The 72089-nt window shown below is 42.0% G+C and overlaps 1 protein-coding gene across 5 annotated transcripts; it reads right to left on the minus strand.

Moving 5' to 3' along the window:
• Positions 1–4172: 4172 nt before the first annotated feature.
• Positions 4173–58545, minus strand: CSNK2A1 (casein kinase 2 alpha 1). Of its 5 annotated transcripts, none has more exons than XM_044385749.3 (14): positions 58389–58533; positions 32186–32395; positions 30065–30176; positions 25692–25793; positions 25135–25185; positions 23744–23803; positions 22180–22263; positions 18078–18188; positions 17047–17148; positions 15336–15436; positions 14386–14534; positions 13042–13128; positions 10943–11091; positions 4173–5463 (listed from the first exon to the last, which is right to left on the minus strand). In XM_044385749.3, the coding sequence occupies exons 2-13, from the start codon at positions 32284–32286 to the stop codon at positions 10976–10978; spliced, it is 1176 nt and encodes a 391-aa protein (XP_044241684.1). In that variant the 5' UTR covers positions 32287–32395; positions 58389–58533; the 3' UTR covers positions 4173–5463; positions 10943–10975. The 5 variants fall into 5 exon arrangements, with proteins under 5 accessions (XP_044241684.1, XP_026358992.1, XP_026358991.1 ...); XM_026503207.4 differs by lacking the exon at positions 4173–5463 and adding an exon at positions 8164–8935; XM_026503206.4 differs by lacking the exon at positions 4173–5463 and having other exon boundaries at positions 8164–11091; positions 58389–58545.
• Positions 58546–72089: the final 13544 nt, after the last annotated feature.

A 72089-nucleotide genomic window follows, 5' to 3' on the forward strand; every position in this document is an offset into this window, starting at 1 on the left:
CAACATAATGAACCTCTTCAGGCCAGCTCAGGTTGGTAGGGGAGATGGACTCAATTTACAAGAGGTGACAAGTTTTAGGAAAGGGGGAAGAAGGTAAGAGGGTTAGAGAAGTCCAAGGAGGGGCACCATCCACACACAGAGAAGCAGGAGAGGGTGATGAAGAAAAAAGTCCTGGGGTAGTGATTTCTGAGTTTACATACATGACGGGTAGTAGCAGTCAGTTGTAGGGAAGAGCCTTCTAGGCTAAGGAAACAGCACAGGCACTGTTGAGACGAAGAAAACAAACCGTAGTCTAGAAATGAAGTGATTTAGTGTTCTTTCTTACAGCACGAACAGTATGAAAGAGAAAGTGGGACTTTGAAAGTAGTGAGGGCAGAGAAGTGTGGCTGGGGCAGGTCGGGTAGGACCTCTTCCAACCATACTCAAGTTTGGACTAGATGCAGTCAGCAGGGTGGAATTAAAGAATGTTCACAATCAATGTGGCCTTTGACGTCATCTAGATTAATCCTCATCTCCAACGTAAGACATCCCCTCCACTTATCCATGCGACAGTTTGTGGAACACCAGACCTGTGCCAGGTTGTGAGCTGGAATGGAGACGATGAATATTCATTCAGTTATCAGCTTCCAATGGGGAAGAGAGACAAGTAACCAGGCAATTGTAAAGTCAAGTGAAAACAGGTCAGACAACCTTGAAGTCTAGTAAAACACGGAAAATTCCAGAAACTGATTTACAACTGAGTGTAAGGCAAAAGGGCATCAGGTCGCTGTGGTAGGCAGAACTCTAAAATGGTCCCCAAGATTCCTACTTCATGGTGTACATGGCTGTATAATCCCTTCCAGTGTGGGCAGAACTTGTGAATATGATGGGATTTCGCCCTCATGATTGGCAAAGGTAAAGGGATTATGCAGACATAACGGATCTTCTTCAGTATCAGTTGACTTCAGTATCAGTAGTTGTCAGAAGGGAAATTGGCCTGGGTGGACTTAAATCAGGGAAGTCCTTTAAAAGAAGGTGCAGGCCTTACCTGCAGGAGAAATTCAAGCAGCATCTTCTCCTGTTCACCTTTAAGAAGTAAACTTCCATGTTATGGAGAGGGCTACATGGCAGGTGTGGAGGGCCTCAGTCCTACACCACAAGGAACTGAATTTGGCCAACAATAAGCTTGGAAGAAGACCCTGAACCTCAGCTGAGATCAGTCTTGGTTAACTGCCTGATTTTAGACTGGTGAGACCCAGGGCAAACGACCCAGCTAACCTACGCTTCGATGCCTAAGCTGGGGAAAGATAAATTTGTGATCTTTTGTTACACAGCAGGTGACTGAAAACCACACATGCCCAAACAAGTCAGCCAAATGCTTTACTGGCTCCTGTAACTGCCAATTCTTGCCCTTCTGCATCTTCTCTCCCATCTCCCAGCTGCCCACCTCTTCCTGTTCACTGTGTTCACCCACAGGTCTTGGGTCATAACAGGGTTCTGGCAGTGCCAAGTCTCAAGTACTTTCTACATCTGACTCCGTGAAATACAGCTGGATTGTCTTTGTCCTGGCATTTCCAAGAAAAGCCTCGACATGTCCCATTGGTTCTGACCGCCACCTGCCTGAGCCTGAACCAGTCATTGTGGCCACTACGTGCTGACTGGTTTGGCCTGAGTCCCATGCTCCACTAAGCCAGGGATGGAACCCCGTACAAAACTTGGGCTGAGTGAGAAAGAGGTGGAGAGCCTAATTTTAGTGATTCCCCTAGGACTCCCAACACACCTCTTTAACTGGTGTGCCTTCAAAGAACATCCTGCTTCATGTACAGTATAAAGACCTTATAATAGTAGATTCCCATTTCCTCTCTTCTGTTCTTCATTCTGTTGTCATACACTTTAAAAAAAAAATTTATTTGATAGAGAATGAGGGAGAGAGAACATGAGAGGGGAGAGGTTCAGAGGGAGTAGACTCCCCGCTGAGCGGGAAGCCTGATGTGGGGCTCGATCCTGGGGCTCTGGGATCATGACCTGAGCTAAAGACAGTCGCCTAACCAACTGAGCCACCCAGGTGCCCTGTCATATGCTTTTTTATTACACTTTATTCTTAAATCCCTTCCTTCCTTAAATCCCTTCTCCCAGCCCCAATCCCCACCCTGCATTAATAGAGAATCACTTAACTACATTCTGTCACTAGAGATTAGTCTGCATTTTGTAAAATTTTATATGGATGGACTAAAACAGTATGTAATCTTTTGTCTGGCTTTCACTCAGCATAATTATTTTAAAATTAATCCACGTTAATGCATGTAGAAGTGTATTCCTTTTATTGCTCAATATTTCATTGTACAGATATACCACCATTCATGTATACATATTTTTACATATGCTATAAATACACAATCTGAAGGATGGCTCATGATCCAAGAATGGCTTTAACACTTTTAAATGACTGGGGGAAAAAAGGCCAGAAGAATAACTTGTAGCACATAAAAATTATGTGGAATTCAAATCTGAGTCCATAAAGTTTTATTGAAACACAGCCATGCTGATACATTATTGCCTAAGACTGATTTCGTGCCACAGCAGTAGAGTGCTTACAATAGAGATCACAGGACATACAAAACTTAAAATTATTTACCTGCTCCTTTACAGGTTTGCTGACCTCTGTAGACTTATTTTAAAGCAATTAAATTTTAAATTTTACTTCCATTTATTCCATTTCCAGCACTCTTATTTCATTGTAGACCCACGTTTCTGTCTGGTTTCACATTTTTCTGCCTCAAGAACTTCCTTTAATATTTCTAGTTGAAACAGGTCTTCTGGCAGTGTATTCCCTCAGTTTTTCTTCTTAGAGACTTTATTTCTCCTCATTTTCAAATATATTTTTACTGGGTGTAGGACTCTGGGTTGACAGGTTTTCTTTCAGCACTGGTCACTCCAGTCTTCTGGCTTGCGTCATTCAATATTTTTTTTTGCTTCTTCTGTAGGTCATATGTCATTTTTTTCTCTGGGCTGGTCTTTAAGATTCTCTTTGTTTTAGCGTTTTGTTGTTGTTGTTTCAGCATTTTTGGTATGCCTAGTATGTGTATACATTTGTTTGGTGTTCTTGAGCTTCTTGGATGTATGGCTTAATGTCTGTCCTTAACTTTAGAAAATTCCCAACCTTTATTTCTTCAACTATTTCTTTGCTTGTGTGACTTCATTTGGCCTCTTGTGCTCCAACAACCCACCGCAAGAAGAGTATACCCTGGGCAGCTGCTTCAACTTCAGCATGGGTCCCAGAAGGAACCACAAAGAACAAACCGAATCCTTTCAACACAGGAGCCCAGCCCAGCCTCAACCTAAAGCAGAGCTGTTTGGCTGAATCCAGTGTAGACAGCTGAACTACAGTTGACCTAGCAATAAAGCAGAGCTGTTTGGCTGAATCCAGTGTAGACAGCTGAACTACAGTTGACCTAGCAATAAAGCAGAGCTGTTTGGCTGAATCCAGTGTAGACAGCTGAACTACAGTTGACCTAGCAATCTGTGTGAGGCAGAAGTGTTTTTGGTGAAAGAACCAGAGAGCCAAAGAGAGAAAGAAAAAAATTTATAATGACTGGCTAGAAACCTGGAGACATGGGTTCTGATCCCAGGTGCAGGCCCTGGTGGCTCAACTGTGCTAAGGCTGGGCCTCTTCCCTAACCAGCTCTAGCAGCCCTTCCTCTGGGAAGGCTTCCTTCCCACATATTGAGTTTTCCTCTGACATTTTTTTTTTTTTTATTTTATTTATTTATTTGACAGGGACAGCCTGCAGAGAAGGAACACAAGCAGGACGAGTGGGAGAGGAAGAAGCAGGCTCCCAGCAGAGGAGCCTGATGTGGGGCTCGATCCCAGAACGCTGGGATCACGCCCTGAGCTGAAGGCAGCTGCTTAACGACTGTGCCACCCAGGCGCCCCTCCTCTGACATTTTTAAAAAAATATTTTATTTATTTGAGAATGAGAGAGCACAAGCAGGGGGAGCGACAGAGGGAGGGGGAGAAGCAGGCTCCCCACTGAGCACGGAGCCCAAAGCAGGGGATCGATCCTGGGACCCTGGGATCATGACCTAAGCCCTTGGAAGGCAGACACTTAACCAACTGAGCCGCCCAGGCACCTGTGACATTTATCTTGACCTCACCTCCCAGAGGCAACTACAGTTAATATGTTTTCTTCTCATCTTTTTTTTCTTGAAAGGCCTGAGGCTATCTCCTATCTCCCTGCGGAAATTCAAATCCCAGCCCCTAGCCTCTGTGGCCCACCTGTATCCATGCCTTGTGTCTTGTGAGGGGGTCACTGTGACTTCGATATCCACTTACCTTCAGAATGAATTCTTCTGCCACCTGAGAACTTCCAATTCTTTCTTTGAAATTGGCTATTTATTTAAAGTGTTATTTTAGCCAGCATCCTCATGTATTTAGAGCAGCAGGTAGGCGGCTGAGTTACCTTGGTCTACCATGTTGACTGGCAATCTGATTTTTCCAATAACTTTTTAAAAAAACAGTTGCCCACATACATAGTTTTGTTTCCCACTTTTCTATTTGACGAGAACACATTTCCCCTTGGGCTTACGCCTCCTCATCTCTTCCAATCTCCACTGTTTAGCACAGGGCCAGGTTCATGAACACCAACTAATGTTTGCTGAAGGGCATCTGATATAAACAAATGAACTCTGGAAAGACTGGTCAATAAGGTGAGTGTGTAAGGAACCCTGGGCTGAGGGGGATGGAGCTGAGTGGGTGATTGGGGAAGAGAAGAAGGTGTGTACCAGAGTGGAGAGCTGTGGGTATGTAAGTTTCTTCATAAGAAATTCACTGTGGCGTTCCCGGAACTGTTCACACAGAAAAAAGCAATGTCCTCCTCCTCCCTTTCTAGGTAAGTCTACAAATGTTTATCTATAGCTCAGACTGACTCACAGGGTAGGATCAGGAAACCACTTACCAGCTGCTGCCGCTGCTTTTCCTTTTTCTCATTAGAGAAGGCAAGAAAACTCTGTCAAAGCAGGTGATGCAAGAATGAAGCTGACTCAGAAATACCCTATCCCCTCAGGAACTTCTCCAAGAAAAGGACTGGCCATTTTATTAACTCCCATCTGGAGGCATTACATTGAGACCACTAAGAATCCTCGGTGATTATGGCCAAAGGGAGGCAAATCCACACCGTAATCTGCTACAGTGCAAGAATATTTAGTTTTCAGCAGATAAATTAAAAATTTAAAGGAGACAGAGTGATAACAATCTCAGAGGGAACGAGTAATATGGGGTGGGAACAGACAAGGCAATGCTGGCCTTCATGCAAATTAGAAACTTACATCGCTGAAAATCTGTCACATTTAACGGATGCATTTTTTTTTTTTTCTTAAAGACGACGAAACTTTACCACCATCTACTGTGGAACTGTAGGAATGAATGCACCAACCTATGGCATCCCCATACACGTGACATCCTCTTTCTGCACATGAATCCGCACAACTGTAAATGGAAATGAGCATTCAGTCCAACTATAGTGTGTGCCAGGCACCTTCCAAACACTCCTCATCGAATGTGAACCACCGCCCTACAAAACAGGTATTTAGACCCCAATTTTACAGATGAAGAAACTATTAGAACGTCTGGGGCAGGGAGGAAGAGAAGAGGACATGATCAGGAAATAAAGGGCAGAGGGGGCTTCATCTGTATTGGTAAGGCAGACTTAACCTGGGTAGTAGGCTCATGGGTGTGTTATAGCTTCTTTATAACAGGCATAGGTCTAAAATGTTTTATGATAAATCACTTGTGAAGATTCAGAGAGGTTAAGTAACTGACCCCAAATCATACACCCAGACAGAACTCTGTTTAGAACCAGGATATTTACAGTTCTACTAAGTTACTTCTGGGAAGTGGTTCAATTTCGCACAGAATCATAGTAGGGTACAAAACCTAGAAAGTACTTGATAACATGGACTCCAGAGCCAGACTATCTTGTGACACCCTCTATACATCTATTTTACTTAGAGAACTTAGTCTGAATTTCACATTATTATATCCAAGTGGTAGAAAGCAGGGCTGTTAGCATCTAAGTCTATTAAATTGGTCAGGATCATTGCTTAGTCTTCAGCCACTTTTATTACACCAAGGGCTCATAAAATAAACATTTTCTTGTCATGTTAATTCAGTCTGGCCCATGGCTTATAATTACAGCTACAAACTTAAGGGCAAGAGTCTTTTGATCTTGAGATGCTCTTTATGCAGTAACATTTCCATTATTTACTGTGTGTGGGGGGGTGGGAAGGTGGAAGTGGGAGTGGAGGATGGAACTACCATTGACTGAGCATCTATTATGAGCATGGTACGGTGCTAAGCATTTTCCATGTGCTACCCTATTCAATCCTCTTCAACACTGAGGGATATTGATGGCGCTTTTTTAAAAAAAGGTTTTTATGAGATGCACAGATTAGTAAAATATACACGGCCAGCAGTGTATACTACACTTACATGTAGGTGGGGAGAGACAAGAATACAATTAAAGTTCAGGTGTTACAAGAGAGGGGAAAGGGGGTAGTGATGGCAGTGGGGGGAACCAGGCCGAGGGGACTTGAGATAGAGTGAACATCTGCTTGGATCAAGGTTTTTAGACTTGTTTTTTGAGGAGGGAACCAGGGACTACTTTACTTCAAAGCCTTTTGGTTAACTTCTTCCTCAAGCAGGAAAAGGCCCCGGGGAAAGACAACCTCTCTAGCAAGCGCGCCCCATGAGGACAATCAGCTGAGGCACAAGGGAGGAGGAGATTACCAGCTGGGGGTGGGCAAGGAGAGATGGCTGAGCAAATATTCAACCCAACCCTAATCTTGGGAGAGAATCTGCTGGTGGGAATCTGTAGGCAGTGGTGAAAAACTAGACTTTTCAGGAGATGTTCAAATGGTCAGTTCTAATTATAACCACACCTGACAACAGGTGAGGCAAGATGAAATTTAAAGACTGAGAGGAAACTAAAATTCCCCAATCTGTCAACCAATCTCCAATTTTCTCGACTATTTTAGGACTATGGTAATTAGCCATACCCCGAAGTCAATTTTACAAAGTAGATTTCTCTGTCTCTAACAGGCCTACTCTAGCAATTTAGCCTTCCTGTCTCATGTATAAAATGGAAATAAAATTAAAGTTCATGCAAGTTAGGCATTTCAGATACAAGATATTACACAATAGTTCCTCTTACCTAAACCACGTCTCAACTCCCAATATTAATAACAAGTGGATGTCATAAAATAGTATGCAGTGAACACTTAAAGGAAACTAGAAGTTGAGATAACAGCATTTCCTGATTTCAATTTTTAAAAATTGTGGTTAAATGAGAAAGATCAAATGGCAACTCAAGTACATAATCTTGCAGAATTTACTCATTTGGCACTGATAAGCAAGTAAACTTTTTCACCTCTTTCACCAGCCCTTTGAATAGTTTCTGTTTAAGCTGCTAAATATGTTCCTATAAGCTCTCCAGAACATCTTCATTCCAGGCCCCAAGCCTCTGCAAGTTGCCTCCAGGGCTAAGGTATATCCAAGGCTGACCTTCCACAGGGCTTACTGCCATTCACTCAACACGAATCTTTTCTGCTATTCAACAAAGCTGTCTCTGTGGACCTTTTTATTTAAGCATCAAACTATCTAAAATCAGTGTTAGAGCTGAAAAGGAACTCAGAAGACACCTCACCCAACCTCACCTGACTAAGCACACAGAGGACGCGGAGGTCCAGAGGATGGATCGTACTGCAAATCACTTGCAAAGGCAGGACCCAGGGCCAATCCTCCATACCAGGGGGCAAGGGGAATTAGGTTTATCAAGAGCATAGCAGGTGCCAGATACTTGACATTTACTCTCATTCAATCCCAAGAAAGCAGTGGCCCCATTTTATAGATGATGAAACAGATTCACAAGTAACGTAACTTGCCAAGTAGCCAAGTAAGTGACAAGGGCAGGAATGAAACCAATCCAGTTTAGCAACAACACCATGCTCTCTTCACTGATTCTTGAGGTCAAAAACTTCCAGACTTTAGTGCTCCTCAACCAATCTTAATCCATCCCATTCCACATCTCCATCAACCCAATATTAAATGCAAAGCACATGAAAACTAAGCCATCTATCACACACGGTGTCGGGTGGAGAAGCATATTGCTCAGGCTGCAGGGACATTTCATTTGTTTAAATGTTTTTATTTAAAAAAAATTAAAGACCTTCATGGCACAACTTCTTCCCAGCACAGTTAAGTTTTAGTTATACCAATTACAATACAATTACAACCAACAAATCAAGGGGGCGAGGGGGAACTTCTGACTTCAAACTTAAAAAAAAGGGGGGGGGCCACTTCAAACAAAGTTTAAAAATACTTAAAAAACCTTTCAGAGTAATTGCCAACACAACGGTCTTATATTGGCATTCCATTTCCTGCCATCTAATCAATGCAGACACAGGTAGTGCTGAGAAATAAAGTGTCCCAATACAAGGTATACAGATGAGGTAATTTACAACAACACAGAAGTTGTTACTCTGTAAACCCTTGCCCCCCACCCACCCACCCAACTGGGTCTTCTTTTTTTCATGCTTCTGCAGTGACTCCTTAAGTAGCATTTTAAAAACTTCTATTTATTTTAAAAGGCTCTTGGGTGGCATTTCAGAGTCCTCTGCATTCACCTTCCGTCTCTTGCAAGGTCTGATGCGTGTTTAGGAGGTCCAGCTGTCTGTAGCTCCCCACATCAGCCTCAGCCACAACTAGATTCTCTGAGCTATAAGGGTGGGATGTGAAGTCTCGATTTACAACCCTCCTCCCCACCTCAAAAGAAAGAATTCATTAGTCGTAAGTGTCCTGTTCAAATCACAATCCAGTGCAAACGTAATCACAAATTGCATCTCTGGCACATCCGGTGCTTTTAGCTTCTGCACGAATTCAACACGGTAACCCCCACAGCATTCTAGGGCATAAAAGGGTCAAGAACAATAAATACCCACTGTTAAGTGGCCACAAGAAAGAAAATCACCCTGCCACACAGTCAGAATGTTTTCCCTATGGTTGGGAAGCATTATAAAAGGAGGCTTTAGCTTCCTCTAAAGTTTACCATTATATTCACGAAAGCCACCACCTTGATCAAGTTACTAGAGCCAAGATGGGTTATAAAGTTAGATAAGTTCATTAAATTCAACTCGTGAAACAATTATGCTTGTCTATGGCGCCCAGGCGAGAAAGGCTTATGATCTGTAAAGGTAGGAGAAAGGGGAACTAAGACTTTTAGGCCTTCAAATATGTTGGAAGAATTTTTCCTAGTTCCCACAAGCAGCTACTGTAATGAAAGAACAGGAAAAAATACAGAGCTGATGGTTTTGCTATTGTGCTTAAAAAACTAGGCTTCCTCAGTGAAGCACCTGATAAACTTAGGTGGTTGGATTACAGTGGAAAATCCACTTTACACACACACAAACACACAAAAACTGGCGACTTTTCCATCCCCAATCCCTGCACTGCTGAGACACAAAATGAGTTTTATGGCAAAGGATCCTTAATCCCCAGAGACGCTTTGGCTTGTGGTGCTTTTTTAAGGCCTCTCTGCCCTGCCCGGTACCATGGGTCGAATGAGGGGTGTATAAAAATGGGGGCCTTGGGAAGCCTCCACGGTACAGGGCTGCAGGCCCCTCAGATGTGAACGTTGAGACACCCACCCAGCGAGACCTTTACACAGGGAACTTAAATCTAACCTTGATAAATAAAACCAAACGTTTATTTACACCAAAGAATTCCAACACTGGATCTTTCACATATGAAGGACAAAGTATTATATATATACACACAGCAAGGGGTGGCAGGGCTGTAACAAGAGAGTTTATAGTTTTCCCACAATTACAGGTCTACCATTTCAGTTTCACTGGAGATAGTGGCTCTGCACCTACCTCTCAGATACATTTACAAGACTGAGGGGCAGGTCTTCTCACTGGATGGCATGTGAAGGAAGAGGAAGAAAGGAAGAAAAGAAGGTAGAAAGCTTAAGATGAAACTCGCTGTGGCCACATCTTCCATTAGCTCTTAAAGAGTTGCTAGCATGAAACCTATATAGACAATGTTTTTCTTTTGTAAAAAGCAATAAGTTAAGCCCAGTAACTAACTGAATTCAAATGGCCAAGTAAAAGAAAACTGAAAAAGATTTTTCCTCCCCCTCCCACCAGCTATAGAGCATGTGGGGAGATGAAAGGGGAGAGGACCAAGTAAGGAGCCTGGGGGGGAAGGTATTATAATTTTAAACTGAACTGTAACTAGAAGTAGAAGTGAGCTGGATTTAGGGTTAGGTCAATAAGACATGATTCATACTGAATAGAAGTTTTCAGGACCTGTCTGCACTTTGGGTAGATTTTCAGCATCTCAATGAAACTAAGAAGTGTTTCCACTAGATTCACCAGGGCAGCCCCACTGAAGCACTTGGAGTAAAGTGAGAAAAGTGACCAGCAGTACACTGCTCTTGTAGCTTGGGCCCTCCCTTCCTCCTTCCTTCCCACCTCCCTTGAAGAAGCTACATTTTTGTAATCTCTGGAGAAGAGCATGAGATACAAACCCCCCACAGTGTGGGATGGTGGGGGAGCAAAGGTGGACATGGGAAGATACCTCCACCCAAATGCAGCAGCCGGGATTGAGGCTGGTTCATCTTTGTTCTTTAGTGATGAGAAACTGAATTTGAAAGGGGGGAAAATTTTGTCTGTGAAGTATCCCACCTGCAGGTAATTTTTCAGGGAATCCCCTGAGTTATGAAAAGTTCGAGTTAAAAAAAAAAAAGGAAAAAAAAGAAAAAAAAAAGAAAATCAGCCTATTATAATTTTTTTTTTATGACTGAACTACTATAAATCCACAAGCAACGGTTCAGACACGGTGCTTCTGAAGTATTTCACCCCTCCCCGCCAGGCGCAAGCTGCATCAAGGAGAGCGCAGACTCCCCCACCTCTGCTTAGGCATCAGGAGACAGAAGGGGCCATTACTGCTGAGCGCCAGCGGCAGCTGGAACAGGCATCCCAAGGGGGTTGGCAGCAGCAATCACTGGTGAGCCTGCCAGAGGTCCAAGGGGTGAAGGGGTTGGCACTGAAGAAATCCCTAAAAGAAAACAGCCAATAGTGAGCCAGATACCAACTATGGAAATCTTAAGTCACCAGTTTTACATAGCACCTATTTCAAAAGTGACAAAACAGTTATTTTCTCTCTCTGTAATCTCTACACCCAACAGTGGCTCAAACTTACAACCCCCAAAGATCAAGAGTCGCAGGCTCTTCTCAATGAGACAGCCAGGCACCCCAGTAATTCTTTTTCTGAAGGCCTCTACTCACCCAAGATTTTTACAAATTAAATCTAATTTCAAATTAAAATTAATTTCTAATCAATTTAGGAGACGGGTTAAGAAATCCAAGCTTGGAGAGTTTAAGAAGTCTGTACAAGGCACACTGCTAGTAAGTGGCAACTACACTTGAATTAAAACTGACGCCTATCTAGGGGAGAACTAGCCAACCAAACTTTCTGCTCTGTAACTTGTTCATACGGTGGTCACTACCCACATGTGGCTAGTGAGAACTTGCAATCTGGCTAGTGCAACCAAGGAGCCAAGATTTCAATTTTATTTTAATTAGTCACATATGGCTAGTCATGGCCCTACTGAACAGCACAAGGCTGGAGCCAAAGCTCACGTGTTCTTATATCATGCTGTCTAGTTAGCTGGCAGCTTTCAAAATTACCAAAAGTCATTTTCAGTGAGGAAATGCTAAAACAGTGTTTTAGAATTTACTGCCATTTGGTTTCTTCTACTCATCTAATGACCAGAATTACCCATTAGACTGCGCTCCTCATTCATCCAGTTATTTTTCAAATTGTTATATATGTATTTTTTTAAACAGGTAATATACTCACATGGTACAAAATATCAAAGGTTCAGAAGAGTGTATAGTAAAAAATTTCTCTTGCCCTTTGGCTTGGCCAACTTATGGTACCATTTCTGGGGTGTATCCTTCCAGAAATATTTTACGCATATACATGACTATAACTGTGTAAGAATGTACATATAAAAAAATCATATATAAAAATGTGATTATATACTATATTCTTGCCCACTCCCGGTCTTGGGACATGGTTCTGCATTTTGCTCTTTTCATCTCACATTATTATTCTGGAGTTGGAGCTAAAAAAGAACATGAAACACTTAATCATTCTTTTCTCTGGCTATACAGCCTTCCACCGAATGGATGTCCCATTATTGATTTAAACAGCTCCCCACCGGGAGCTGTTTTCAATGCTTTGCTATTACAAATAAGGCTACAATTAGCAGCCTTGGATATGTATCATTTTGCCCATAGGCAAGATACCTACAGGATAAGTTCTAGAAGGTAGCTACTAGTTCTTAAAAACAAACAAAAAATTGTGACAATTCTGAGTGTCTGAGTAAATGTCCACACTACCACAAGTATACCCACATGGATGTTGCCTACATGTGTAATTCTTAGGGGATGAGCCTATGGTTTCTTTAACAAAATTGTGTACTCTGTACAAAAACTCGCTCTAATTCATGATGATTCAACAATAATGAAGAATAATTTCATACAGGCCTTTACAATTTACTAGGCACATTATAGATGCTCTGGAAAACCATCCTTACACACATATATGCCTGTGTATAAACCCCACCTTTGCCTTCACCCCTACTTTCTTAATCTTGTTTGTGAAGATAATGTAACTACTGTCACTCTAAACTATGAGATGAAAGGATCTCTTTTTACTCTTCATGGTTTGTGGGGACTTTCAAGTCCCTCTGTGAAAAATTTTTGGGACTCTGGCCTAGAAGAGACTGTTGATACCCTACTCAGTGTCACTAAAGTATACCAGGTGTCAAAAAGCATGCTGAAACCTGGTGAGGAGACCACACAAGTCAGTACTGTCAATAATATAATCATTATGGAAAAGAGAAGGGCCACAAGAACCAGGCCACAAAGAGGGAGCAAAACTAAGAATAATAACTAACTTCTACTTTTGTCCCTCCAGGAAAGTTACCAGTGAACTGACCTGACATCATATTGGCGCTGCTGACAGGCGTACTGCCCCCCGGCATGCTAGATGAGCCCATTCGAGCCTGGTCCTTCACAACAGTATCTAGAAAAGACAAAAAGGGGTAGGTTCTATTACACTTGAAGGTAATGGTCTGGGGCCTTAAAGCAGCCATCCTCATTTTTTTGTTATTTTATTTATAGTTTATATTATTCCAGAAGAACATACGGTAGCAAGAGCCGTAACCACGAATCATACAAGTAATATAAAATAGGACCATCTTTCCTGTCAAACTGTGGTAGAGGCCAACTCTTACACCAAATGGGAAGATGTGGTGATTATCCACAGCAAACTAAATGATCTTAAAACAAAAACGATCTTATAAGGTTTTAATGAGATAATACAATCTAACCTGGCCAAGACAGTACTGTATTATCAAAGTGAAGTGCTTTTATTGCAGTCCATGGCTCAGCTAGGCAAGCATGGTGCAGAACTGGCCACAGCTACAGGTTTGTGCAGGTTGATGCTCTGATCAGACTACACTCTCCATTTCAATCAGCCCGTCAGTTTGCTTCAGGTACAGAAGACTGGACAAGACTGTAATCAATTCACTACAAAACCATCTCTGCACTCCCCAAGGAGCGATCCAACATTGAGGCTAACGTTACGGTGAGGATGGTATGGGACTAAATGGCATTTTCACCCAGGACAGCACAATTAGCTATGCTCCAAACCTAGGTCAAGGTGTTCATATGATAAGATGTTCCAGCCTCCTTGGCTTTCTCCAGTGAATGAGTACCAGACAAGGTCAGATACAGGGCTGCTGTTCTAATCCAACCACTCCAGACTTGAGAAGCGTCACACACAGAGGAAGAAAACAGTTTACTCAGGAGTGATCATGTGTCAGATGCTCTGTTAGATAACTACCGTCCTCCCAACAGTTCTGCAAGATAGCTGCCGTCACTGTCTCCATGTGAAGAAACCGAGGTTCACTAACGACAGCAAGCTAAGGGCAGCTGGGATTTTAATTCTGTTGGGCCCAGAGCTTTCCTTTCCTTTTTTTTTTTTTCTTAAAGATTTTATTTATTTATTTGACAGACAGAGACAGCCAGAGAAGAGAGGGAACACAGCAGAGGAGTGGGAGAGGAAGAAGCAGGCTCCTAGCAGAGGAGCCTGATGTGGGGCTCGATCCCAGAACGCCGGGATCATGCCCTGAGCCAAAGGCAGACGCTTAACAACTGCGCCACCCAGGCGCCCTGTGGGCCCCGAGCTTTCTTCACAACACATACTCTCCCCTGCCCTGTAGAGTCAGCCGGCTGGGTGGGCCTGCACAGGCTCTGTGGACTGGACAGTTGGACTCACAGAAATAGGGGTGCTCCATGGCCTCTCTTGCGGTAAGCCGTGACTGGTGGTCGTATCGCAGCAGCTTATCCAAGAAATCCAAGGCCTCAGGGCTGACAAGGTGCTGGTTTTCACTGTGGACAAAGCGTTCCCATCGCTTACGGGAGTGTCTGTAGAGCCAAAGAGGGAATGAGAAATGGACCAAGGAGCACAGAAGCCCAACATTTCACTTCTACATTTTCTTTAGTGTCTAGGAGCCCAGCCACTAGCAAAGAAAGATTAAAACCCAAGAGAGTAGGCTTGTACCACTCTGCCACTAGGGAGACAACAAAACTAATTGGAGAGACTGGAAATAACAGTGTTGGCAGAAAAGAAATCTGGGTCCTCACGATTCTACAAAACATAATTCAGGTTACTTTACAGGATTAAGTGCTCCTGTGTAGCGAAGAGGTCAGGTGCTGGGTTAACCGGGCCTCTTTCCCACCCCCACACAAATTCTCTCCCAACCCCACACTTGGCCAGCAAAAGCCTTTTCATCAGGCAAGGCCACCTTCTCCGGTTAAGTGGTTAATAAATTTGTATTTTGTCTAGTTCCAAATCAGTCTTGAAGCATGCATTTCCTTTTTCTCCTACTCTCAGGGTTCTGTCATTTGGAGAAACAAGCTAAATCACGAGATTTTGATTTTTGACTCAACTGTAACCCTTCTCTTGAAACCTACAATTCATTCACTAACAGAATCTGCCAACCATACTCTCCACTCTCAGACTCCTGGTAAGTGAATCTGGGAAATGGGCCATTCAGTTCAATAATTTTACCACAGGCCTACCCATGCAACACCCTCCATCACCAGACCACTGACACTTTGCAGTGTTGGCAAAGAGAATGTAACTATCCTATGTAAGGATCCAAAGTATCTGTTTACATCCAAGTGCTTAACGCACAGAAGCAAAGATGTTGTTTTATGACTTACCTGCCCAAGATATCATTGAAACGTGGGTCTAATTCAATGTTGTATTTGTCAATATAGTCATATAAATCTTCTGTCCCCAGAACCTTGGCTATCCTCACCAACTAGGATCGAAAAGAGACAAAAACCCACACCACAAACACATTACATAATTAAGTCAACCAGCCATAAGCGAATTAATAACAGTAAAGGGTCACCATGGCTAAAGGTATGAATGTGAATTCCTCACAATTTATTTAAAATTTCAGGGTGCCTGGGTGGCTCATTCGGTTAAGTGTCTGCCTTCGGCTCAGGTCATGATCTCAGAGCTCTGGAATCAAGTCCCGAATCGGGTTCCCTGCTTGGCGGGAGTCTGCTTCTTCCTCTACCCTGCCCCCTGCTCGTGATCTCTCTGTCTCTCTCAAATAAATAAATAAAATCTTAAAAAAAATAAAATTTCTGTGCATGGCAGGAAGGGATTTCCATATAAAATTCCCTAATTATTACTCAATATGAAGGTGTCAGGAAATAAGCAAATGGTCTTATAATCTGGCTCCTTCCCCTTGAAATGTCTCCCTGGTCAAGCTTTATTTCACCCACCTCACAACCTAACCGAAGATGTCACTTCTTTTGGGAATATGCTCTTGTATATTCAGACCACTCACTCCCACCAACTGCCTTTTATACCTGCTCTACAACTCTACTCTGACATTTATGGCTGCACCTTATTTCCTTATATGTTCAGTTCCCTTACTGGATAGACTATGAACTATTCGAGAGAAGGGACTATTCTTTTCTATCTGTATTCCTCAATCCTGCATGGTCTCAGAGTTACTGATTTTAACTGAATTCAGGTGGTATTCTTTGACTCATTAAAAATGGTCACTGTGGACAGGAGCATGGGTGGCTCAGCCGCTGCGCATCTCCCAGGGTCCTGGGATCGAGCCCCATATCGGCCTCCCTGCTCGGTGGGAAGCCTGAGTCTCCCTCTCACACACCGCCTGCTTGTGTTCCCTCTCTTGCTGTCTCTCTGTCAAATAAATAAAATCTTTTAAAAAATAATAATAATTAAAAAAAAAAAGGTCATTGTGCTCAAACAAGGCAACAGTACCTTCCACAAGGTCCTAGAATCATTCCAGGTTCTCTTGAATGAAATGGCCCCTGATCTTCAAGGGGAAGTGGGGCTAGTATAAAAAAACACCATCTATATTTCTACTGACAAACATCAACTGAATCCATAAAAAGAGACAAAAGGATCATAGAAATACCACACATAAACCAGTTATGTTGGAGGAAACATTCTCAACAGGTTGGGGGAAACAACTCTTACTAAAGCTCACCACTAGAAGATTCTAAGGTAATGTCCCATTTCTTAAACTATTGTTCTTTTATTTGTATATATGTTTTATAAAATAATTTACATGTGTATTTCACAATAAAGCAAGCACTGCACATTAAAAAGACTAGGAAAAAAACTCTCGAACTTTCGATTTCAAAAGGCTAAACTGGTAGCTCCCAAAACACCAATCTGAAAATCAACGTCAGCTTGGCTGAACAAGTGATAAATTGAAGATTATTCTAGGGGCCCACCCTAAGGGATTCTGAATCAACAGGTCTCAAGTGGGAGCCAGTCATCTGTATTTTAGCAAGATCCATAGTAGTTTCTAATGGGTACGCAGATCTGGTCATCACTAAGTCAGCCCAGTAGGTTCCCTAATGGGAACAACATTATCACCTGATCATAATTATCATGTCCATGGAAAAATGGCTCCTTCCGGAAGATCATACTGGCCAGCATACAACCCAAACTCCACATATCCAAACTATAATCGTACATCTGCATTAAAGTAAAAAAGTCAGTTATCATACATAAGAATGAAATATTTCAAAATGAAAAATGCTCTTTACTATTAAAAAATATATATATACACACATTACTCCATTGACTCAAAATCCAAAAACCAGTAACACCTTCATGTATTTTGTCTTTTTTTCTATGCCTCCACCCTGTTTCAAAACAATCTGCATATTACTGGAATTACGTTTTCACTTACCTAAGAAGGTCTGAAATTGTTACAGCTCATGGAAAACTTTTAATGCGCAGCATTATTTTATTACATAAATGTTTCAAAATTTAATCTTTAATTTCTCCTATAATAAGATAGTGTTTTGTTTTTCATCACCATTATAAACAATGTTGTGAAGAATATTTTTACGCACAAAATGTTTTTTGAATTCAGGCTTATAGCCTCAGGATTCCAGAAAACAATTTCTAGGACAGAGTCCGAACTTTGTAAGGTATCTGATAACAACACCTGGGAGGACCAGGCATGAAAGGTACTCCCAAGGACTTTGTTTCTGTGAGGAGAAACAGGGCTTTTTCCTCTTTTTTTTGGTAAGCAGAAGGTCTTTAGAATACAATTTAGGAAAACCACAAGAAAACATTTTTGAGTTTACCTTAATGTTGGTTAAACCTAGCTCACAATTCTCAAACTAGCTCTGGACTTTCTGATTAGAAAAAGTATCTTTGCTGTATCTTCTCTTCAGTTAGATCAAATGCAGATCTACTCTTATTCTCCTGACATTATGACAATAAAAACAACATAAGTTAGGATGGATGAACTGAAGTGATTCCTATTTTATACTTGTATGAAAAGGACAGCCATGTATGTGCATAAATAGCCTCCTCAAAAGCACAAAATGACATTTTTCACAAATTAAGTGAAAAACACAGGACTGAAATTTTATCTGCCCTTCTCTTCTCACCTGATAGTCTACCAGTAGCTCAGGACCTTTGAAGTATCGGGAAGCAACTCTGACATTATATTCTTGGCCAGGATGGTAAAACTCAGCCAAACCCCAGTCTATTAGTCGTAGCTGAAAGAAAAAAAAAGAATAAATCATGAGCAATTTTATCTTTCAAGCTACCCCCCACACTGCCATCAGAGTACTCTTAAAAATACCCTGTCACTCTCTTATGGAAACATTTCCAGTGACTACCTAGTGCATTTAGAATGAAAATCTAACTTCTTGGGACACCTGGGTGGCTCAGTGGGTTAAGCTGCCTGCCTTCGGCTCAGGTCATGACCACGGGGTCCTGACACTGAGCCCCCCACTGGGCTCCCAGACTTGTGCTCATGCTTTTCTCTCTCAAATAAATAAAATCTTAAAAAAAAAAAATTAAACTTCTTGGCTCGGCATACAGGATTCTCCATATCTAGCTCCTGTGCTCCAGTGAGACTTAGAGTTCCTGAAAAACATCATCTCATTTTGTAATTCTGCACAATTTCTCTAACTGCTCCTTTGACTAGAATGTCTTCCACTGTCCAACCTAGACTCCTAAATGAACATAGCCCAATCTTTTGAGATGTTCAAGTCAGCCCTTCAATGAAGTCTTTTCTAATTATCCAAGTAGAACTAACCCTTGCCTTTAGCCCCCTGAACCTCAAATATACTTCACAGAATCTACAACTCTTTACTGTTTGTTTTCTACGTTTCTTTTTCAATTATGTATTGTAAGCTCCTTGAGGGAAGAGACTGTGTAATTCACTTCTGCAATTTTTAGAATTCAACATAATGCCTAGTACACAGAAGAAAAATATTTGTGGGGTGTCTGGGTAGCTCAGTCAGCTGGGCATCCAACTCATTGAGTTTGGCTCAGGTCATGGTCTCAGGGTTGTGGGATCAGGCCCTGCATCAGGCTCCATGCTCAGACGGAGTCTGCATGTCCCCCTCCTTCAGCTCCTCTCCAAGATCGCGCTCTCTCTCTCAAATAAACACATAAACAAATAAATACATAAATTCCTAAGAAAAAGAATTTGCTGAGTGAATGAAGGGAAAAGCCACACAAACAGCTCCTATCAAAATGTATCCACAAAATCGAAGAAGAAGTAGGCAAGCCCAAGAGGCAGCCTTACTTGCCCACTGTGCAAAGCATGGCAATGATGTGAAGTACGAGCGGCAGGGCCTGAGCAGCGCCGGAGCACTCTCGCACCATCTCTGTAAGTTCACTGTGAACTAGGTACGGTGTTTCGTTTCAGTCACGAAGGGAAATGTAACAAAAGGTACAAAAGAAAGCATAACCTTTGTATGCTTTTTCTTTTTACCCCTTAACATGAGTGCTTCAGAGCTCTCTTTGACCTTCTTTTCTTATGAACAAGTACTCCCAGATGACCACTTCTGGTCTGTGGCTTCACAGACAGCACCTCAGCTTTTTCCACTCAGACTCTCTGGCCCATGCCTCCTGCCAGCTGACTCTTGCAATCACGTAACAGACGTATCAAAACCAAACTTTTTTTCTCTTTTTAAGATTTTTTTATTTATTTGAGAGAGAGAGAAGCAGACTCCCTACGGACTAGGGGCTTGATCCCAGGACCCCGAGATCATGACCTGAGCTGACGTCAGTGGCTTAACTGACTGAATCACTGAGGAGCTCCAAAACCAAACCTTTGATTATTCCCTGCAAACTTGCTTCACTCAGCCTCTCCCTTCTCAGTTAAAGGTAATTTATTCATGCTGTCGTTCAGGTAAAAAATGTTCACCCTGGATTCTTGTTTCCCTTACACCACACCACAAATCTGTCAATTGGCTCTACCATATTCTGACCATAATCATCACATCCACTGCCATCGCCACCCCTTGTCTGACTTACTGCAACAGCCTTTTCTCCTAACTGGTCTCTTTGCTTTCACCTGTTCTCTACCTCTGTTCTCCACAAAGCAAAAGCTTTTCATTAAAAAACGATTATAAATTCACACAAAGTTGGAGATGTTCTGTAAATCCTTCACTCAATTTCCCCTAATGGGAACATCTTGCGTAACTACAGTACAGTACCAAAACCAGGTGATCGATATTGGTTGGCACGATTCAGACAGACCTTATTTTCCAGTTTTACACACATGCAGGTGTGTAGTTCTTTACAACTTTATCAATGTGTAGACTCATAGAACTTCCAGAAGATACAGAACTGTTTCATCACCACAAATGTCCCTTGTGCTATCTCTTCCCCTTCACCTCCTAACCCCTGGGGCAACTCCTCTGTTCTCAAGCTCCGATTCTGTCATTTTGAAAATGGACTCATTAGTGTAACTTTTAATGACTGCTTTTATCCCCTCAGCATGAAATCAACCAAGTGATGCATTATCACTAGTTGAAACTTTCATTTTTTTCCTCTTTAAAGATTTGTGAGCAAGCATGCACGCGAATGGGGGGAAGCGTAGAGGGAGGAGAAGCAGACTCCCCACTGAGCAGGGAGCCCAATGTGAGGCTTGATCCCAGGACCCTGAGATCATGACCTGAGCCAAAGGCAGATGCCTAACCAACTAAGCCACCCAGGTGCCCCAATCTGGCATTTTTCAAATTGGCTGTGCCACTCCATGTCCCCACCAGCAATGCATGAGATCGAGTTTCTCTGTATCCTTGCCAGTATGTGGTAGTGCCACTTTTTATTTTAATTGTTCTAACAGATACGTAATGAATTTTTTAAAAATATGAGTGAGAATATGTCAACCTGCTGCTCAAACCCTGCAAAAAAACTCTGCATCTTCAGAGAAAAGGGCTGACAATGATCTTTAAGGTTTTATATGATCTGGTTCTCTTTACCTCTTTGATCTCATTTTGTTCCTCTCCTCTGTTCATTCTATCTAGCTCTATCTGTTCCAACATGCCAGACACACTCTTGCCTCAGGGCCTTTGCACCTGCGATTTCTTCTATCTGGGACACATTTGTTTTTGTGATTACATGGCTGGTTCCCTCTAAGTGTCATTAAAATGTCACCTTCCCAATGAAACCTTCCCTTTACAAACCTTGTTTAAAACCGCAGTAACCTCCACCATTCCCTATTCATGATTTATTTCTCTTCCACATCTTTTTTTTTTTTTTTAAATACTTTACTTATTTGAGAAAGAGAGTGTGCAAGAAAGCACGCATGCATGCAGGAGTTGGGGAGGGGCAGAGGGAGAGAAGTAGGCTCCCCACTGAGCAAGGAGCCCAAAACAGGGTTTGATCGCAGGACACTGGGACCATGACCTGAGCCAAAGACAGACGCTTAACTGACCAAGCCAGCCAGGCGTCCCTCTTCCATATCACTTTTAACTTTTTATCCCACCAGCATCCCACAAATGCAAGCTCCCTATGGACAAGAATTTTTTTGTCTATTTGTTTCACACCTACATCTCTAGCCTCTAGAACAATACTTTTTACACAGTGTGAGTCTGAAAGAATTATTAGCTGATGAATAAATCAACTATGTCTCCGAAGTCTACAATGGATAGCCATCACTGCCTACAAAAGGTGGGCTGATCACCTTAAAAAATGGACTATAAAGCCATGTGGTCAGTGCAGCTCTACTAAAATCACCTGTAGAGCTCAGGGACCTCTTGACACTTGCTAATAAGCAGCAGCATTTTCTGAATATTTTATCTGCACTACAACTGTGTATACTTAATTCTCACAATAACCTACTGGCACACAAACCAAGTATTATTATACCCATTTTACCAGTAAGAAAAAGGAAGCAAATGAGAAAGGAGTTTCCCCAAGAGACTAATTATTTAATAAATGAAACCAGAAGCCAGCTTTCCTGCCCAAAAGTAATCTCTATGCCCAACGTGGGGCTTGAACTCATAACCCCGAGATCAACAGTTGCATGCTCTACTGAGTCACCTAGGTGCCCCAAATCTGTTTCCTTCTTGATAGTATTCTTAGAAATATGAATATTGATTTCAGCATTCTGATTTGTTAATGAGTTCATTCACTTACCAAACATTTATCAAGGGTTTAATAGGTACCAGTGTGACTGTGACAGATGTTGAAAATGGGGTGATAACTCTTATCATACAAATAACACTTGGCAGTCTATCACATTACCTTTCTGTGCTCATGATCAATCATGACATTATGGGGCTTCACATCTCTGTGCATAATACCCATGCTGTGACAATAATCCAGGGCCTGTGGAAGGAACAGGTAAAAAAGAAAGAGTTAGCTTGCTGAAGAGTGATTTTCTTATAAAGTCTTCTAACCTTTTACTCCATAGTTTTCCTTCTAGCCTCACCCCCGGGATTAAAGGTTAGGACAATCACTCCCATGCTAGTCTTCAGACACCTGTTCAAGATCCTATAGTCAAGCAAACTCACAGCCTCTGAACTTCAAGTTCTGTTCCTACACTGTTGTTTCAACTTCCTTTCTGTTCGAAAACACCCAAAGTGTATACCAATTGCATTATTTCTAATCTTTCCCGCTTACCCAAAGGCTGGATTACTTTCACAAACATACACCCCTCAGAAGAAAACTGGTCTGTACTACAAAACTCTCAAAGAACAATAATCCTTTATAGCTAAGAGTCCACAATAGCGGTTGGCAAACCACAGCCCATGGGCCAAATGTGGCCTGCTGCCTGTTCTTGTGGATAATGTTTTACTGGAACACAGCCATACCTATTTGTTTGCATACGGTCTCTGGCTGCTTCTGTGTTGGCACAGCAGATATGAGGAGTGTGAGAAAGACCCTCTGACCCACAAAGGCAAAAATTTTACTGTTTGTCCCTGTACCTGATTTATGACATCAAATCTGATTTGAAAACCATGTCCAATCTGAAACTAAGGTGAATTGAGCGGCATAACCTTTGGTGTTTGCTAATCCCAGCCTTCAAGCCAGCTCATGTCACTGGCCAAGTTCTCGTCCTTCCTGAAGAACAACTTGGGTTCTTATGGTTCCCAGGGCTAGACAAGTATATCCTTAACTTTGTGAAGTCCTGCTTGCCACAATACTGCATGAGCCAACGGAAAGATCAAGTATCTCTGCTGGCATGGTCTCTTTAGGGCACTACTAAAGTTCAAATGCAGGCTTTATAGCACCCCTCATTTTTAAGAAACTTTAGCCACCTCTTAGCAATTTTCTCATCTGTAAAGCTGATCTTAATGCCTATTAGGAGCAAGGTAATTGGTGATCCCACTTTAGAAATCAAAGTCCACTCTAAGTCAGCAATCTCTAAGAAGAGATTTACGTAATCCTTAGGACAATGACCCTTTGAGGGCTGAGCTAGTTTACTGTTTTACTTGTTGAATTTTAAGTAAAATAAAGTATACCAGAAGGTAGCGTATCAGAAGTTATTTTTGTAAGTTTTGACGATTTAATTATAACATTCATAGGAGCACGACAAAGATGACAAGTATTTTTTAAAGGGTTCCCAGTTCACTTCTAAATGCCGTTTCCAAAGCATTCTAAATTACATTCCTACTGGACTCTATTCCATAATGCTTACATTACCACACAGGCTCTGATGTTATTAACTTACTAAAATTTTCTATGAGGAGGTCCTTTCTTTCAACATGCTTTTCAAAGGTAACTCACTGGCTTTTCCACAGTTAACTGGACTACTTAACAAAAGGAAGATCAAACTAAAGATATTTAGTATTCCAGGTTCCCTTACCTTCAGAATCTCATACATGTAAAATCGAATATCATAGTCTGTTAACGTCTGGTACAATTGCTGTTAAAGACAAATGCAACATTTGAGCCGTGAAAATAATGCTGATAGGAAGGCAATTTCTTATCTTTGTAGTAATTCAAAACAAGACTTGGCTCATTTGCTACTGTTCCAAGATCTGTCTGTTCACCGGTCTCTACTTCCCCAACAGAAAATTTGCTTTTTAAAGGAGACACTTTGGGTCCTTAACTCTATATGTAAAAGTGAAGACTTACTTAAACCTACGCTGCTCAAGCTATAATCCACTGTTGGGAACATATCAATTTATATAAGCAACATGCATTGATGTTATACATTTGCAATTTAGTCTGCTTTTCATTTATCTCCAGACCTTCTCATACAAGGCATTTTGGCAAATATATAGCCTCCTGAGTAGGGAACTAATCCATTTTTGGCTTACAAATTACAGGCACTGTGGATCACCAGTGGGTATGCAAGATGGCTTGCTGACAAATCTGTCAATTTAACAGAACTATTCGTGTCCCAGTTTGAAAGTAAACTCCAAACAACTGTCATGTATCCTTTCCAGGTTCCAAAAAGTTGAAGATTTTTTTTTTTTTTACATCTACATATCATTAAATGGTTAGTGATATACCCTGACAGTTTTCCTTAAGTAATCGTTCTGATTCTAAAACAGTTCTTTTTCCTTTTTTCCTCCTCTCAGCCAAGGATTCACCCATTTATTGATATGTAACATTCTTAATACTGGACTGCTGCAAAGGCCAAGTCAAATAACTTCACAGCTTGTAACCCAAGAGAGCGCCCATATTCCTGTGCTGTACTGGAATTAAGAACTATCTGAAATAAGCAGGCCACTGGATGGGATGGAAGTCAGAGATCTGTTGTAGAGGTTTGTATTATTACCAGACTTTACGCCACCCTTCTCTACCAACCCTCTTTTAAGATCTATAGCCCAGAGTTTCTGAGGAATCCCAAGGTATAAGCAGTCCTTGCTTGTACATATAAAATACATTCCTTCTTGAATACAGTTGTTTTAAAGTGAAATGCCCTACAGCCAGATCCTGACTGAACATGTGCTGTGGCCTTTTATTAGGTCTGACATCTGCAGAAACTGTCAGATGAATGGTAAAGGTGGTGAGAAGTAAATGTACTGGTAATTAAAAAGACCACAAAACAAAAGAGCAGAATATCAAGATGTGGAAAGTGGATACTTCTTGTGCAGGAGTTTCTCTACCTTAAAATTCAGCACTATAAGGATGAAAAGCTCTTTTTAAGCAAGTTAGAAGGAAGCTCTTCTAACAGTAACGTTGCTAAAAGGCTTTCTATGTGGTCTAAAAACCCAACACCTCGAAATGGCTGGTTATATATTATACCTTGAAGTCTGTGTTGTTTACGTGTTCAAAAACCAAGGCAGGGGTTCGTGACTAGGGGAAAGAAAAAGAAAACACACATTAGCAACAGCCCTGGCAGCTTTAGCGGGCACAATGTTTGCAGATACTACGTGGTGAATTTGGTAGTCCTTGCCTCAGTAGTAGGAAACCCTCTACTGCTACAAGCCCTCCCCGCTCTGATCATCACCACACTTAGGTCACTTTTGGGATGGATTTCAAACAGAAGACATGGAGCTGAAGTCTCACCAGGCTCTAGGCAGCCCGACAATGCGCCCATCGCCCATCGGCATCGGACCTGAGTTTGCAAAATGGATTAACACATTTCAGTTTCCAGTGCTATCAGTCTCTTAGCCTAGAAGAATAAGAAATAGTCTGTGGGTGGAGGTCTCTTTGAAAGAAAGACCCAAGCTAGTTAAATGGTATAACTGATTAAGCACTTTTAAAGCAGGACTTAACGGGGAAAATAAAGAGGCCAGTTGTGCTCTGGGTCAAACACCAGCTCAGCCCTGGTGGGCCTTACCAGCGCCTACTATACTCACCACAGGGTCTTTTACAATGTCTGCCAGTGTGATGATATTGGGACCGCCTCGTAAATTCTCCAAAATCTTTATTTCACGCTTGATTTTCTTCTTCTTTACTGGCTAAAAGGGTAAAAGTGTATCAGTGAAATTATTTCAGAGTATTTCAATATGTAATATAATACATAAATGGCTTACTTATGAACTCTTTGAAGGAAGGACATGTGTCCGTCTCATCTCTGAATCCCCTTCTCCTAGCCCTGTGCCAGGTATTCTGCGGTACTTAGCAAATGTTGAATTGAAAGAAAAAAAAGATTTTCATCCCAAAGGCTAGACTTCTGCAGAACTAGCATTTAATTCCAGTTGTCAATCTTAGCATGTTAACTTTTTAAAACTATACAAACTAGGAATGTAAATGGTAACACTAAGATGTATCTTATGAAAATCTCTGTCAATTAAGATGAAACATGGGCTCTTCCCAGTCCTTCCTCTAAGTCTATAAACACCCTAGGGGCACCTGGGTGGCTCAGCTGGTTGAATGTCTGACTCTTGGTTTCGGCTCAGGTCATGATCTCAGTCGTGAGATTGAGCCCCGTGTTGGACTCCGTGCTCACCGCAGTCTGCTGGGATTCTCTCTCTTTTTCCCTCTGTCCCTCCCCCGTGCACACTCTCGCCCCCTGAAAATATATTAAATGAATAAAACCTTAAAAGAAGTCAGGACCAACAGCCAGGATGGTCAAACCATCTCTGTGCAGCATAACTTTGTGGGTTAAATGCTGGTCTTGAAGTCAGACTGTATAAGGTGAATCACACTTTCATTACCTGCTGGCTGTGTGCCGACAGCAAATTACATAAGTTCTCTAAGCCTTTCATTATAGGTAAAAATGATCAACAAGAGAACATATATCTGAATATGGCCGGGACAAAACCCATAATAGCTGTCAAGCTTTATTGCCAGTATTTCTAAAAATGAACCCCTCCCTCCCTTTTAAAAATACCACTCTGCAGAGTCCCCTGAGTCTATCTTCCATGTTCCTTTGACCTCACCCATCATTTTTACATTTGTCCTCATACAGAAAGAAATCCTTTCCATTTTTCTGAGGAGGGCTTTGGTCCAACTGCACCTCCTCCACAAAGCATTTCTTCTAAATAGTCTCAAGCAGTGCTAGTCCAAAAGAGATAAAATGCAAGCCACGTGTATTTTAAATGTTCTAGTAACCACATTAAAAAAGTGTAAAGAAACAGACAAAATTAATTTCAATACATTTAACAAAAATATATCCCAATTCTTATCATTTCAACATGTAACTCAATTTAAAAAATTACTAATAAGCAATTGTATATGTATTTTTTTGTACTAAGCCTTTGAAATGGAGTATATTTTATCCTCACAGCATATCTCAATTTGCACTAGCCACATTTCAAATGCTCAGTAACGACATGTGGCCTGTGTCTGCTACCCTGGACCGTGTATGCAGGTCTTTCCTAGGGTGTCAGTCACCCCAGACTACTGATACACTGCATATGATTCTTAGAAATTGTTTTAAGTATGTATCATCTCTTCATCAACATCATTAGCAGTTACTAAACTTCATGATCAACAGTCACCTGGATTTTTACATACACAGCTTTCCAGGTCCCACCTCGAACCGCTGAATCAGAATCTTGAGAACGGAGCTAGAGAGCAATTCTTAGATACTTCCTAGGTTGATACTCCAGGTCTAGGAACTACCACACCGTACTGTAAACTCTTGTAACCTTGCCTAAAATCCTAAACATGTGGTACAGACACAAGCAATCAAGTCTTGGATACACACCATCCTCAAAATCTGGCTTTGTAGCTATGCAGCTTTGGGAAAAGCACTTAAACGTTTCTGAATTAACACTTGCCTTGAAGAACTGTTGGAATGTAAATACCAGTTAGAACAGGGGTCAATTCAAAGTAGACAATAAATGAAAACTGTTACTAATAGAGACTCCCACAGTATGCATTTAATTCAATCCATAGCTCTTAGCCTTGTTATTAGAACTCAATACACTCTGACTGGGAAGAAGGCTGATTAGAAGTTTTCTCTTTTTGCTTGAACTATCAGATCTTTTTGACCTGCTAGAGTATCTGGGAGATCTTTCTACCCTCCAAGGACTAACCCATCAATCTATCCCCTGTTTCCTACTAAATCACTATTTCCCAACTACCAGTTTATGGTGGAAAGCTACTGGTTTATGAAACTTTTCTTCTACAGAATCCTTAAAATCAATAAATTTACAAAGCTGGTTTGTGACAGACCAGGCAGGTGACTTAAAGCCTAATTTAATGTGGTCAATGCAACTATTCTGTATTAATAAATAGGTGGGAGAGATTAAAAATTTTAAATACAGTTTATGAATGAACTTCATCTACACTTATAACCATCTATATAATTACAGTAAAATATACAGTACAGTTGGGAAAAGACTGAGCTGAAAAGTCTTTTCAACACCCCCCCCCCCAATACAATGACTCCCAACAACCTAGAAGAGATAAAAATCACAAAACTTAAGACTGGAAGGAAATGCAGAGATGGTATTTTCCAGGTGACCACCAATTTAATCTCCCTTTCCAAGTTCCCCTCCCCTGTATGGTCACTCGACACCTTCTACACGAAACAATTCTCACTTGTTTCTTCCGCTTTTCTTATCTTGTGCATTCTAAATCACACTTACCGCTTCTCCACTCCCACCCACACCTATCCAAATCTTCCTTTGAGATTCAGGGCCTGAAAACAGCTCCTGGGAGCTTTTCCTAACCACCGCCTTCTTCTGAACTGTGAAACCTACTGTTTGTGACTTTTATATGACTCTACATAACCTATCACTTTATCCCATATCCCTTTCCATATAAGTATGATCCTACAGTTACACAGAAGTTCAGCCTCCAAAGTATATTTCTATATATAATTTTTTATTTGCTCCTCATACCAACTCTGAGAAAGACAGGGAAAGCAAGATCATCTCATTTGCACAGATGAGCAAACATCTTAGGTTAAAAGGACTACCAAGTTAATTACTTTTAGAGTTTGGACTAGAATCCACATGTTCTGATTTCCAGCCTAGTTCTCTATGTGTGGTAAGACAGATATACACACTTCAACTTCCTGATTCCCAAAAGGTGTGCCATGGCACCCTAGCAAATTTGTAGGCGCTCTGTGAAATTTCTAATTTTTGAGAGAAACACCAATTAGCATACAATATCTGCCAGATACAGAGCATACTACCGGCGTGAGGTAGTTCATAGTTTCTACATTAGATCGTACTGCATTCCTTTTGATGGCATATTTTTGTGTAGCTGGGTTTTCAGCTGCTGCTGTGATAAAAAGCAAATACTGTACAAAAATCAAGGTTGAAAAGGAAATGAAGCTATTGGTGTCCAACTTATTCCAACATCTGAGAAGCTGTTCAGTGATTGACAGGTGTACGTACATATCCCAATACTAATCAGTTATGGCTATATAAGAATAAAATTATATCTTTCTTTCAATTTATGCACATAACATTTTAAATGGCACCCAAGCTAAAATAAACACTTGTTATTTGGACCTAACTACTTAAAAGTTACTGAAACAATATGGGTGGCTATAAATTGAGAAAGTCTGGGAACCTCTGCTTCTCAGTGTCAAATATATACAAGTTCCTACGGCAAGAACTATATGCTAAGTTACTGCACAGTACAGTTATAACTAACTTACAAGCTGCATACTGGTAGCCCATTGGCCAAACCTGGCCTGTAGAGCATTTTTAAAAACTCTTGAGCCAACATTTAACAATCAGGGTAATTCACATATAAATATATATAAATTTCTACTTTATTTTTGCAAAAGAGCATCAAGCAACACTAGACTTGCACTACGGCAAAGCAATTATCAGCCGGAGCTGGAGCACAGGCAGCAGTACCCATCACCTACATCCTCCAGACATGGGAACTTACGTCCGACTCGCTACATGGATGGCATCTGCCGGCCATTTAAAGGCCTGCATTTCTGACTCGTCATCCTTACACAGAAGAGGTAACAACCTCTTGAAAACAAAACGATGCACTGTAACTAAAAATCTAGGAAATCAGTATTAGGCAAAACCTAGAAGAAAGAAGATTGAACCTTTACTCTCTTCCTCTACCACTATCTAGCTGTATGACTTAAGTCAAATCGCTTCTTTTGCTTCAGTTTCCTGATCTGTCAAATAAAGAGAACCTCTTCTAACAATTTCACAGGATACAATAAAATAAAGAGGTTAAAGCACTCCCCAAACCCTTTCAAATGCTACTTTTAAAAAGGTATTTCAAAAAATTTAAGTACTGTTACTTAAAAAGATCTAATTTCAAATATCTCTGAAATTATAATCTCTCTTCTTATACTCACCTTGAGAATTTTAACAACAACTTTTTCATTATTTGTGATGTTGATGGCTTCAAAAACTTCACTGTATTTACCCCGGCCTAATTTTCGAACCAGCTGGTAGTCATCTTGATTACTGTAAACAGAAAGAATCAAAGTCACAATGATTTTAAAAGTTCAAACTATAGGGCACTAATTAACTCTAAAAACTCTTACTACCAGGAGGAGTAAAAGAAATAAAAGGTATTTCAAATAATCTCTGTATTTAAAAAATTGGGCCATTAATTAAAAATGTGTGTTCCAAGTCCTCAAATTAGAAAAATTTAAGCCTTTCAGTTATTCTTTCCAATTGCTTATATTTCTACTGACATACCACACATAGCTCACTTATATTAGGGTTTGTTGTGTGTGTGTGTGTGTGTGTGTGTGTCCAACAACAGATAGCTTTCCCCTGTAGAATAATTTTTATATATCCTGTCCTCTCATGCCTGACCCAGCAGAAAGTCAACGTATTATAAAAATATTTCAATTCAGCCACACTTTGGAAGCAGCAGATTTTTAATGCGCCTTTTTGCAAGTAAGTGGCTTTCAACATATAGGCTTGACCTCCCACCTGCCCTCCAAGGCAAGCCCTGAGAACAGTCCACGTAGTGGAGTTTGCAAATCACACCACAGATCATGAACCATAGTTAGGGATCCCTTCCTCACTTTTACCCATATTCCATGACCACTAGCACCATCAGAGGCAAAAAATAAGGGAAATGCCAACATTTTCTCCCTGCCTCTGATTACAACTTAGATGACTTTGCTTTAAAGAATGACAAACATGGTCCTTTAATAAGGCCTAAATTCTATTTACTCCTGCTGGAGACACTGAAAATCCAAATAACAAATTAGCCATCCATTTTTCTCAAGCAGCTAAAAAGAAAGTGAATGAACAGACAAGGCAAAAGGTACTAAGGACAACAGACAATGTATTAAGGCAGGTCTAGGGGAAGGAAGCTCTTAGTTCTGGTTGAATTCTCCTGTGGGATGGACACAGAAAACAAATGCAAGCAAGCAAACAGCACCATGCCAAAAACTCAAAAGGGCTGTTTAGTGTTAGTTAAGCGGAACCAAGTGCAAAGCACTCAATTTGAAGAGAGTGGTTGAAATCTCCTTAGCAAAACACAGGTATTCCTAGACTCCAAAGCCTGTGATATGAGGGGAAGTGTTAGAATATCCATAATGACATTTACTGATATTATACCACTGGTTCTTGATGGTCTCTTTGAAACACACTGTGCCTCTTTGTGCAGAGGCGCTGCACTTACTGTTAAAAATCATGGTCCCATCAGGATGACAATACACCCTTATGCCAATTTTGAGAGACTCCCTTTAACCACTTACAGGTTATATACATCACATGTGAACAGATATAAAATGTAGCATAAGGGAGCTGTAGCTTTATGTGTTTTCAAATACTTTCTTTTGCATTCAATGTCAAAAGGCTTTTATCACAGTAAGTATGACCTGATCAATTAACTAAATACATTCTGGGACAACAGATGTAAACATCCAAAAGAGACTGCACAGAGAATGAGGGGCAAACACAGCTGTTCAGGTAGACTGCAACTATTCAAAATGGAATTTGGGCTGAATTCCATGTTACACATGGCTAGCCTCATGATAAGGGCAAATGTTGATAAGGGTTTAATTTTGCTTCTATCAGAAAGAGGACATCTTTCTGGAGAACTATTTTATCCTTCAGTATCATCATGGGACAACACTCTCTGACCTCAAAAATATTTTACGTAAGAGTTTGGTGTTTTTAAAGTCTCTCAAGTATTAATTCTCACCTAAGTGGGAAGCCCTTAGATGAGCTGAGCTGACAGGTAACTCTTTGATACCCGCCTTTTATCCAGAATATGTAAGTCCAAGGAAAGAATAAGAGACGGAAATAATTTTTATATGGTAAGCCCATCAGAACACTTAATTTGCCAAAGCAATACCTTGCTTCTCTACTGCAGAAGTAAACACAAATCGGGTTTCAATCTTGAGGTTTATAAATGCACAGTCAGGAAGGATTCCTGATACAAGTAATTCAAAAAATCCACAAGAGTCAGCCCTTTGAGCGAGGACAGTGAAGTAAAAGGAAACAATTACCCCCACTCCACCACGTGTGACTCATAATCCCAGTACTCTCGGGGTCTGTGCGTATTAACATCTGTGTAAACTCTGGCCCTGCTTGGCACGGGTCCCGACATGTCAGACAGGTTGGCGAACGAAGGTGGACTTGATGTTTGGAGATCTGGTGGTCACTGTGTTCAGAAGCAGCTGGGGGTAAGACCTTGTTTCAGACCTGTTTTCTTTAAACTGTGAACATAAAGTACATAAAGGCCAAGGAATTATTTTTTAAAAGCACATGGGAAGAAAAAAAAATTCATCTTACAATAATGGCCTCAAATATACCTCTGGCTCCTCTATCTGTTAACCAATGACTAGATCCCAAATGTGTTACCACAGTGTTTCCTGTAACTTGGAAAGAAAATAATAATAATAAACTCAAAAAACATACTTAAAATTAAATTGGCCCTAATCCTATTCTGCGAAGTAGCTTGTTACCTCATCTAAAGTCTGGATGTTCTTTATTAAGATAGCCTGGAAGGGAAAAATGGCATCAAGGATAGACCCATCAATATTACTACCATTTATACAATGCACAGAAATTACTGGCAAGAACAGCTTTCTATGGCTCAAGTAGGAGTGTTAGAAGAGTGGCAAAGCCAGGAGTACAAACTGTCAGCCTGACTCTAATGGTTGATGAAACCAGGAAGGGAATAAAGACTTGTTCTCATACATTAAAGTTCAATGTCTTTTTATATAGACCCAAATCATTTGGGGAACCTTGCATAATAATCAGTAGATCCTTAATTACCATCTGAAAGACACAATTTCATTAAATTTAGAAACAAATAATTTCCTCTTGATTTATTTAATACAGGAGCAAGCTTAATAAATACTGGTAGAAGACAGTAATACATATTGCTTGAACTAATGCTAAATTTGACATAGAAGGAAAAGTGGTGAATTTTAGAAACATGTTTTCTACCTAATCGGTAAATTAAGTTTACCTAGTTGGTAAACTGTGATGTCTTCGCTGACCATTCCAATCTATTTATCTCCATTTAATGATTCCTATAGCATTTGTTGAGTCCCTTTACTCTGCATTTAATTAAAAATGTACTGAGTCTCCAGATTTCATAACCTGAGAACACATCACCTATGCAGTTTTCTGGCCCAGACTGTGTAATCTCAACTTAATTACAAGGAAACATTGGACAAACAGAAAACGAGGCAACTTCTATAGAAAGTGGGGGGATACACTGTACTCAAAATCGTCACTATTACAAAACATAAAAAAGGAAGGCAGGATGGAAGAGACATGACTATACACACTGTCCTATCCCTAGACTGTATCCTGTACCGGAGCAGGGTAAATTATATAAAAAACAATACTATCATATCCACTGCCCCACGGCAGACAGCCTCTCCTCTGCTGTCCTGCCTGCTGCTCCCTTGCACTATATTCAATAAACTTCTATCTCCTTTAGGGGCGCCTGGGTGGCTCAGTGAGTTTAGTGTCTGCCTTTGGCTCAGGTCATGATCTCAGGGTCCTGGGATTGAGCCCCATGTTAGGAATCTCTGCTCAGTGGGGAGACTGCTTCTCCCGCTCCCTCTGCTGCCCCCACCGGCTGGTGCACGAGCACGAAAATAAAATCTTTAAAAACAATAAAACAAAACAAAACCTATTGCCTTTAAAAAACAAAACACAAACAGAAAACACACACACAATCAGATCAAATGACAAGACATTTAGATGATAGATTAGGTGTACACAAGAATACACTCACAAGCAAATAAGGTAAAATAGAAAATATTATAACAGGTCGGGGTGCCTGGCTGGCTCAGTTGGTTAAGCGTCTGCCTTTGGCTCAGGTCATGATTTCAGGGTCCTGGGATCAAGCCCCGCATCGGGCTCCCTGCTCAGTGGCAAGTCTGCTTCTCCCTCCCCCCCTGCCCCTCCCCTAGCTCCTGCGCTCTATCTCAAATGAATGAATAAAATCTTTAAAAAAAATTACAATAGGTATATCTGAGTAAAGGGGATACAGATGTTCTTTGTACCACTCTTATTTTTGTTGAAACATGTTATTCATAAAAACTGTGGTAAAACATAAAATTTATCAATTTAACCATATTTTCTTTGAGTAAATACAAAAATGACAGGAGCTGTGGCTAACTTCCAGCCTTGGAGGGCCAAATCAGGGGTGGACATGACATTATAAAGTGAGACTTCATTTTTTTCCTGGAAATCACCTGAGTCACACGGAAAACATTCCCCAACTCCCATTTACTAGTTTGTGCATCTTTCAGTCTTATCACCCACTGTTCCTCTGCTTTCTTAAGGCCTTGGCATTTCCTGTGAAGAGCAGAGCAAGACTATTCATTAATGAAACTCCTGAGAGTCTCAAGTACTTGTTTGACTGACCCTTGCAGCTTTGTGCCTCATCAGCTGGGACCTAATTTATGAACTGGTGGACCGGATTCCCCACTGGGAGGACTACTAGCAGTTCCACAGCACCTGAAGAGGTGCTTCACTTTACTAACACGCAAACCAAATAATCTGTTTACACTAAGAGAACTGTTCACATGAACGTCAAATGGCTGGGCTTCATTACATGGGGAGAAGAAATGCAAGAGTTCTTTAATTGTTCTTCAGTAACCTCAGACAAATAAAATGGTGCAAAGAGGGACGGGGAGAGAGAGTGATAGGCTGGGGATAAAGGTGGGGATACGAAAAAATAAGGGAAGTCATCAAAGATAAACATTATTTTATTAAGAAATAGCACTTCACTTGCAACCTCTGTAAATGTGTATATATATTCATATACAGACTAATATGAAAGAAAGCGATGGGCTAAATTTCTCAATTATTGGCTGGTTCTTTCATACATTCCTTCCTTTGTCCATCCCTTAAATATATGAGCATCTACTATGAAAAAATACCGTTAGGCCTTGGGAATAAAAGGCAGAACAAATGTGAGACAAATATGCCTTTAAGGTTTTATCTGCAGCTAAGGACAATGGAAACTCATTGAGGAGTTTTAAGCAGAAAAGTGACCCATGTATACATTTTGAAAAGTTCACTCTGGCTGGGTGTGGGAAAAGCAGAGGAACAGATTTTGGGAGAAAGAAGGCTGTTAACAATAGCTTATCCAAGAGTGATGATGAAAGCTTGACCTATGGTGACAGCAATGGAGCTAAGTGCACAAATCTGAAGAACAAAATTTGTGGTATAAAATCAATAGCTCCGGGTGGACTGGATAATGGGAGATGACTTTCAGACTTCTGGCTAGAGAGATTAAAAAAAAAAAAAAGAAAAGACTTATTTTATTTATTTTAGAGACCATGTGCACAGGAGAGCAAGGGAGCAAGCATGAGAGCGAGGAGGAGGGGTAGATGGAGGAGAGAGGCAGACTGCCCCATGCAGGCCTTGATCCTACAACCCTGAGATCATGACTTGAACCAAAATCAAGAGTCGGACACTTAACCGACTGAGCCACCCAGGTGCCCCTAGAAGGACTTTTGATACCACTCAATGGGGACAGAAAACTTCTAGAAGAGAGCTCATAGGTCAGGTTTTGGACTTAGGTTAAAATGGATGAGACATTAAAATGGATACTGAAAAGCAATCAGATATTGCAAGTCTGGAGCTAAAAGAGCCTCTCAGCTTTAAATATCTAACCCTCCCAGTTCTATGAGGCAGACATTTCCTTCCCTTCCCTACAAATAAGAAAACAGCCTAAATAAGTTCGGGAGCTTGGCCATGAATACCCAGAGGTTTGGGATTCAAACCTAAGGTGGCTGGCCTACAAGGTTCCAGTGTTCTCATTCCTATAGAACTTATCACTTTGAATCTCATATACAGCAGTCTTCAAACCTTAATTTCCTTAACAGACGCTTCGCTTTCTGAGGTCAAGATCCATGTCTGATTTATCTTTTGACTTTACAGTACCCAGTTCAACGCTCTGCATCTTGCAGAGTGTGTTGATCAAATCAAGGTTTATTTTCAAAAAATGAAATGAAAATGAAGTCTGCCTCCAAAAGGTAGGGTGCCCCTATTCTGGCCATGTGGTACGCAGCTAGGAGAACCGGAAGGCCGACTCAAGGGTTGTTCTCTCCCAGTATTATAGCTTCCTCTGTTAAATAACGGGGCCACGGTTAAGATTTGTCTTTTTCTCCCCACAAGAATTAAAACTAAGAGAATACTGGAAAAACCTTATTTTAGCAATTTTTACAAATGGCTTGTTTAGAAATTAGGTAAAGTGTCTGAGTCCTAGATATCCTGAAGGACAATTTTCCTATCTAGTGTTTATAATACAAGCATACCTTAAGAAAATCTGACTTACAGAGAAAGTATTAACTTTCCCAATAATTTCCATTTTAAATGACCGAACTTCATCCTTCCTGTTCTCATGTAATTGCATAAAAGGAGGTGTAACTCCAGTGGTTAATGATTTCATATGACTACTTCTACCTAAAAAGCCTTCAGACTGATTCTGAAGACATGGTTACATTTTGTTTCTTCAATGCTTAGTCTAACAGAAGCCAATTAATCAACTGAAAACTTTTGTCAACAAAATTTTCCCTACTAAAGTCAGACCACACCTACAACCAAGACAGGTATACAGTTCTGTTTGACCTATTCTTTAATAAAATGCAAGGAAATGAAAACTCCATCTAACCATAAGGTTAAAATGTGTACTGCCAAAATCATATGTTTATCAACATAAATGGAATATAGAATTTTCAATAAACACTCCTCTTGCCCTCCTCAACAAATCTCCCCCTCTTATCTCTTCTACTCCATATTTTTTCAATCTAGCAACTAAAAACAAAATTAGAGGTTCAGTAAATGATCCAATACCAGAAAACTGTGTATCTGATTAATCATTTGTGCCAATGTATTTTTTTTAATGTTTCAATAACACTATTTACAAAATCAGATTACATGCTGGATTTGGGCCAGTGAACTATAGATTGTGCCAATGTATTTTTACAGATGAATTCCCTAGTGGAACTGGAAAAGGGTATTCTCCAACTTTAAATTTAAAAAATTAAGTCTGATTTCAAATGTTAATAAAGTTTTATTAGTTCTTTTAACCCTGATGTGTATTAGGGTCTCCATCTTAAAAAAAAAAAAAAAAAAAAAAACCCACAAAACCCTCCCACCCCTAAATCAACCACAGTGAATGAACAAGATCTCATAATCAGACAGGGCAAAGATTTCTACAGTCAAGAATGCAGAATGTGCTTACACTGCACCGACTGCATGATTTAAGACTGCTCGTTCAGAGGAAAAGCAGTTGTATAAGGAAAACAACACCTTCTCAGCACTGCTGCAAAGAATGAATTCTTCTTCCTAGCAATCAGGCAGTATAAACTGGCAAAAGAGATAGGATTTGTAGAACTCACTCAGGGAAAATATAACTATACTTGCACCTTGTCAAAGTAAAGACAAATCATAGAAACTTGCCTTTTCCCCTTTCTTTCTCTTTTTAAAAAAATTTTTTAAGTACTCTCTACACCCATTGTGGGGCTCGAACCCACAGTCCTAATACCAAGAGTCACACGCTCCACAGACTGAGCCAGCCAGGCGCCCCACCTTCTCCCCCTTTCAAAGTGGCACTGCCTAGAAGGCCAAATGAGCACAAAAAACCAGTAGTTCATACTATCTGAGTTACTTGTTTCGTATGTCCATAGTTGCCCTTAATCCCTGATCCTCTCTTCCTTTCAAATCAAAAGCAGAATGTTCACTCAGTAAGCATTTATTCAACAATTATTATGTACCAGAAAATGTGTGGCAATTGCCAGGAAGCGATTCTTTCTCTAGGCCCTGGAGAATAAAGAAAAACCATCTCTGCCCTTGACAAAGAAACAGTCCACCACAATCTCAAGTGATCAGTGCTTGAAAGAATTAAGTCAGGGTGCTCTGCAGGCACTGAAGGGAATTTAAGTCCCTCACCCACCATCATTCATTCAATAAATATTAATGGAGTACCCCAATGTTTGGGGAAAGCTGCCAGGAAAAAAATATCTAAGCTTAGTTTTGAAGGATGCATAGGAACTACTCAGATGAAAAACAGTAAAACAAGAAACTGTAAAGCACAAGACTTTAAACAAGTTAAGAATTTTAAAGACCTGTAACATTATACTCTAAAATTACCAAAGGCTGGCACAACTCGTCATCCCCTATAAGAAGTATATATCAGATCAGCAAACCCCCCCCCTTTTTTTAAGATTTTATTTATTTATTTGACAGAGAGAGACAGCCAGCGAGAGAAGGAACACAAGCAGGGGGAGTGGGAGAGGAAGAAGCAGGCTCCTAGTGGAGAAGCCTGATGTTGGGTTCGATCCCAGAACGCTGGGATCATGCCCTGAGCCGAAGGCAGACGCTTAAGGACTGCGCCACCCAGGCGCCCCTAGCAAAACCCTTTTATATCAGATTCAGAGAATACTAGTACATTCTACACGACTGTTACTAATGTGCGCCTTAAAAAAGAAATTATTAACTCACAACCATTGCAATTCAGATCTCATTCTCTTTCTTTCTCCACTCATACAGGGAAGCTCTACTACAGAGGTCACAAAGCAAAATGCCTACAAAGGACAAAGAGCTAGGGGGTTTAGATGCATGAAAGTTAACTGGAACTTCTCAGTTTTCAAAGTAAGGAACCAAGATTTCAGCAGGTAATTTTCCTGTTTTCAGTAATGGTGGGCTAGGTTATTTGGGTCAATCTTCCCACTGAGAACAGCTAGAGAATGGATTAAACACACATACACTCACTCTCACACCTACAGACATATACACATTCTCATTTTCTCTCTCTTAAATAAAACAGATAAACAATTATAGCCTACAGCGAAGAGAAAATGAGAATCCAGAGAAGGAAGGAAGGAAGCAAGAAAGCCCAAAGGGTCTTTTTTGATCCCTAAAAATTAGAATTTTGTCCTGACGGATATCAAAGCATATGGCCCTCACAAGGGGAGAAGTATAAAAGGAGACCTTCATAATAAGCTGACTTCAGAGAGTTACAACCTTAGGGTGAGAGTGAAGAGTAAGTGGAAGAGCCAGGAAAGAACTACATCCGTATGGAGGGAGTATCAGATATGAAGCTTGTTTTAAGGTGGTCCCTGGACCTGTGATGTCCAGATACCTGACATGAATAAGCTCTCTGTGGGAAAAAAAAAAGTACCTAGCTATTATGGGCCTCAAATGATTCCTACAAATCATTTTTCAAATATAATATGCAACTTGTAATCAAAGAACTATGTACTGAAGGAAAATACTGCAAGAGTAAAAACTGGCAGAAAAAGAACAGAAAAGTCCTACAGAGACTTCTGATCTTATCAAACTCAAACTCCAAATAACCATGATGACTATGCTTATAGAAATAAGAGATAAGCTTCAGAATATATGCAGGAATAGGATACTCTAGATTTCAAAAAGTGAAAAGAACAAAATAGAACTTTAAAAAAGAAATTGTGAAATGGTTTGATATACTATAGATCAGGACTACAAGAAAAGGAGAAAATGGGACAGGGCAAAGGCAGTATTTGAAAGAAGGGTAATAGCTGATAATTTCCCAGAAGCAATCACACAATCACATTCCAGGAGACAACAAATTCCAAAGAAGATAAAAAAGAAATCCACAACACACAATAATAAAACAGCAGAAAAATCAAAGCAGAGAAGCTGAAAAGCAAGCAGAGAAGTCAGACTACACTCAAAGAAGCAACTCAGAACAGCTGATTTTCCAAAAGCAACAATGAAGCTTGAAGACAATTTAATACTTGCAGTGTGCTAAGGAAAAAAATTTGCCAAATTATAATTCTATATCCAGCAAATAACTCTAAATAAAGAAGACAAAGAACAATAATCCCATCTGGAAGGTTTGCATTGAAAGAGAAAAGAAAAAGCAAAAATAACAAAAATGTATGGGAAAGTTCAAGCAAACCCAGACTTTGGTAAATTATGGCTCCAAGTTATATCATCTATGATGATATCTACTTATAAAACAAAAATATCATGTACTTCGAAACTTTTTAAAGAGGGGGAAAAATTGAATGATAAAAAGAACCCCCCAAAAAGAAAGAAAAAAATTAGAAAAAAAACCCAGAACATAAACAGTGAGATAAAGGTTAAACTGAAATATGACTAATTATATTCAATATAAATGAAATAAATTATCCAGGTAAAGATAAAGACTGTCAGACTGGATTAAAAAAAAAAAAGATCCAAATGAACTAGAAAAATCAAAACAGTTTTGAAAAATAAAGCGGAGGAATCACACAAATTTTAAGTTAATTATTACAAAGCCATAGTTGTTAAAACAGTGTGGTACTGGCAAAGGGATAAAACATAGACCAGTGGAACAGAACGGGGAATACAGAGATAGATCCATACAAATATGGCCTACTGATTTAGGACAATGGTACAAAGGCAGTTCAATGGAGAAAGGGTAATCTTTTCTGTAAAAGGTTTTGGAACCTCCATATACAAAATCATGTACTTCACTCTAAACCTCAAACACCTTATATAAGAAACAGTTTGGAATGAATGGTGGATCTAAATATAAAATATTTAACATTTTCAAACCTTTAGAAGAAAATCTTGTGACCTCGGGGCCTGGGAATAGGATTAGGCAGAGGTCTTAAAACATAATGCCAAAAACATAATCCATAAAAATAAAAATTGATAAGCTGGACCTCATCAAGTATTAAAGTACTTCTTCTCTGTGAAAAACACTGTTAAGAGAATGAAAAATAAACCACATATAGGGAAAACATATTTGTAAATCACAAATATGATAAAAGACTTATTATGTATAATATATAAACAACTCAACAATAAGAAAACAACCCAATTAACAAACAGGCAAGAGATCTGAACAGACACTTTGCAAAAGAATATCTATGAATAAGCCTATGAAAAGACGCACAGTATTGTCAGTCATTAGGGAAAGTCAAATTAAAATAAAAATGAAGGGATGCCCAGGTGGCTCAGGTCATGGTCCCAGGGTCCTGGGATCGAGCCCCGCATCGGCTCCTTGTTCAGTGAGGAGCCTGCTTCTCCCTCTGCCTGCTGCTCCCCCTGCTTGTGTGCGTGCATGCGTGCGCACGCTCTCTCACAAATAAATAAAATCTTAAAATAATAAAATAAAACTGAAATACACTACAGATCTACTAAAATGGTTAAAATTTAAAAATAAAATAAAATAAAAACAGAATACCAAAAGCTGGTGAGGATGCAGAGTAACAGAAATTCATTCCTGTTGGGAATGCAACATGGTATATATAGCCATCTTGGAAAGTTTGGCTGTTTCTTAAAGTTAAACATACACTCACCCTACAAACAAGCATTTCCACTCTTAGGCATTTTTTTCAAGTAAACTGAAAACCAATGTTCACAAGGTTGATAGCAGCTTTATTCGTAATTGCAAAAAAAACCTGAAACAACCAAGATGTACAACAGGTGAATGGATACACAAATGGTGGTACAAGCACACAATGGAAGACAAACTACTGATTTGAGCAACATGGATGAATCTTAAATATATTTCTCTAAGTGAAGAAGCCAGATCCAAAAAGCTACACACTGGGCTGCCTGGCTGGGTCAGTTGGTAAAGCATATGACTCTTGATCTTGGGGTTTTAAGTTCAAGCCCCATGTTGGATGTAGAGATTACTTAAAAATAAAATCTTTAAAAACAACAAGTTACATATTCTGTATTTCCATTTATAAGACATTCTAGAAAAGGCAAACCATAAAGATGGAAAAAGATGAGTGACTGCCCCATGGCAATGAAATGTTCTGTATAATACTGTAGAGGTGGATTTGTTACTGTAAGCATTGTCGAAACCCATAGACCTGTACACACAGCAAAGAATGAATATTACTGAATGTAAATTCCTAGCTCTGTCCACTGAGAGCACCCAGAAACAGTGTCAATGAGTAGCAATGACAATAACTAGTGTCCATATCTTTCTCCAATAAAAGGGATGACAGCTCCTTGGAGAAATGGCTGATTCTAGAATGGGGCAGGAAAAATACAAGATAGCCTGGCAAATCTTGTAATCAAAAGGACATGGAAGCCAATCTGGAAGAGCATCAATTGCCAAAACTTGAACAATGTGAGTAATAATGATGGAATTAGATTGTGACCCTAAAGAGTAAAATTAATATCTGTGAGTCCACACCAATTAAATTTTGAAAATATTCCCTACATAAGAATTCCAACCTACATATTCTTGCAGAAAGAAATAGAAAATTTCCATTAGACCAGCAACAGTAATTGCTATAGCCAAGATCCACTAACAGATGCTAAACTTGGTGAGTAAAACTTTTAGGAGAAACAGGATTATCTGCATAGCCTCTAAGAATCTCCTCCAATCCTCATTAATTACTCTGGTAGTTTTAACATAGTCCACAAATTATTTGGTAGGCTTCCCTTGAGGTGGAACTTGATGTTCCTCCCCTTGAAACTGGGTTGGACTTAGGAAAGCTCTTCTAATGAATAAGTATGTAAAGGGAGAAATAATAATTCTAGAGGGGAGAAACCTGGCAGACACACCTAAACTTTGCTAAAGATAAATTACATTGACATCATATAACCTTGATGCAATCTGATGAAAAAGACATGTCACCTGTGGTATTCTTCTCAAAAATTCATAACCACAATCTAATCATGAGAAAACATCTGTTCAAACCTATACTGAAGGGCATTCTACAATCTCACCAGTCTTCTCCAAAAGTGTCAGTCTTGAAAATCAAGGAAAGACTGAAAAATTATCACAGACTGGAGGAGACTAAGGAGACATGACGACTAACGTAATGTGGTATCCTGGACTGGATCCTGGAACAGAAAAAGCACATAACTGGTAAAATCCAGACAAAGTCCATTTTAGTTTAGTGTATTATTGTTTATTTCTTAGTTTTAATCAAGTGTCATGGTTATGTGAAATGTTAACACTAGGGAAACTGGGTGAAGAGCATTTAAGGACTCTACCTTTACAACTCTTCCGTAAATCTAAAATTATTTCAAAATTAAAAGTTAAATATTGACAATATTTGGTGCTAGAGAGGATGTGGAACAACTGAACACTCTCACACATGCTGATGGGAATGCAACATGGTATAGCTGTTCTGGAAAACAATTTGGCAGTTTCTTATAAAGCTACATTTTTCACATGACCCAGCAATCCCACTCATAGATATTTACCCGAGATAAATAGAAACTAATGTTCATAAAAGCCCATACATGTACATTTACAGCAGCTCTATTCATAATCTATTCATAATCACAATGTTAACCAAATGGATAAACTGTGGTCCATCCATACAACGGAATACTACTGCTCAGCAATAAAAAGGAACTAACCCATTCAATGAATCTCAAAAGCAACACGCTGTTTAAAGAAGTTTCAAAATACTATATATCATTTGATCCCATTTATATAACATTTCTGAAAAGATAAAACTATAGTAATTCAGAACAGAATAGTGGCTGCCAGAGAATAGGAGTGGGAGACTGGGTGTGACTACTCAGGGTACATGAGGGAGGTAATACAACTGCTCTGTCTTGGTTATGATGGTGGTTACCTGAATTTCTGTATGCTAAAATCTACTGAACCGTACACACAAAAAGGAACCAATTTTACTTACAATAATTTTAAAAACAAAATTTTTAAGTGACAAATTATCATATGCTGTATCCTAAAACATAGGATAATTAAACACAGGATAACACAATCAACTTCAGGCCAGTAAATCTAACATTCCTAGAGGAAAGACTTAGCAAAACTAACACAAGAAGAAATGAAAACCCTGAGTAATCCCATAACCAGTTCAATCAGTACTGTAACTGGCTATCAGTTTACAACCTCTGTTCTATTCTAATGTCTTTCTACTGTACAGCTTAACATTTCTAACACCTTTAAAAAGTTTTAAACTTCTAAAACATTAAGCAAATGGGTACTGAACACGCTTTTTCCTTCACTGTGACTTTAATTTTACGACCTCCAATAACGCTTGCTAGGGGAAACTCTACTCACCCTTCAGGAATCAGCCAAGTTTTACATTCACGATAAAGCCTTTCTATACCTCTCCAAAACGAGCCAAGTGCTCCTTTTGGGACCAAAGCACCCCGATATACTCATTACATTATCAATTGTTTTGTTTATGCAATTCTCTCTCCTCAACAGATTATAAACTCAAGGACCTAAACCATAATTTATTTCTCTTGGTATATGTCCTGTATCTATCGCAGTGCCTAGCATGGGGATGTGTTCCATAAATGTTTGAGAGAGTATTAAGATAATAATATACAACATTTTGGCAAAAATCAACCTTGCTTGCACATGGACCTGCTCATGTTCAAAACTGAGAAAAGCACTTTGGCTGTATGATGGGTATTTTTGATCTGCAGCTAATCTTAAAGATGTTCTTTGGTCTTACATGTAAAGCACCTCCATCACCAACACCAGAGGTAAAACAGTCATACTATTATTTCCCAATGAGATATAAAAACAGTCAGTATGTGTGAGAGATGTTTCTTTGGAGCCACAAGCATTTATTTATTTATTAGAGACAGAGAGATACAGAGAGCATGAGTAGGAGTACAGAGGGAGAGGGAGAAGCAGACTCCCCACTGAGCAGGGAGCCCAACACCCATAGATCATGACCTGAGCTGAAGGGAGACACTTAACCGACGGAGCCACTCAGGTGCCCCTGGAGCCATAAGCTTTTATGAGGCTCTGCGATTAACCCAAGTGATCAGCACAGTCCCTGACAATCCGTGATACAGCCACAGAAAGTTATTACTGAAAGATGTGAACCTTGGATTTATAAGGCACCATGAGGTTAGAGAAAGAATGGGAACACTGGAAACACTGAGATGAAGTATGACCTTGGCTCTGCCATTTAACTTATCAGATTACAGTGAGGAAACTGCAGAATATAAGGATTAATACCCTCTCCTACTCTTTCCTTTACTGTCATGGAGGTTACACAGAAGACAACCATACTTCCTGTAGGTTACCAATAAACAGTAAACAACAGGGTGGGTTGCTCTAAACTTGCCAATAGAAAACAGGCTGGAACTTAGGGCAGCAAACGCTGGCTGGCTTCCAACTCTAATGATATGTGAAAGCCTATGGAGGGTCAGTCACTGCTTCTTAGGATTTATATTTATCACTTTTAAACCTAACCAAGTCCAAGACATAGGCAGTTATCTTCCCCATTTTACAGAAGGCAAACTGGAGTCATCTCTATAAGGTCACACAGAGGTGGTGATATTATCTAGATTCACAGCTTACTCATTCTGTTCTACAACTAACAATGTTCCACTTGGCTCACACAGTATTTTTTTTTTCGATTTTAAAAACTCATATAAAATCCACAGACATAAAACTCACTCTTTTAAAGTGCACAATTCAGTGGTTTTTAGTATATTCACAACGTGCAACCATCACCACTATCTAATTCCAGAACATTTCCATCACATGAAAAAGAAACCCAATACTCCATAGCAGTCATTTCTAACGCTCCACCTCCCCCTGCCAATGAGTTTTCTACCTCTATGGATTTGCCTGTCCTGGACATCTCATATAAATGGAATCAATCACACAACGTGACCTTATGTGCCTGGCTTCTTTCATTTAGTATGTTTTCAAGGTTCATTCATGTTGTAGTTTCTGTCATAGTAGTTCATTCCTTTATAGAAGCTAAATTCACTGTATGGCTATACTACATTTTGTTCATCCATCAGTTGTTAAGACATTTTTGCCATTTCCTCTCTTGGCCACTACGAACAACGCTGCTACGAACATTCATGAACAAGCTTTTCACAGTGTTTTAAAAAGTGAATCAGCTATGGGGCCCCCGAGTTTCGCAGTTGGTTCAGTGTTCAACCCTTGGTCACAATCTCAGGGTTGTGAGATCAAGCCCACGTTGGGCTCCCTGCTCAGCATGGAGTCTGCTTCCCCTCTCCCTCTGCCTCTCCCCCAACATCACGCATGCACATGCACTCTTGTTCTAAAATAAATAAATCTTAAAAAAGTGAGTCAGCTATCAAGCTGAATTATGTATTAAAATTTATCATTATATTTAAGGGTGGCTTAGCTGCTAACACTAAAAACAAAAAAATTAACCTTCAATTTCTTCAAGAAAAAGTAGGTAGGTCTGTCAGATAACAATAATTCTGTATTCCTGCACTGATAAAAATCACTTGGATCGGCTAACCTGTGTTATCCAACAATGGGTTCTAAAACCCACCCACTGGAGATGCCACAGGTAAACCTGGACAACTCTATTCATTTATCTTACTGGTCTGACTCCTGTAGGTATTTGGGTTAGCAATCCCTGCTCTACACTAAATACATATATAAGATTAGAAAATTAATTAATTAATACTACATATCTTACAAAGGTAACTGGAGGAAAATATGGGCAAAGAAAATATCCAGCATTATTACATGCAGTGGCAAGCACATTTAAGTTCTCAATTTAAGACTATTTAGAATTCCAATTCACAATATGCCTTTCGCTAATTAAGAAATGCAGACTCAAACACGGATTTACAGAAAAATTCTAATGGTCAAGACGGTTCATCTGCACTCCAACAGCACTCTTTGTTTACTCCTTCCAACTAGCACGGTCACTGTACTGTCACACATCAGTCCTTCTAGCTAAACAAAATTTCAAGGGCAGAGAACGGCATCTCTGTACCCTCAGGAGTCTATCACAGAAGCTTCATATGGTCCAGAAATGTTTGTTCAAAGAATAATACTGTGACAAATGATAAATCAGGCAAATATTACAGCACTAAAAATAATGAAAAGGACAAACTATTATTTGGGCTACATAAATTGTGGCATTGAAAATGGAGTCCATCAATGAGATCAGAGGTCCATGAAACTCCCTGAAAGTATACACAAAATGGCCTGTGCAGGTATATTTTTTGAAGAAAAGGTCTGTAGCTTCTGTTATAGACCCAGAGGAATCTATAAACCCCAGCCGAATTAAAAGCCCCATTTTTAACATTGTAAAATATCCATTTTGAAAGGTTAACTTGATAATTTACATAAATATTAAACAATTAAATTTCTCAAACTAAGTATATCCCATTCTTTCCTTAAGGGAAAGAGGAAGACAATCTATCCTAGGCTTCAATTTAGGTTCTAGCATGAGAAGGAAGCTTGACAAACGATTAACAAAATGTCAGCTTCAGAAAAGATACAGTGGCATTCAGAGTCACTCAGGTGAAGACAAGAGTTTTAAGCAAGGGTACTTCAGTTTTTGCTTGACTGTATAAAAAAATACGAACTTGAATTTCTTCAAAAGTGTCTAAACTTGAATCGCTTATAGTCTTATTTGTTTTTAAAGATTTTATTTATTGAAAGAGAGTGAGCATGTGCAAGCTGGGAGGGAGATGGGGGTGAGGAAGGAGGGAGAGATAATCTTAGGTAGACTCCACGCTGAGCAGAGCCTGACGTGGGGCTCCATCTTATGACCCTGAGATCATGATCTGAGTTGAAATCAAGAGCTGGACACTTAACAGATGAGCCACCCACATGCCCCTACAGTCTTACTTTTTAAAGTATCTCTCTCTTTCTTTCTTTTAAAAAGAGGATTTTATTTTCAAGCAATCTCCATACCTAACATGGGACTTGAACTCACAATCCTGAGATAAGTCACATGCTCTACTGACTAAACCAGCCAGGCTTAATTAAATAAATTCTATCTCTTGAATTGTATGTGGAAAGCGAATTACTTGAGGGTCTGAGAGATACTTTAAAATGGTCTTTTCTAAATGTAAAGCCAAGAGTATTTTAAGATTCGTGGCCTTTTGTATCTTAAAACTGTTAAAAAAAAAAAAGCTACCAAACTTTTCTAAATCAGTGCTTACAGCCTTTTAAAAAGTCAAAACACCAAGACATGATAGTATTTGTATGATATACTGCGATGAGTGATCAAGACTTTCGGACCTAAGGTCATTGACTTGAATGCCCTGTTAGCCTGCACGAATGGTCAGAGGGTTGAGGGGACCAGTACCTCAGCACATGTATAACTCCCGCTGATATAGTACATTGGCTGAAAGATCCTGGTTTAAATAACATACAGATATCACAAGCTGAAATTGCTAAAATCCATGTAGTAGACTGAAAGACCTATTTCATAACTCCCCTTGTTTCAAGGGATATACACGTAATCATCTTTTGAGCTTTCTAGTCCAGATATACCATTAACGAACCACGATTTCTTCTGAGAGACCATCTATTTGGATGGAGATCATTGGTACAAAAAAACAAAAAACAAAAACAACAAATACAAACTAAACCTCGCAAACCTAACTTGGAAGAATAAGCCAAAAGAAAACAGGTTAATGGTAAATGTGCATGTAACATCAAATGAAATTATCTTTCTCCCTTCACTTTATAATGATTCCACTTTCCCGTCTCAAGGTCATGAACAATATTCTCTCTCACCTATCAAACTAATGCCATATAAGTAATGGTGTTTTATTTTTTTAATTGGGGAAAAATATACAGGTCAAAAGGTTAACAATTAGCTCCTTGACCCCTTCACCGACTCCGACCTTCAAATCCCAAGACTCCAAGTGCACACTGAATAAGCAAGAAAACTACCCATTCAGAGCCAAGAGTATAAGTTTCTTCTGGTCCTGTTAAGGGGAATATTTGGAATATAAATATTCACAATAAACCTGATTAACTCAAAAAGTTATTGCTTACATAAACCTGCAGGATATTTAAGACACTACAACCCTAACACATTACTGGGCCTCCTGTCTTTATTTCCATCTACAAAATTTACAACAGTCCTGTTTTAAAAGGCAATAACACTCAAGCCTTTCCATTAAACAAACGAGTATGGAATAACAAAAAAACATTTGCATTTGGGCTCTCTGTGTGAATTTCATCCCTCTACCTTTAAGCCAGAAAAGGAATCAAAGTGTCAATGTTACATAAATAACAGCAACAGCTGGAGGTCTTCCAATGAAGGGAAGTATTATAAGGAAAGTCAAGCAGTTTGACTTGAGTTAACACAACTCTAAAACACCTAACAGAAGTTCAAAGTCTAGTACAGCCTCCAATAATACAGAATATAATAAATCACGGGCAAAGAAGTCTTCATCTGTATATCATCTTATCAGGCAACACAATCAAAAACAGGTTGGGGCGCCTGGGTGGCGCAGTCGTTAAGCGTCTGCCTTCGGCTCAGGGCATGATCCCGGCGTTATGGAATCGAGCCCCACATCAGGCTCCTCCGCTATGAGCCTGCTTCTTCCTCTCCCACTCCCCCTGCTTGTGTTCCCTCTCTCGCTGGCTGTCTCTCTCTCTCTGTCGAATAAATAAATAAAATCTTAAAAAAAAAAAAAAAAAAAGGTAAGAACCTGAAACTTTATTCCACTGGCCACGACCCTCTGGAACCCAAAGCCAGAAAACTTCATTTGAGATCTAGAGTAATCTAAAGTATAATCCAGCATTTATGTATGTAGTAACTACTGCTTTCCATGTGAATGCCTCTTACAAACCAGGCATGGGAGGAAATGTAAACTCCCATTTTAGAAATAAACAGGTGCAGGGGTGCCTGGGTGGCTCAATCCATTAAGCATTGGACTCTTGATTTCAGCTCAGGTTGTGAGATTGAACCCTGCATCCAGCTGCTTGTGATTCTTTCTTTCTCGCTCTCTAAAATAAATAAATCTTTATAAAAAGAAGAAATAATAATAATAATAATAATAAAAAACAGGTTCAGAGGTTAGAGGTTAGGGTGACTCAGCTGGTTAAGTGCCCAACTCTTGATTTCAACTCAGGTCATGATCTCAGGGTTGTGAAACTGAGCCCCAGGTCGGGCATGGAACCTGCTTAACATTCTCCCACTCCCCCTCCTGCTGCTCCACACCCAGCACTGTGAGCACTCAGAAAGAAAGAAAAAAAAGGAAGGAAGCAAGGAAGGAAGGGAGGAAGGAAGGAAAGAAGAGAAAGAAAGAGGTTCAGAGGTTAAATGACCTGCCAAAGATCAAAGGATTACTAAATGATGGAGGCCAGATCTGAATCCTAGTCTGTTTAGGATTCAAAGCCTAAATAGGTTATTTTCACTAATTCAACACTATTTCCCTAATTCCGCACATTAATTCAATTAACAGCCTACCATAAATATTACAATGAAATGGTTTTATTTTTTTTTTAAAGATTTTATTTATTTGTGAGAGAGAGAGGGAGCACAAGCAGGGGAAACGGCAGGCAGAGGGAGCAGCAGGCTCGTCACTAAGCAAGAAGCTGATGCGGCACTCGATCTCAGGACCCTGGGACCATGACTCAAACCAAAGGCAGATGCTCAACTGAGCCACTCAGGCATCCCAAATGGGTTGCCTTAAATGTGGAGGCAAGATGAAGGGTGGGGATGTGAGTTTCAACAATCAGGAGTCTTCATTAGTCTCTTATCTGAATGGGCTGGCTACCAGGCCACAATGGTATAAAAATTAGGTTTTAAAACATGGAAGACCAGGGCGACTGGGTGGCTCAGTTGGTAAAGCGTCTGTCTTCAGCTCAGGTCATGATCTCAGGGTCTTGGCATAGAGCCCCGAGTGGGCTCCCTGCAAGGCACAAGGCGGGGAATCTGCTTTTCCCTCTGCGCCAGCAACGCCCCCCCCCCACCAGCTTGTGCTCTCTCTCAAGTAAATAAGATTAAAAAAAAAAAAAAAAGATGGGAGACCAACTCCAAAGCAGATGGTTATTTGTATTCAGTCTATAGAGTCATAAATACACAGAATGCTTTATCACTTTAAAGTACTGATAAAGACAGGTTCATGCTCCACCTACAGAGCGTCTGATTTAAGAATACAGATCAAACAAGAAAGTTAGTGGATTACCTGAAAGAATAGGACAAAGAGATGTTAATACAGGAAAAAGTTCTCCGAACATATTCCTAACACATGATACCCAAGTACAAGTAAACTATGATCTAAGAACCACTGAGAATAAGACCTCTGATCCAGGTCCACAAGGCTCTAGGTGAGCAGCCTTGAACTTTCCCTGAGCCTGAGGTGGGAAGATTCACTTTGCTATCTAGAAGAGAACCCTAGATCCACCAAGACTAGATAACCACTCTGGCAATGTACACTGTAACTGAGCAACTGAGGCAATCTACACTGGGTGTAACTTACATACAGACCCACCCCTAACCAGCACCAATTCAGCAGCTAGCTCACACTCACCCAGCAGGACATACCAGAAACAGGAAGTACAGGTCAGAAGGCCTCATTAAAAAATAAGAACTCCTGGCAGAAAATGAAAATAAAGAGTAGCAGCACTGCAATGAACCCATTGTCTCCACTGACAGCAAAGAGAAAGAATTCATTATTAGTCAGGCACCCAGAATTTTAAACTCTTTTCATCCTCACAGTAACCCTGAGAAAACATTAGCTGGTGCTTTAATTATTAATCCTCACAAGAATACTCGGAGGCAAGTACTACTAATAACCCCATTTTACAGATGAAGAAACTGAAGATGTTAATAAATTGTCCATGGTAGTTGCTATCCCAGCTGGAGAGATGGAAAAATCCAGGTTTGAGAGAGGTTAAGTAACCTCCAAATTTGGTCATCTCACTCCAAAGCCGGAGTTCTTTCCAACTATCCTGTTTGCCCACCCCCTGCAATCTCAGTTAAAGAATTCCATTAAAAATGAGAAATTCTCAATCCCTCCCTTACGGATTTCTGTAGCTGTTTCAGAAACCATACGTAAGATACAAAGCCAAAAAAAAAAAAAAAAAAAAAAAAGAAAAAGATACAAAGCTAACAGGAGTTTTCATAAGAAAACATCTCAGAAAGCTACTTACATGCATTATTACAAAATGTCATTCAATTATAAGCTTGGAGACGGGAACTATCTAGAGATCCTTAGCACAGCACCTACCAGACGTGTAGTAGGCACTCAGGGTCTGTTGAATAAGTAACATCTTTTGACTGGTTATAAATTCAATTTTTTGGGGGGGAAAATAATTTATCCATTCATTTTTAACAGGGTTGCTTTCTTAAAATTTATAGAACATTAATGAGATAGCTAAATTGAGAATGGCCATTAGTGCATTAGTCATAACTTCAGAAAAATTCCAAGTGTTCACTTTTCCAAGCAGATTAAAATGTTTCAGCTAATAAAAACCTGTCAGAAAAATCCATGAGACCAGAAAGTATAAAAAGAAAAGAAAAAGTGGCCAAAATAAAGGCATTTAAGATGTGACACATATAAATTGTAAGAGATTATTCTAAGTGTACCCTGGTATTTAACCCTAAAATCCTCACATCAGATAACCCAATATTTTCTATGCAAGAAAACATTATCACCACTAATGTAAAAAAAGCTTGCCCACCATAGCAACTGTTGCTAAGTAGGCTTCTCATATCTAAGGCTGAAAAGCATAGGATTTGTAGAAACCAATGAAATACCACTCCTAGCATGATACTGTGAATTCTTTCACCTTAAACTTCTAAAAAGACTCAATCCTTGATTTCTATGTGGGGGGAAAATGTGTGTGGGTCAACAACTAGGTCTACTGAAATCTACCCCAGAGAATACCAAATATTTAAGAAAAACTACCAATTATCTATAACCCAACGTAAATATATCCCTTGTTTCAATGACAAGAGTTCCTTTCGCTTAATCCTGGAGTAATTTCTTTGAAAAGCTAGCTGGCCCAGATTCCTATTAAGAAACAACTAAATAATAGACCACTTTTGAAATTACCCGTTTTAGGAGTTCAAAAGACATTTAGATGTACAAATACACTAATTCTCTTGGGAAACAAACTTGCCCAGGTCATCCAAAGAACTGTGATAGACCAAGGATCAAATCCATTTCTCATTATTTAAAAAGATTTTATTTTTAAGTAATCTCTATACCCAACTTGTGGCTCGAACTCACAACCCTGAGATCAAGAGTTGCATGCTCCACTGACTGAGCCGGCCAGGCACACAATCAGTTTCTCATTTTAAATCAAATACCACAAACATTATTATTGCCTTAAAGTGCTAAGACCTCACCTTATACCTAATCCAGTGCCAAGTTTCATCATTTGTCAGTTTCTGAATTTATACAAATTGACTGCATTATGCAGAAGTTGTCATACAGTTGCCAAAGCAATTATCATAAACGTTCGAACAGTTAACATCTATCTCTGGGGCACTTCATACGGTAGGTACTGAGCTAAATGTGTTATATCCACTATGGCGATTCTCACAATGACTCCATGAGGAAAGTGAGGCTGAGAAAGAGAATCGGTCCAAGGTAAAACCTAGAAAAATGGCAAGGCAGGGGTGCACAGGGAATATGGTGCAAAAGCCATGAATCTCCATTGCCTGGACCAGAATTCTAGGCCAGCTCTAGGGCTGATACTTGGTTGAGCCACTTAACCTTCACATGGCCCAATTTCCTTTATTCTAAACCCTAAAGTCAAACAGTCTCAAAAGTCCTTCATACCCTGAAATGTTCTAATTTTATAATCATCTTTCTATTCAGGTAACTAACTCAAAAAGAACTAGACTTCTTTCCTCCAACCTCTGAAGTCCTCACTAAAGTTAAGAGTCCACATTTTACAAATCTAATCAATAGGATAGTGTCGCAGAACAAAAACAAACAGTCTTTCTTAAAAGCTAGAACTCCATTCTGCAATTATAATTTCCAAATCTGACTCTTAACCTCAAACGATGACAGGGAGAAAAGACCTTACAACTCTGGGTTGAGGTGTAAAAGGAACAGACTACTGTACATGGGTGGTTATCAATTCACAAAAAAAGATCACCATTTCCATCTCCTCTAAAAAGTTGGAAATAAATCTTTAAAGGGCTCTCATATAAACGCACTGCTTCATTCAACCAATAAAAAGTAATGAAGAAATTATGTCATTAATCCAAGACATTTATTATAGGCATGGAAAAATCACCAATTTATAGGATAAATCCTACCAAAATGGCTTAGAGCTCTGGAATCTGCATTTTACCAAGGTAGTCATCTAGCCAATTCAAACTGCACTTAAGGACAGTAACAGGATATTTAAACACCAAGGAAAAAAGGCATAGGTTCCACTCACAATTACTCTGTGAAGTCTTCTAGGACCAAACCACTTCGCAAAATAATCCTTGCTACTTCTGTTCTCTAGAAAATAATCCCTCCAAAATTCTTGAATAAAATCACCCAAACCCCCCTCTATTAGTTTTCTATTGTTGCTATAACAAATTACCACAAATATAAAACAACACAAATTTATTATCTTGCGGTTTCTATAGGCCAGAAGTCAGGCGGCCTTGGCTGGGTCTTCTGCTTAGGGTCCTGCAAGACCCAAAATCAAGGTGTCCACCTTGCTCTGTTCCTTGTTGGAAACGCCAGGGGGGAAATCTGCTTCCAAGCTCATTTAGATTGTTGGCCGAGTTTAGTTTCTTGTGGTTGTATGACTGATGCCCCTGTTTCCTTGCTGGCTGTCAGGCAGGGCTGCCCACATGCTTTCCATGAGCGCCACCCCCTTCCAATAATGGAAGGTTGAGTCCCTCTTATGTTTTAAATTTCTGACTTGTTCTGCCCATCTCTCTGACTCCAGCTGGAGAAAGTTCTCTGCCTTCATGTTAGATTGGACCCACTAAGGAAATCCAGGATAATCTTCCTATCTTAAGATACTTAAACCATAATTATATTTGCGAAGTCCCTTTTTCCACATAATATTAACATACTCAGATTCCACGGATTAGAGAAGGGGGGGGCAGGGTATCATTTCATCTACCACAGCCCACCCTCTGACCTCCAGAGATTCACATCTCTCCCAAATGCAAAATACATCCATGCCACATCCTAAGGTCTCATTTCATTATACCATCAACTCAAAGTCCAAAAATTTCACCTAAAGCTCATCAATTAAAAAGTCCCAAATCTCATCTTCTAAATCACATGCGGATGAGGCTCTGGCCATAATACAGTTAAGTACAGCTCGTGGGGCACAATTCCTAAAAACAAAAAAGTTATCTGCTCACAACATACAATGGTGGGACAGGCACAGGGCAACAGTTAAAGACATTTCAGTTTCAACAAAAGAAATGGAAAACAGATCCATTGGTCCAAAGCAGTTTCAAAATCTGGGCAAACTCTGTCCCATTTCAAAGTGAGGGAAAAATCCTCTGTAGCTTCCAGCTCCACCTCTCTGCCCTCTCGGTTCCACCCTCTGAGTCACCCACCTTTCTTAATGAAAAGCAGCATATTCACACCTCAGTTTTACCAACCTGTTTCCTGCCTAGAATTTGGGGGTTTTAATAGCCCTTTCTAACTTTCTACTGTCTTTTTCAACCCAAGCTGGCATTGTTTCTGATAGTATAAAATCCTCAAGGACCTCATGGGCTTTCCATAAATTTCACAGTGGCTCACTCCATTAGTCAGACTCATATCTACAAATACCGCAGACTGCACCTTCAACACTTTGCTTGGAAATCGCCTCTGCTGGATAGCCAGGTTCATCACTTACCAGTTCTCTTTTCCACATAAACACAGGATACAATTCTAAACTTATTTGCCACTATGTAACAAAGATCCTCTTTCCTCCAGTTTCCAATGCCTACCTCATTGCCACCTGAGCCTTAACTTGCAGTCAACACCCATATTTCTACAATCTGTTCTAGGCCTTTTCTATCATAATCCTTAAAATTTTTCTGGCCTTTATCCACTTCCATGTTTTTAGGTAACAGTACCCCACTCCAGGTACCAAAAATCTATACTAGTGTTCTGCTGCCATAACAAATTACAACAAACAGGAGTGGCTTCAAACAACAGAAATTTATTATCTCACAGTTTCTGTAGGTCAGAAGTTAGGTGGGCGTGGCTATGTCTTCTGCTTAGGGTCTCACAAGGCCAAAACCAAGGAATATTCCTTGCTGGAAACTCTGGGGAAGAATCCACTTCCAAGCTCATTCAGGTTGTTGGTCAAACTCAGTTTCTCATGGTTGTAGGACTCCATTTCCTTGCTGGTTGTCAGCTGGGGCTGATCTTTGTTACTAGAGGCTGCCCATATTCCTTCTCATGCTTTCCATGTGGACCCCTCTAGCAACAGCAAATGGAAGTCCCTCTCTTGACTCCCAGATGGAGAAAGTTCTCTGCTTTTAAGGCCTCATGTGATTAGACTGCGCCTACCCATGAAATGCAGAATGGTCTTCCTATTTTAAGACTCTTAACCCTAATTAGATCTGTAAAGTCCATTTTACCATGTAACATATTTACAGATTCTGGGAATTAGAGTACGGATATCTTTTTTGGGAGGGGTGGCATTCTGTCTACTACAAACCCGAACCCTATGTGGGGCTTTAAAATCAGTTCCTGAAGAAAATTTCCCCTTTCTCCAAAGGAGTGTGTGAAGTAAAGGTGTCTGTTCAGAGTAAAATCAAAGACTCACCCTGTAACAGTGGCTAGGCAACCGGAGAACTAAAAATACACTGTGGGAAAGAAGCTGCCACTGTTTCATCCCCAAACAGCAAGGCAATAAACCCATTACATAGAAATAACCCAACGTTCCCCTTAAATGTGAGCTTCTCTATTTTATTCCATACCAGAGAACATAACTGGGCATGTTTGTGTTGGTTTTTTTTTTTTAAACAAAAGTTGCCCCAGGGTGACCTAACTTTGTAATCAGTTGATAAATCAATCTAAGCAAACTTCAGATCTTTTCATTCTTTCTTGAAGTCATGCACGCTCCCCCAATGGCGCATGAAAGTCAAGTATTTCAAAGTCACAGAAGGATAAACCTGCCCAGATAAAACAGCAGGTGAAGTTTTTAAAATGACTTGAGGAAGATCGAGTTATTGGTCCCAGTCTTTCAGTCAAAGGTCCAACAAGCCAATTAAATCAGTTGACTTGCAACAAAACAAAAAAATGGCAACAATTACTACAAAGGTAATATTCTGAAGTTTTGCCTACTGTTACAATCTTGACCACAAATTTTACCTAGAACAGAGGAAGCCCAAATATACCAGCTAGTCCCTTTAATCTATCAAACACTTACTACCTGTCAGGCACTACCTAAGCAATTGACACAAATTATCTTATTTACTGCTCACCATAATTGTATGATCTAGGAAATACTGCCCCACTTTATAGACAGGAAAAGCAAGGTTTACAAAGATTAGGGCATACAGCTAAGCAGTAATTTCACTGATATAGGAGAATCCAAACACTCTGGTTCTTTACCACTAGCCTGTATTGCCACTCCTTAGATGTAATGCAGTCTCCCAACTCCCAGAAAAATCTTCCCTTTCCAGTTTTCTTTTCACGTCCTCTCCCCATGCCCTCTTCTCACAGAACTCAGCAGCTGAAAGGTAATCAAGTCTTCCCAAATTAATGTACCACCTTCTTTTCAGAACTCTTCCTTTCCCACAATAGCAAAGAGTCAAGCGACTTCTTCCGACCCTGACTTTGCTTTCCAAAAACAAACTACTGAAGCTCCACCCATCACCTGCCTAGACTAGAAATGTTCCAACGCTGCAAAATAACAACAAAAAAACCAAAACCAAAATAAAAGTCGTACTCTTTCAAAAGGTCACAAACTTAACATGTATACTGTTGGCCAAGCTTTCATTCTACATACTTCTCTTCCACCCAGGCTCCCAACTAACCCTTAACTCCAACTCCACCCATTCTGCCCCACTTCGTGGTCCCCTCCCCCTTTCTCCCCAGCGACCTCGCCCGAGGTTTCCTCCCCCTTGTACCCCAGTCTGCATATGGGAAGCCCAGCCTGGCCCAGAGGGACCCTAAGAAGGCCCCCACTCCAGCTGCTCCGCTCCGCAGGAGGGTTCACCCCACCCTACCCAGCAGGCACCACTCCCCTAGGCACCCTCCCCCAGCATCCCCTAGTGGCCCCACCCCTCAAGCTCCCTTCCCCCTCCGGCGACCCCCTCCTCCAAGTTGCCCCCTAGTCTCCGCCCCAGTCCAGCCCTCATCCCCGCAATAAGCGGGACTCCCGAAAGCCAGGTCCCACCCTCACATCAGCCTCTCCCCCCCAAGCCTCGCTCCCCGTCCTGGAGAGTGGCCCCAGGCCTCCCCGATGGGCTGCAGGGGCCTCGGCTGGTGGGGGGGGGGGGCAGGGGAAAGCGACGGGCCGCTCCAGAGTCCGCTGGGAGCGCGAGGGGAGACCTCGCTCCGTTGTCCCATCCTGGGCCCACCTCCACACCCAACGACCTCGCCTGGCGGCTCCCACCGTACCTGTGGTGGAAGCGGCAGCGGCGGCGGCCGCTCTCCCCTCTCCTCACACAGACAATATGGCGGCGGCGGAGGAGGAGACACACGGCTCGGCCGCCAGCCGCAGGGACCAGAGCGAGGCTGCAGCCGCCGCTGCCGGAAGCGGAAACCCCCTTCCTACCAGGAGGCGGGGCGGGACCGCTTCCGACTCCACCCCCAGCGGAATCTGTCTGAGAGCGGCCATGCTGGGATGTGCTATTGTACCCCTGCAGGTGCAGTTCCGGACTGGGGGGTAAAAATGGAAGAAATTCTCAATGTAAAACATAATAAAGAGATTTGCAATAATTAAGCGCATTTTATTTCAGTACCGATTAAGAACTGATGAGGCAGAGAAGAAGAACCTCCCGTAGGTGTACAATTGGTTTGCCCCAAGCTAAGATGGCGGTCCCTATGCTTCCCGCATCTCACCCTGCTGACGAGTCGACAAGCCGACCGGCCTTTCTTGAAGCATGCGCGACTCGCAGGGCTGTGAAGCGAAGCATTTTGGGAGTTGGAGTCTCTTGCTCGGACCTCTCGCCTAGGGTTAGGGTTCCAGCGGCACATTTGCTCTGCTCAAACTTTGAGTTCGCGACAAACGATCGAAAGTTGAACCCTCGGAATGGTGTGGCTCGAGAGTCGAAGGAGTGATGATCTAAGCTCTACAGAGACAGTGACCCAATTCCTGCTTCCTACAGGAGTCCTATTTAGAATTGCCCATCTAGAATAAACTGTTTTCTTCCTTCGGTCTGCCCCTCCTCCTCCTCCCCCGGCCCAGGCAACCTCCCCAAAGCAGCCACGGGGCACTTTATATCTTGCAAACCTGATCAGGGCGTCCTCATGGATAACAATCTGCCAGGGCTCTCCTTTGTGCACCAAAGATAGCCGAAGTTCTCTTGACAACCAAATTCCTCGATAAATTGGACAGCTCACTCACCCCTCTTTCTAGCCTCCTATTGTGCCCCTCCCCTCTCATATTTCTGATGCCTCTACCCACTAAAACTACCAACTATTCCTGGAGCTTATATGTGTTGCCTGCCTCCCTTTGCGCTGGCTGTTATTTCTGTTACTGTCATCCCCTGAACTGGCTAACTTCCGTACGTCCATTGAATTAATTCAGGGATCCTTTCTTCTGAGGCTCTTCCCTCCCTTGAGCTTCCCCAGACGTAGGCACCATTATTCAGCAGCCTGACTGGTCCCTAGCCTGCCTCCTCTAACAGACTGTGAGCCCCCAGTGGACAGGGCTGGGTCTAATGATCACTGTCCTCTGTGCAGGCCCTGCTAAAAACTGGTGTGTTACTGAGAGGAATTCAAGTGTTAGCCTCACCTCTAGTGGGGCAGAGGTGTGAGGGCTGGAACAAGGGTGAGGAGGTTGGGTTATTTTGGTACCAGCTATTATCCCTGAGCTGACTCAGAATAGCTGCCTAGCCCAGGAATGGGCCTTCCCACCCTCTCCAGCCCTCCTTTCACAGTTTGTCAGCTTACTGTCACCTCTGCTCCCAAAGAGACAATCTCCTCCCCTATAGAATGGGGGTGGCCGCAACTGCAGACATACAGCAATGATTGCAAGGAGGTGGCTGTGACCTTTTCTGGGCTTATCTGCCAGACAGGTCTGCAGCATTTGACCCCAGGGGCTGGGAATCTACAGTAATGGCTTTCTGGGTGCTGGAAGGTGGGTCAATCCTCTTCTCTGGGGCTGTTTCCCCACCTGTGGACTGAGGAGGTTTGACAAGATGATCCCAAGGTTTTCATGAAGACCTTTTTAAGGAAATGACTGGCCTTCCACTTGGCCCTTGAATCTTGTTTGTTTGTTTGTTTGTTTGTTTGTTTGTTTGTTGAGCCAGCTGTCATGGCTCCTTTGTTCACATTTTTTCCGTTCACAGCTATTAATCACTTGCTATTAGCCGGACACTAAGTGCTGGGGTTGGGGTATGAGCAAGACAGGCACCAATTCCTCATGGAGCTCACTTTCTAAAGTGAAAAACAAATAATACGTTGGTAAACAAATAAATAAACAACATAGTTTCAGGTAGCAATAAATGCTCGGAAGGAAAAAGGTAAGTAGCTATGAAATAGTCTAAAAGGGGGAGCACTTTAGCTTGAGTGGTTCAGAAGTTCCCTCTAAGAAGGGAGCAGTGAGTACAAAGGTCCTGAGGCAGGAAAGAGTTGGGTAAATTTGAACAAGGAGGCTAGCGTGGCTGAAGCACTGTGAGTGAAAGAGAGAGGGTAGGGAATCCGGTGGGGGAGGTGGGCAGGGCATTCAGGCCATGATAAGGAGTCTGGGGTTTCATGTGAGAAGAGCAGGACTATTGCCCAAGGCTTAGCCCTCACACCTTCCCTGTGGTCTCAGCCCCTTCTACAGTGTCAGTTCTTCATTCTTCCACCCAGTTCCAGCGTCCATCCATGACCTCATTCAGAGAGCTCACCCAGGCACACACATATAAACCTTTGCACTAAGCAGAATAGGAATGAGCCCCAAGCCCGGCCATCTCCCTGACCAGCCTGGTGTAGGTCTCTTATCCCAAGATGCTCCCATTCTCCAATGTTCATCCGGTTATGGTGGCTCCAAAAACCAGCTCAGTTGTCTTTACCACTTATTCTTCCTGACACCCCACATGACAACTCTCAGTCGAGGTTGCCTCCAAACAACAAGAGCAATGATCACAGTTAAGAGTTGAAGTACTTGCCCTGTGCCTCACAGTGAATGTTCACCATCTCATTCACCCCCCACGTCAGCCTGATGAGGTAGGAACTCAAAGTATCCCATTGCACAGATGAGGAACTCGAGGCGAAGAGAGATTACGAGACATGACCAAGGTCACATGCCGTGACAGACCTTGCATTCCAACCTGAGTCCTCCTCTCTGCACCAAACCTGATTGTATCAGCTTCCTACTGCTGCTTAACAAAGCACCCCAAATACAGAGTGGCTTAAACCAACACTTACTTATTTGCTTCTGCCAGTGTGGATTGGCAGTTCGGACGTGTGTCCTCTAGGGCAGTTCTCTTCCGCTGTGCACGGTCTTACCCCCCCCCCCCCATTCACGGTCAGTGAGCACGTGGACAAGCTGGCTGGCCCCGCACAGCCTCATTGACATGTCTGCCAGCTGCCTGGGCCTGTTGGCTTGAGTGCCTTGGTTCTCCTTCACGTGGCTTCCTCAGCAGCGAGCTCAGGCTTCCTCCCATGATGGCCTCCAAAAGGCAAGCACAAAAGCAGCAAGGCCTCTTGAGGCCGAGGCTCCGAAGCGCTAGAACATCACTCTCGCTGCATTTTATTGAACAAAGCGTGTCCCACGGCCAGCTCAGATTCAAGCAGAGTAGAAAGAGACTCCATCTGTCGATGAGAAAAACACCAAAGTCATACGGCAAAGAGTCGTGCGTACCAGGATGGCCGGAATTGTTGGGGGCTGAACTTTGCAAACCTACCACACGAAGTGATCATATGCCTGGACCTGGTTCGATAAATTCTCGTGCAGCTAGCTAGCCACGGAGCTGTGAACAACAAGAGCTAATGTTTGTTGAGCCCTTAGTAGACATCACACTATGCCAGGGGCCTTATATGTCTGAGCTCTTTTAATCCTCGTGACAGCCCTGTGTGGCAATGACATGGTTATCCCCGCTCATAGATGAAGCACACCCAAGATTCAGAGAGGTTAAGCAAGCTGTGCAGGGCCACACATCTAGTCAAGGGCAAAGCTGTTAAAAAGAATGACACTATGCTGTCCTGACATGGAACGCTGGCTCTGTCACACTGTCATGTGAGGAAAAGCAAGAGACGAAACAAAAGTTTGGTCAGAACACATTTTAAAAACACATTTAAAAATGGGTAGATGTACATGGGTTATATAGTTTTAGACAAAGTTCAGGCAAGATTTACCACAGACTATTAATGGAGCTTATCTCAGAAGACAGGAAGAGGAGGGAACTTTACTTTAAACACTTCCGTCTGTGTTGCACAAAATTTTTTTGGTTTGAATTTTATTTTTTTTTGGTAACAAACATCAATTTTTATTTCAACCCTCCATAACGAAAAACGTGTTTAAAACGTCCTTCTTCAGTTTGTCTCTCACCTCTGTCTTTTTCTGTTTGATTTTTACGTTTACAGTTTCTCCCCCCTTTTTTTGACGCTGCTCCAGCCCGGTCCCTTATCGGTTCTGGCCTGAAGTTTTGTAACTACCTCGGGAGCCCCTCCCCTCTCCCTCTCCCACGCATCCTGCACACGCACTGCCACTGGAGGAAAGTTTATTCACCACTATGTCCCTTTCTTGCTCAAGAGTTTTCAGTGGCATTTCATTGCCTTCAGGGAAAGTCTAAATCCCTTGGCCTGGTGTCCGTGACATATGTAAACTTGACTCTGACTTGGTTGGATTCCAGCTCTGTCATTTACTAGTAGTATAACCTTGGGCAACTTATTTGATCTCTCTGAGCCCTAGTTTCCTCATCTGAGCCTGGATGGCTCAGTCTGTTAAGCATCTGACTTCAGCTTGGGTAATGATCTTGGGGTCCTGGGATCGAGCCCCATGTCCGGCTCCCCTGGAGCCTATTCCTCCCTCTCCCTCTGCCTTCCCCCACCCCCACCACCACTGGTGCGCGCACTCTCTCTCAAATAAATAAATAAAATCTTTAAGAAAGAAAGAGAGAGAGAGAAACAAGGAAGGAAGGAAGGATGATGAAAGGAAGGAAGGAAGGAAGGAAGGAAGGAAGGAAGGAAAGTAGGAAAGAGGTCAGGAAGGAAAGAAAGAAGAGAGGATGTAGCATGAATTACCTTGTGGCAGATTAGGTTACTATTCAGTGACTGTCATGTTCTCCCCCCAGCCAGGGCTGGTTATACCCCCAACTCCATTGATATTAAGCTTGGCCACAGATGTGCTTTGGCCGGTGAGATGCAGGTGAAAGTGACAATGTGTAAGTTCCAGCCAAAAGCCTTAAGAGGTCTCCTGTTTTCCATATTCTCCCTGGGAGTTTCCTCCTCCACCATAAGGATGGGACTGTCATTGGTGCATTGTGTCTTTTGAAACAGTCCCAGTTGAAATTTCTGTAGGAAAGTCTGGCTGAAGAAAGTTTTGTCTTTCGGTGTTGTTTGTATTAAACTTTAAATTGTATTTTTTCATGACCTCCATCCCTTTTGAGTGACAGCTAAACAGCTAGGAGGAGGGGCGCCAGGGGGGCTCAGTTCGGGTTGTGATCCCGGCGTTCTGGGATTGAGCCCTGCATCGGGCTCCCTGGTCAGCAGGAAGCCTGCTTCTCCCTCTCCCACTCCCCCTGCTGTGTTCCCTCTCTCACTGCCTCTCTCTTTGTCAAATAAATAAATAAAATCTTAAAAAAAAAAATAAACAGCTAGGAAGAGAATGTTCTGTGTCTGTTTAGGGAAGCTAGAGCTTCTATCCAAAGCCCCAGCATCAAACAGGCTGGTGTCGAAGAGTGGAAAAAACACGCAGCAGCCATGACGTGGAGCTAAGCCCCGCCGAGCCCAGCCGAGATCGGCCAAACCCCAAATGACTGCAGATGAGAGAGAGAGAGAGATCGATATTCGCTGCTGTAAGCCACAGACTTGGGGGGTGGTTTGTTACGCAACATTATTATAGTAATAGCTAACTGATAGACCCACTTCATACGGCTCTTGTCAGGATTAAATGATTGAATACAGTAAAGCCCTTAAAAATGTGCTGGCACCCAGCAAGGGTGACTCCCCTGGGGCTGGACCATGCACAGCCTTGGGCATCGTGCTTGGGCCTCTGGCATGTGAGGTGGGGGATGTTGAAGGGTTTTGACCAGAGAGAGGACAGGCCCAGCTTTGCGTTTCTACAGGCTCTCACGAGCAGCGGCGTGTAGAATAAATATTACGGGAGCGAGGGCTGAAGCAGGGAGACCAGGTAAGAGGCCACGGCCACAATCCAGACAGACGATGGCGATGGTTTGAATCAAAGTTAGGCTCTGGGCTGCTTTGGAAAGCAAAGCCAAAGGGACAGATTGGGGATGGGGGTTTTGAGATAGAAAGGAATTGAGGGTGATTCCAAGTCTTTGGGTCAGAGGAATTGAAAGAAGGAATTTGCCACTAACTGAGATGAGGAAGGCTATGGGAGAACTTTTTCAGGCAGGGAAAGGAGGCAGGAATTAGTAGTTTCATTTGCGACTTGTTGCGTTTGAGGCCCATCAGACCTCCAAGGGCAGGTCCTAGTGAGAATTTGCCTGCGTGGATCTGAGCCCAGGAGAGAAGTCTAGGCTGGAGATGTGATTCCGGCAGTTGTTAGGGACTGAATTGTGTCTCCCCGAAATTCGTATGTTGAAGCCCTAACCCCCAACGTACTGTATTGGAGGTAAAGCCTTTAGGGAGGTAATTCAGGTTAAATGAGGCCATAAGGGTGGGGCCCTAATCCAGTAGGACTGGTGTCCTTGTAAGGAGAGGAAGAAACCTCAGAACACATTCTTCTTTTTCTCTCATTCTCTCGCTCACTCTCCTTAGCTCTCTCTCTCTCTGTGTGTCTCTGAGTGAGGACAGAGGAAAGGCCATATGAGGACACGAGGAGAAGGCAGCCAGCCAGCAAGAGAGTTCTCACCAGAAACCAACCCCACCGGCACCTTGATCTTCCAGAACCGGGAGAAATAAAAAATAAATTTCTGTTGTTAAGCCATTCAGTCTGTGGTCTCTTGTTCTGGCAGCCCAAGTAGACTAATAGAGGAGTCCTCATTGTAGAAATAGCTTTGAAAGCCATAAGACCGGGTGAGATCTCCAAGGAAGTGAACAGAGAGAAGAGAAGAGGATGGAGGACTGAGCCTCGGGGCATCCGACATTAAGGGGAAAGGAATCAACAAAGGAGCTTCAGAGGGAGCAGACAGGGACATAGGTCCTGAGAGCCGAGTCAGAAAAACATCTCAAGACAGGGAGAATTGTTGGTCTGTCTCAAAAGCTGCTGAGAGGTCAAGGAAGACGAGAACTGAGAGCTGATTTAGCGAAGTAGAGGGCATGGTGACTTTGACAGGAAAGAGTTTAGGTAGAATGGTGGGAGCCCGATGGAGTGGGATTTAGAGAGAGCAGAAGAAAATTTAAATGCATACGTACAGGAAGACAGACGATAGAAAGGAAGGGAGGGAGGGAAATCTCTTTTAAAAAAAAGATTTTATTTTTAAGTAATCTCTACACCCAGCGTGGGGCTCAACCTCACAACCCCAAGATCGAGAGTTGCACACTCTACCGAGTCAGCCAGAGGCCACCATGTAAGTAAGGGGAGCCCAGTGCCTGTGACGGCTTCCACGCTACATTCTCCAGCCACATTCCACTGCTGGGGAACAAGCCCAGAGGGACAGAGCGTTGGTGTCAACCAGGGGGTAGTTAGCCAGAGGGGGCAGGGGCACCTCGGGGGGTGCAGTGCATGGGAATAATGATGCCCATGGCCTTTAATCGGTGAGGAGGGAAGCGAGGACATGAGGGAAAAGGTGGTAGGCTCCATGGATTGGAGGTCCCACTGGGACTGAAGGACTGCAGGGGTCGGGATACTGGGGAGAGTGAGCTGGAAGGATAGGAGGCGATCGTCATCCAGCTGGCTGTTTGAAATTGAGATACTGGAAGGGGTGCAGGTAACAGACATAACAGGCTGAGGTCCTGGACCACTGTGGTGGAAAGGCCACATGTTGGTGTCCCTGGCCAACAGGCAGCCATTGGACCTCCCAATAACCACAGGCCTGGCCAACATCTGCCTGCAACGAAGCAGGAACTGCTCAGCTGTGCCTTCCCAAATTCCTGCCTCACAACAGCAAGGGAGAAAATAGTTGTGTGGAGCCGCTAAATGCTGAAGTGATTTGGATTCGGGCTGCGGCACAAGTAACCGAACAGAGCTGCCAGTTCCGCCGGAGTTTCAACAGCGTATGGAGTCCTAATGCCCTAAGGTTTGGGTTTTCTGTAATGAAGTCACTTCTCCACCTCTCCCATTTGGCAGTTGGGGACGTGAAGGTTCAGAGAGGTTTAGTGACTTGCCTACGTTTGCTCAGCGGGGCAGTGTGGCTCAGAGCTGTGTCCTGTCCCTAGCCTAGCGTATGTATGCTGGCCCCAGTGCCCAGCACGGTGTCTGGCCCACGTAAGCTCATGCTGACCAGTGAACTGAATTGTCCCTGGGATTCCTTCTGCCTTCCACTTCCCCCCCTCAGGGTTCCCCTCTGGTTGTCTTGGATGTCTTGGTCCACTTGGTGGAGGAGGTGAGCCATCCCCGCTCGTACAAGTGGCTTTGCATGCCTCCAGTCTGCTCTTCAGTAGGCTTTCCTGTGTGCGTTCTCTGGGCCGACACTTCTAGGTTCTCAGTACACGGCAGGAAACAAGTCAGTGTCCCTGGTCGGGGGGAGTTCAATCAAGTGGGGAGAAGATAATCAGACAAATCTATCATTGCAAACTGGGATTCTTGCTAGGGGAGACGAGAGGGAGAGGCATGAGGGTGGCATGGAAAGGAAAAGCCGTCTTGGAGGGAGGAAAAAAGGGAGGAGGGGTTTGCCCAGTGAAGGCAAGGATGGGGCTGTGTATGGGTTGATCAAGGAGGAGGAAGAGGATGGGCACAGGTCCTAAGATAAGAATATGGCTGGTGCGTTAAAGGCATGTGGAAGAGGCCAGTATGGGCTGAACATACACGAGGCAGGTGGGAAAGTGGAGGGAGCATTGTGGGAAATGAGATGAGAGAGGTTGGGCAGGGTCCTGGGCACTATGCAGAAGCATTTGGCTTAGGAACAATAGGGAGCCATGGAAGGTTTAAGCAATGGAATAACTTCATATGATTATATTTATAAAAGATCTCCTTGGCTGCTGGGCGGGGAGTGAGGAGGAGGGAGGCAGGAAGTGATGATGGCATGGACTTGGGTGGCAACAGTAAGAGAGATGGAGAAGAACGGATTGATCTGGGATCTGTTTCAGAGCTGGAGTCCAGCACAGGGAAACTGAGGCAGTGCTTCTGAGAACAGCATCCCCCAGCCCTCCTGGCCCATTGGGGCTTTCAGATACTTCTGCCCTGTGGGAGTCACATGAGGGTGGATGGATCAAGGAGTGGCAAGCGACCCCTAACCTTTGCCTACTGACCAGTGAATCTCAAATTGGGCTTTGAAGGAGCCTTGGGGATCTTACTGGGCAATGGAGTGTGCCCTTACCTTAAAGAACCATCCCATACCCCTCCCCCCTTTTCACATGGGGTATGTCACTTCCCTTCTATGAGCCATGGAAAGGGACAGTACCTCCCACACTTTGGTGACCCGTTTTACAGATAAGACCACCGAGCCTCAGAGAGGGTGAGTGTCTGTCCCAGGGTCATACGCGACACAGCCCAGATTGGAACCTAGGCCAGAACCTGCGTCCTTGAACTCTCTGCTCCCCTATGTGGCTCTCCACCCCTTCCTGGGCCTTCAGGTCTGGGGATGCTCAGCTCACCCGACATGGTCTTTCCGGGAGGCCCAGGAAATCCAGGCCTGGGTGCTGGGTGGTTGGGAGCACAGGTTTGGATTCAATTTCTAGCTCCTTAGAGGGGACTTATTCTGTCTGAACCTCAGTCTCCCCCTCTGTAAAGTGGGGTAGCCCCACACATTGTGTAACACCCGGCAGGGGAACTGTGTGGATGTACTGATTCTCGGGTAAGTGGGTAAGTTGCTTAGCCAGCACGGGGCCTTGTGAGGGGCCAACGCTCCTGCCCCTGTGACTGTCCTGTGGAGGAACCCTGGGCGGACCCCTGTGGGAGCCCGAGGTCCTCTTAACAGTTGCAGTGCTTCTTTTCTTCTCTCAAATGACGTTCATAAATGACATAACCTACTGACACACAATTTTTTTAAAGATATTTATTTATTTATTATTTTAATTTTTTAAAAAGATTTTATTTATTTATTCGACAGAGATAGAGACAGCCAGCGAGAGAGGGAACACAAGCAGGGGGAGTAGGAGAGGAAGAAGCAGGCTCCCAGCGGAGGAGCCTGATGTGGGGCTCGATCCCATAACACCGGGATCACACCCTGAGCTGAAGGTGGACGCTTAACCGCTGTGCCACCCAGGCGCCCCTATTTATTTATTTTTTAGAGAGAGAGAGAGAGAGAGAGAGAGAGCACACAAGCAGGGGGAGCAGCAGCCAGAGGGAGAAGCAGAATCCCTGCTGAACAAGGAGCCCAATGCGGGACTCGATCCCAAAACCCGGGGATCATGACCTGAGCCGAAGGCAGACGCTTAACCAACTGAGCCACCCAGGCGTCCCTTGATACATAATTTTAAACAAATAGGACTCTAATTGTGATATAAAATAAAATAAAATGAAAATAAATTAGAATAAATTAATATGTAAATATTCAGGCACAATATACACACATACAAAAAATCCCATGGCTGAGAGTGGAATCATCTCGAATCTGGGGGCTGAATCAGGAACTCTGGCAACTCAAACACCATGACCGCAGGATAGTCCAAAACGTTTAGCAGTTCTAGGTGAAGTGCAGAACCAAACACAGCCTGGTCTGTTCCCAGCTTGTGTGGAGGTCGCTTTCCTGGCAGATTCACTGTATATTAAAACCAAGCAAATACACAGTGTGCTCGGGGCGTCTGGGTGACTCTCGGTTTTGGCTCGGGTCATGATCTCAGGGCAGTGAGATCGAGCCCCATGTAGGGCTCTGTGCACAGCAAGGAGTTTGCTGGGGATTCTGTTTCTCTCCTGCCCCTCTCCTTCCCCCTCCCCTCCGGCCCACACTCACTCTCTCTCTAAAAAATAAATAAATAAAATCTTAACAAAATAATGCATTGATATTGGTTCATCAGTTGTAATGAATGCATCACACTAATTCAAAGTGTTAATCACAGAAGACACTGTGGGTGTTGGGGAGAGGAAGTATAAGGGTACTGTGTAATTTCTGCACAATTTTTCTGCAAGCCTAAAACTGCTCTAAAAACATTAAGTCCATTAAAAATTAGTAAAAACAAAACAAACCCCCTACACATTGTGTTTGCATACGAAATGGAATTTGGTCACAGGCTCAGATAATTAAAAACAGATTTTCACCCTCGCTAATTATCAAAGAGAGATCCAAATACCTCACAGGACTTAGGACCCTTTGCAGGATGTCTGCATCTATGCTCCCCTCCTGCTGTATACGCGGGTACCCCCTAGTCACTGCGGACTGCCCCACGCTCCTGGCAGGATCTCAGCACTGGATTCCTGCCCTCTGTTTCTTTACCTTAAAGAACATCCTTCAGACCTCACAACCTGCTTGCTGATCTTGGGTGATGGAGACATGGCAGCCTGATCGAAAAGTCTTCCCAGCCTCAGGAACCCTAAGCTGCCACCATGGACCCAGTTCGTATCTCAGCTTCCAAAGGTCCTACTTCAAATCTAGATCCCAGCCACCTCCTCATTGTATGAACTTCAGGGAGTCACATTGTTTTGCCGAGCCTCAGTTTCCCCATTGGTGAGAAAGAGGGTGATAATACCTACCTCACCGAGTATATTCATTCAGTATGTATCTATTGAGCACCCACTGTTTGTGCTGGGGCTATAACAGTGAACAGAACAAACTATCATCCTTGACTCATTGGAACTCACAGCCTCATAGGGAAGATAGATAAATATCAAATAAACATATGAACTAAATGTCAGGGATGAAGAGAAAGAAGACATGGTCATAGTCAGGGAGTAGGGCTGGAACTTCTTGATGGGTGTAGTCCTGGAAAGCTTCCCAGAGGAGGTGGCATATGACCAGAGATCTGAATGAAGTGAAGAAGCTAGCCATGCAAATATGGGGGGAAAAGCATTCCAGGCAGAGGGACCAGCAAATGTCAAAGCCCTGGGTTGAGACGCAGCAACGAAGCCAGTGTGGCCGGCAGAGAGTTTGTGAACGAAAGGAGAGAGAGAAATCTGGTTTTATTCCAAGTGTAGCAGGTAAAAAACCTGAAGTTAATCACTGGGGAAACCCTCCTATGTTGCGTGTCCTTGCATATGAGGAAAGCGGACAGGCACACTCTAAAGCCACTCTCCTGTCCAAGACTCTGGTCTGGGTCCTTTCAGTGGAAAGTGTGTCCTGCCGGCATCTAAAACGGTCAGTGGTGGAAGTCGTGTCCAGGATGTAGTTCTCGAGAAACACCACCAGGTGGCAACTCTGGGTCGCTTTTCTAACTTGTGGGTTCTTGATTCCGAAGCAGTGGTTCCCAAACGTAGGCATCCTCAGCATCACCTGGAAGGCTTGAAAAAACACAGATTGCTGAGTCCCACCCTCAGAGTGTCTGATCTGCAGGTCTGGGCTGGGGCCCAAGAATCTGCGAGTCCAACGAGTTCTAGGTGATGCCCATGCTGCAGGTTCGGGGACCACACTGTGAAAATCCCTGGTCGGAGCCCTGAGGCAGAAACCAGGACCTTCCTTTCATAGGTGGGCGTAATGGAGGTGTCTGACCAAAACATTCCAAATCTTTCTATTATGTTTAGATGAAGTCTAGGTCTCTTGCCAGATCTCCCTCTACCCCTACCACACTCACCATGATTCGGGTCTTGCTGACTTCCCCGCACATCATCTCCTGCCACTCTCTAAACAATGGCTGCGCTGTTTCTCTCTGCTCCCTGAAGCCTGTTTCCTGCACCAGGACCTTTGCACATGCTGTACCTCCTACCTGGGTTGCCTTTCCTGCAACTTTTCCATTGGCTGGCATGCTCTCCTTCCTCATGCCTGAGCTTGAGTGCCCCCTCTTTAGGGAGGCTTTCCTCTGCTGGTGAGGAAGCTGGTGGCTTTGCTCATGTTCTCTTCCTTTTAGGTGCTTGTGATGATTTGTAATGAGTTAACCTCTACCTTGGTTAATTTTCTGTCTTCTGTCTCGATTTTAGGCTCTCGAAGGCAGGGACTGCTCTGTTTTATTTTCTGCTTCATCCCAAGGGCCCTGAACAGTGCGTGGCAGTAAGCAGACCCCCAGGAAACCACTCTTGAGTAAATGCAACTATAAAGACTCGTCCAGGCTGTCCCAGAGGGTCAGCAGGTGAGCAGGGTCTCCATCTAAAGGATACTTCTGGATTGTGGGATGTTTAACAGCACCTCACACTAACGCCAGCCTTGCTGATCAGAGCACTCTGGAAGGACATAAAGATAAATAAGACCGTGTCTACACTACACAAATGAGCCAAGAGGCATGCAGCACTTTAAAATTTATAAATTCCTCCTACCTCCATTATTTCATTGCAGCCTCGTGTTTAAAAAAAAAGTATCCCAAACTTGGAAATAATGCCAGAGGTGGGCCGCAGGTCCTTTCAGCAATATGCTGGAGCACTGTCCAACAGGCCTGCCCAAGGGGCATCCAACTCTCTGGGGAAAGAGGTCTTTGTTTCACCTGTCATACACTATTTTCTCAGGCCCACACTTGGGGAAGTTTTATGTTCTCTTGTAGATGTAAATTGCAAATCATTTTTCTCCAGTAGAAAAGTCCATTCTGAAGGTTACAGGTGTTTTGTCCTGTAGGACACTAACCAGTTTACCATCTTTTTTAAAAAGATTTATTTATTAAAGAGAGAGAGAGAGAGAGAATACGAGCAGAATGGGAGAGAGAATCTCAAGTAGACTCCTTGCTGACCATGGAGGCCCGTATGGACCTTGATCTCACGATCCAGAGATCATGACCCTGAGATCATGACCTGAGCCGAAACCAAGAGTCGGACACTTAACCGACTGAGCCACCCAGGCGCCCCAGCCGGTTTCACGACCTCATCTCCGT

Source organism: Ursus arctos, unplaced genomic scaffold (genome assembly GCF_023065955.2).
Source record: "Ursus arctos isolate Adak ecotype North America unplaced genomic scaffold, UrsArc2.0 scaffold_16, whole genome shotgun sequence".
Lineage (NCBI taxonomy): Eukaryota > Metazoa > Chordata > Mammalia > Carnivora > Ursidae > Ursus > Ursus arctos.

Coding starts and splice junctions, on each gene's coding strand:
- CSNK2A1 (XM_044385749.3), bottom strand. CDS start 32,286: ATGTCGGGACCCGTGCCAAGCAGGGCCAGAGTTTACACAGATGTTAAT. Junction 17,149..18,077: donor AGCTACTGGTAGACTATCAG/GTGAGAAGAGAA, acceptor ACTTTAATGCAG/ATGTACGATTATAGTTTGGA. Junction 14,535..15,335: donor TTCAATGATATCTTGGGCAG/GTAAGTCATAAA, acceptor TTGGCTCTACAG/ACACTCCCGTAAGCGATGGG.